Genomic DNA, 61928 nt, shown 5'->3' on the forward strand with positions numbered 1-61928 from the left:
AAACATCTTTTAACTGAGAGATGGCTGTTGTACAGTGGACTAAGCACAGGGCTTGGCAGCAAGAGCTATAGACCTCCCCACCTACAGCCTTCAGGTTTTATCAGGCTTTAGGGGAGGCAGAGTGAATGAAATAGCTTGAGTAAAGACCCTACCAGAAATAAAACAGGACTTTCACAGTGGTCCCATGAGGTTAAATTAGTTTGTGTGAAGACTTTGGAATCACAAGTAATCTTCTGGTTCAAACCTCCAGCGTTATGTGAGTCATGGTGCTTTGATAAGGGCTGAATTACACTAGGAAACTTCAAAGCCATCAAAGAACTTGTGCTCAGTGACGTTTGTGTGCTGTTCTTTGAGTGAGTTTTCACTGCTTTTCCCAGTCACCGCGCAACAGTCAATTAAAAGTGCTGCTTTCTTTGTAGCCTTCACTGCAGTACAACATTTATTGTCCTATTTATCACCATTGAACTGCCTCAGGCTGAATTATTTATAGCACTGGAGAAGATGAATTAAGTGGTAAATTCAAAGTGGGTCAGAGGGATGCTGACTTGGCCTTGAGACCCAGACATGTCAGTGGGCTTTATCTTGGTCTCCTTGGCTAATGGAATGGAGCATCATCATCCACATTCGCACCAAAACCTTGAACTACACCCAGCCAGTGCTCCCTCCCCTTGGGCCAGAGGGGTAGGAGGCAGGTACTGGTACCCTGCATTTTGCTCCATGGGTGATTTGCCCCTACATTTTGCTTTGTGCAAGCACTGGTATTTCAGTTAAGAAGATCATTGCAGCACCCTTGCCAAGAAACACCACTACAGAGCCGCATTTCTAGCACATGACATGGCATGCCAGCCAATCACACTACCAGTGGCATGCTGCAGGGTGAGCCAAAGCACCCCAAAAACTCAGAAAGCGGCCCACTAGCTTGAATTTTTTAGTTTTTAGTGTAGGAACAAAACAGCTATTTATGCACAGGGACTTTTGAAGGAAATCCTGCGTGCATTTCCGTCCCTAAATCCCAACTGAATCTTGTAATCCTCCACTGAGAACAGCCTGTGCTCCACACCACCTCTAACATTAATGCGACAATGAATCAGTTGTTTCCCAAAGAGGAGAATCACTTCTCACATTACTGCTTTTTTATGCCACATCTGACTGCATAGCAAAGGCTTCAGCAAGATGCTTATGCCAGGGTTCCCTCAATACTATTTATGGCAGAAGAGGGGGAGCATTCCTACAGGCCAAGGGAATGGGGTGCCTGCCAGGCATGGCCCTGGAACCGCCAATATGAGGATATTAATCTTATAAATATTGCACATTTACATTACCAATATCTATGCTCAAAAATAATGCCCCAGCATTTTTAAAATACACTTTTAAAAGAAGTACATACATGAAGTGAAACATTGCTCCCTCCACAACATCCTTGTTCTTGGAAACACCAGACATGCTGATTCTGGTTGTCTTGGGGTTTTCTCATTGGGTGTCACAAAAGCTCAGACACCAGCTATGAGCTCCCATGTGTGGATGGAGGTCATGGACTAACAGACATCAGGTTCTCTGAAAGGGTCATCTGAAACTGAGACAGAAAACACATTTCTGGCTGTGAAACTAAAAGGAATAACAGGAGAATCTTTTTTGCATGTTACTGGTATTTTCTCTCTATGGTACAAGGGCAGAAAAATGTCATTCTCTCTTGTGAGAAAATGTGCATCAATGGTATCACCTAATACAGTACAAAAGATGAATTCAGAATGAATTTGCTTTAATAAAAAGGTGGGAAAACACCTCTACTTTTGGAAATCTGCAATAACATTTTGTCACTATATGATGCAATCACTTTCTCTCCTGTACCTGTTGCCTGGTACAATACTGACATCTTGCCCTTGAAAGTCAAAATCTCTTGGCTAAAAGACCAAAAGAAAGGTCTAGATTTAGAGGGTTTAGATTTTCATTAGATTAGATTCTCAGAATGAAGAGTTTTACAAATAATGAACTTGCTGAGAAACGTAGTTTAAGTAATCCCACTGCTATTTTCAAATTCAGGTTGAATTTACTTAATAGCTTCAGTAAATGAGAGCCTGGACCAGACTCCTCAGTCCCAGCAGAGTGGGAGTAGGAGGAAGCAGACAGCTTTAATTAGCAAGAAAGTCAGCAAAACATTTGTTCAGAAGAGGATCGTCCCGAGGACATGGCCCCCCATGTCTCCCTGACCAGGAATACTCCAAGAGACACATTGCCTCTCTCCAGCATCCTCTGGCTTTGGTTTTTTTATTTTTTGTTGTTGTTTGGTTTGGTTTTTTAATTTCACTTTGCAGAGGTGAGTAATGCAAGGCAGCCTGGCTCTTCCTCTGCCAGTAGGGAAGCATGTTGGGCCAAGTGGAGTCAAGGAAAGGCAGGAGATGGGGCCAGCCAGCCCTACATGCCCCACGGGGACCATTCCAAACAGCTCTCTCTTGGGAGCCTGGGAGTGGGAGTCACCTTGTCCCATGCTGAGGAGGAACTGCTGAGTTCCTCATTTGTTTTAACAGAAACTAAATGCTTTTATCCTAGGTGAAATGCAAGGTTTCACACATTCAAAAAATGTAAATGTTCTCCTTTGGTCAAACATAAGAAAGGAATCTCTTCTGAAATCATTACAAATCGGTGTACTTTGGGATGTTTCGGGCCACTTCCAGAACTGAAAACATATCCTTCTGGCCCAGGTTCATCTGTAAGTCAGTCCATTGGGAAATCTAGTTATTTCACCCCAACTGTTTGCCAAGGAAGCAGAGTTTAAAAGGCATTCAGCTCTGAACAGATGCCTGCTAGTCACAAGAGCAGTGGATCAGCATAGACAAATATTGGTGGCAATTTTCTTTCAGCCTTCTCAAAGCCAAGGATACACTACCATTATTCAAGCAGATCAACTTGTGTTTAGAAAGAAAAGTGGTGTGACTGGAGAAGGGGAAGCAGGTTTAGCAACTCTATACCTGACTTGCTGGGACAAATAGAAAGTGAATTTGCTGTTTTCTTCAACTACATATTGTACTTTTCCACTTTCTTGTCTCTTTTCCCTCAACAAGAGCCCAGATCAGTGTTTTCATAATAATGTTAGTCAACTCAAAAGAAAATTAGATCCACACTGGGTTTCCCCTCACCCAAAACAACTGCTTCTACGACCACTTAGGGGTTTGATGTGTCAAATACTCCTCAACAAAAGCTTTATTTTACTGAGCTGGTATTGCTTTCATACAAGAGCCCATGCTTATACACAGTCTATACAGTTTCCTTTATGTATACAATAAAGATGGAAAAATTATACCATGCCAAAAAAGCTGTCTTGCCAAACAAGAACCATCCCCTGAAGGGTATATTTAGAAATCATAGGACAATTTAGGAAGAGAGTCACACAACATAAGACAGAAGAGTAATGAAAAGTAGGGAGAGTGGGAGTTTCTTTCAGGTATTGAGCAGTCCCAGACTGCACCAGTGAATACCCAGACCGACACAGCTCTTTTTCACCTCACCAAGTAACAGCAAAATCCAATACTTACACAGCATTTTTCATTCATCCATCTCAAATTGCATCACAAGGAGAGTTAAAGCTTTGGATTTACCATTTTTCTCTGCAAATTGATACACAGAGCTGAAGTCCAAGGTTGAACAAAGGCAAGCACTAGGGACTAATGTAGGCCATGGAGTTGCATCCATTCTGGTGGTGCTAAATTTGAACCATCTATTCAATCCTTGATGCAGCCCATCAAGCCTTTTGCAGGCAGGGCAGCCCATGGGGTCTCCCTGCTCTGTCATTTCATTAAGGGTAGTCCTTCCAAAGCAGGTGTCTCACACCAAGAAGTAATTTCTAGCAGCGCATCAATTTCAGCCCATGGAGTCCCAGTGCTGCTGAGGCTGGTGAGCACCTCTGGAGATCATCCATTCCAACTCTCACTCACAGCAGGCTCAGGCACAGCAGGCTGCTCAGGGCTGCATTCCATTGGGTTTTGAATATCTCCAAGGATGGAGATGCCACAACTTCTCTGGGAAAGTTAACTGGCACAAAGGCAAAACTTTGTGCCAGTGTTTGAGCCCACTTGCAGCAAAAGAAATTCTTTCTATATTCAAAAGAAATTTCCTGTATTTTGGTAGTGTTGCTTTTCTCTAGTCTTGACCATGGGCACCACTGAGAAAATCAAACAACTAAGATCTGCTAGGACTGTATGACTGTTACTCAAAAAAATGATTGCAGCACATGACTTGGATTAGCAGTTGCAGGAACAAGGGGAAGCACGAGGGACACCCAGTTGTGACAAAGAGGATCAGAGCACTGGCAGCAGGGACAGCATCTCTCTCTATTCAGAGCAGGGCTAATCAAACCACCCCATATCCTGTGCTTTCAATGCAAGGACTGCAGCATCAACATGTAAAATCAGTTGCAAAAGTCCTCACTGACCAAGAAATCCAAGAGATTAGAAATGCATACAATTTATACCCCTTGCCCTCTCTGGAGCAGCTGTGCTGTAGCACGAGTGATTTTGTTTACAGCCAAGACTAAATCACCCAAGCTGAACCACCACATCTGAGAAAAGTCTGCATTTTTCCTTCCCTCTCTCAACTCTTTTAGCTCAGTAGGTGAGAGGGATTTAAAACAAACAATAAAACCCCCAAAGCCCAAGGGTACTGAATTTAAACTAGACGCCCACAATTACACTTTCAGTAGCTAAGTTATAAAAGAAGAAAGATAAAAAATAAAATTTCAGAAGTGTGAAGGTTGTCACTGGAATATTTTTATCTAAAGTGAGTCACAAAGACTGAGCAGTAGGATTCTTTTTTTCCTAATAACACTGCAAAAAAACCGTTAAGAAACTACCACCCCAAACCAAGACAATGAGAATGCTAAAAGCTACACAAAGCTTCATAATGACACTGGCTCCTGCAGCATGTCAGAAATAACAGGCTCTTCTTAAACAGACACATAGAGCTATTTTATTAGAATGAACAAAACCCACCTCTCCCAACCAAGAACAGAAAAGTTGCAGGAACTAGAGAAGCCTGCAAGCATTGACAATACCAGAAAAGGTCATTATGGCAGCTTTCCTATACAAAGGCTGAATACAAAGTACCAAGAAAGCACATTCAAGATTAGCAGAAAGAGGTATGCGAAGTCTGAACATGGTCTGGAAGAACAGGAAAAGAAAATTAGGGGAGGGTCTGCTCATAGACCAAGACTGGAGTTCAGGGCTTAACACGACTGCAGTGTATGGCTATAGGAGCTGGCAGAAACGGCTTGTTATGAGAGAAATAGCAATTCTTTATGTATGCAACAAGTCCTGTATTAAAACTCCTGATTTACGCCATGTAGAGATCTTCCTCTAAAGCAACCTACTTCTTCCTACCAACATGAAACAGACTTCTAGAAGATTTTTTTCTGACAAAGTTTTTGGGTTTGGATGAAAGTTTAATATTCTTAAGTCATAATGACACAGTATAACGATGTCAGGGTACAGGTTTTTTTCTTTTTAAACATAAGGTCAGAATGTACAGTCAAAAAAAGTTCTGCCATCACCTCAATACAGACAGAGGGTTGTTTAAAGTGCATTTTAGTAGCAATTTTAAGACATCCATTTCTTTTCCTGCAGCTGTTACCCATGCTTTCACTGGTACCACTCCACTCTGAAATCAGGTTCTGCCCAAGTGCCAGAGGCAAGTCAGTGAGATGGATCGTGAGATCATCATGGGAAGAATGAATCATCTGCCTTGGAAATATAAATGTTTACCATCCCTGCTTCTATTCTGCACATGTATTCTTGAGACACACAACTTTTACAAGGGTGTTGATATTTATATAATTCCACAAATTTAGACTGTGCATTACAAACACAATATGCAGTTGTAGCTATAAATAGCGGAGCAGCAGGACAGAATTTTCAACTATTTCTTGTTTTCTATTCTCCACAAATGAGAGGTGTGGCACAAGTTAAGGAAGTAAAGAAAAGAAAGTATAGCTATTATGCAATAAAAAAAACCATGTGAGACTCCATGTTGCAGATGGTGGAACGGAAGGCTAAACATCTACTAAGAACAATAAAACTAGCCCCTGAGATTTAACTGCAACGTTTAACTATGACTAAAAGACAAAACGTAGATTCTGAAGTGGAGGTTTGGAGAACAGATTATTTTCATGGCATGTTTTTGGTGTCAATGTGACAAACTAACGCCTGTCCTTGACAAGAAGCACTTTGGCAAACAAACGCACAATGTAATCAAAAGACTAAATGTGTTTCTAAACCTTGGCTGATGCTTTTATCTTTTAGTGCTCACAACACTATGGATTTACACACAAACCCAAGAAAAAACCAATCACTGGGTGCTGCAGGAGTATCAAAACAATGTATCAAGGAAGATACTCTTCCAGAAGGCCAACTAATAAATTCCTAATTCACATTACAATGGGACAAATCAGTAACTCTTGGTAAGTTTTCCAAACTTTGATAATAGTATTAAGGATATGCCTCAAGAGTTAGATTTGTCAGGCAGTAGCTTTTAACAGCAGTTAAGGCATAAGGCTTAATACTGGGTACCTGAGGTCAACCAGCAACCTAGCACTGATGCAAGCCGTTGTAGTACCTTTATTATTTTTTTAAAAAGGCTTCTTGCATCAGTCTGCATCCTTATTTCCACTTCTCATATTAACAACTTAACTCAGAGAGAAAGAGATGCCTGGTGCAATCAGTACTTTACAAGTCAGGTCAGTTATATCTTCCACTTAATTTCTTTATTTAACACTGGATATATTAGATTTATATTGGATATATCTTGTAACAGCTGAAGTAAAAAAATATGTGCACTGAACTGTCATTTCAAAACTACACTGAAATACTTCTGGACACTCAAGATACTCCAGACACACCAGACCATGACTTCATATGAACATCTATCCTACCACAACACTAACTGGACTGACACACATTTCATAATCGGAGCTCTGAAGCTCAAAAGTGGGAGTCTGCACCTACTCTAGGAAAGGTCGTACTCTGTGCCACTGCTGCCTTTGTGCCATTGGGAAATGGAATTACTGAACATGGATGCAGTTTTCCAAGGAAATGGCCACTTTGAGCAAAACAGATCAGGAAAGCAGTTTTCACAGCTGTCAGTATGTACTTTAATAATTTTTGTTATACTGGTGTCTTTCAAAAACGAATCAGTCAGGTAGAAAATGTGAGTCTTGGCTTTACTGTCCACAACAGACATCCTTTATGGTGCTTCTTCACACTGAATTGATGGGGTTTCCCACGTGTCCTCGTCTGCCAGATGAACCACCTGTGAAGTCTGATCCACAGGTTCTTTCTCACCTTGGGCAATAACTAATGCATCTTCTTTTCCTCCTGCTAACTGAAGGTCAGAGCTACAAGAACAATTAGATTCATCAAGTTTGTTCTCTGAAGACTCTGTTGTAGTTGTAGAGGATTGTTCAGTTTCTGTTTCAGCTTGTGGTGCTGTTTTAAAATGAAGTCCAAACATGTTATTTCTGATGAGGTATCGAACACACTGCAAAATCACATTCCTTTCATGTCGGATGTCCTGGGCCAGTAACTGGAAATAAAAACAGAGAAGATGATGCATATCTCCCTCTACTGCTTTGTAGCTGATACAAGTATAGCAAGATGTATGACTCTACTCAGCAATTTCCAACACTGCTGTATTTAAGTAAGTTGGATCTCTCATACAAATCCCGGACACACAGGACTGGAGACTGCTGTTCCAGACACAGCACAGGAAAGCCATGTATTCCCGCATTCCCACCATCTGACCAGGGCTTTGGCAGTCAGCAAGTACGTTTGACAGCACTACCACCAAGCTTGCTGGCCTGGGTACTCTAAGGGCTTGCTGTCCCCTCCCTCACATCAGCACACACTGATTACACCTCTTATTGCCACAGTTCAACTCAGCAGCCAGAAAATGAACCTGACAATTAGCAGTAAGCAGTGGAGAGTTCTGGGATTTTTTACTGTTTGTGTGGGGTTTTGGTGGAATGTGTATCAAAAACTGAGCAGGGTCAGCAAAGGGCCCAGCATAGCAGAGGTGGGCCCAGGCACCCAAAGAGAAGGCAGGAGGCAGCTCCCCTCTGGGCAGCAGCAGGCTGTTAGACCAGTGCAGGTTGGTTTGCTCTAGTGATAGAGGCTCATAATGGCGACAAATCATTATGGATGAAAAAGGATGAAAAACAGTCACATGCCCAAAGTGCACATGGTTTAAGCACTGTTCGTTTAGCACCATTAATGCAATAGGGTAGCTAGATCATGTTGACATATATGGTGGTATCTTTGGATTAAGCTGCCAGTCTGAGTTTGCTCAGGTGGCAGAGATCCTGAATATACCTAAATACTAGGGATTTCCTCCCCAGTTATCTGACTCTAGACTTGTGATGACAGTGTTCTCCTATCAGTATTCCACTACATCAAGTTAGCAAGTCTATTAGCATCTTTTACACTTTCTAAGTTATGCTGTATCTGTAATTTAATATCCCATGCATTTTTAATTCAAACCTCCTATGAGTAAAAGATAAATACAAGGAAAGGGCATGTTTCATCAGGTACCAGATATACTGTGGATTTAAACAGCAGTAACAGATTCGGACTATAAAATACCAACCTAAGTCTAATAGCTTAATCAAAGTGCTGGAGGGCTCCCTCATCTCCTATAACCTCACAGAAGTTGATTTTGGTAGTAGGGAAAAAAAGAGCTATCAGCCAAGAGATAATGAACTTTTGTCATAGCAAGCATCAGCAGAATAATACTCTGAAGAAACAAAAAATTTGAAGCAAGTGGCTAAATCTGTAACTACCTGATCATTTGCAGGAGAGCTGTATTACACATTGCAGATTTGGCTAAATTTGTCTTGTAATGTCACACAGCAGCTTTTTCTGTTGTTATAAGTTTCAACGGTGGTTTAACCAGCCACTTTTAAGTCTGTATATTTTTACTTAGACTAGTTGCTACAAAGTGTTAGAAGCAGCTGACAAAAATAAACCTTCAGGAACCTTCCACTTGAACTAAGAGATGTCCTTAGGGCAAGAAGGGACAGCGTAGTGATGTTCTCTTTGTCCGACTGTGAGAAACTGCTGAATTCCCAAATGGCCACATGAAGGTGCAGATGGGATGCATCATCACCCTATCAAAGATGGTATCTTTGTATTCTGTTTTTTAATGCAGGAATGAGTATCAATGGAGTGATACTACACAAGCTTTTTTATTTTGGCAGCATAGAGAATGACTAAAGATGCATTACTGTTTGCATGGCTACAATAAACGTATTTTAGTACTGTTCCAGCTCACTGCTGAATGACTGCCAATAGATACTTGCAGATATTCTCCTACTATCTCACCCTTTTTTTTTTAAAGCATCATTTCACTGATACATCCTTTCCTTACCATTGTAATTCACTTTTTGGATGCATTTTGTAAAATTTCAGCCTTGCTCCCTCTCAAGGTTATATTCCCTTCTTACATACTGACCATTTCTGATGACACTGGAAGCTCACCTGCAAACCTCAGGCACTCCTCCGTGATTCAGAGCCACAATACATATCCTTTAACAACAGCTTTGAGCAACATTAAAAGGCAAAGAAAACTCACTAAAATGCAATTTTAAAAATGGACTATACTGGCAGGCTTCAGCTCAAGTTTCCTATGTTCTGCCAGCTTCTCTCAGCATGTGGGACTTCATCTGACTTTCTTCCAGAGTCGTCACTGCTTTGATCACCAGCTACTTTGAAGAGCAAGAGATAAAGACAACTGTATGCTTAGAGAGCTACACAAAGGACAAACACTTCCTTTTCAGTCACTAGGAACTTTAATTCTTGGCAGCAGTGGTGCTCTGTGCTAAAAAGACTACCAAGGGATTTCTCCCACATCTGCAGCTTGGGATTTACCTTATCAGGTATCTCTTGCCTAAACATCCTGTGCTATTTCAGAGCCCTGATGTCAATGGCACTCTGCTTTCTCCTGTGTTTTGCCCACAGCAAGTTTTCCCTTGATGCAGGAGCTTCATGCTGATTATTTACAGAATCACAAAGGTAGTCTACCTATCTGATACTGCTTTTGAGTAATAAAAGCTCCAAAGTTTAGTTGGAGCTTTCTAAAGAAAGCCACCGAGCTTTGCAGACAAATAAGTTGCTCTGTACTGCTATTGAGAACAGAATCTTAACACCTTGGACTCATCCCTACAAGCCTCTTTTTACCCTTCTGAAATACCAACCTGCTGCTCTTCAGGGTAACAGTGCTGTCCTTTCCTCAGACTGATCTTAATGCCTACAGAGAAGAAACACCTGTGCACACAGGTTACAGCTCAACACTACTCTATAGTTTAAGTCACCAACATACTTATCAATATGGTCTTTTTGAATGTGAAAAAAAAATTGTGAGCTCCTCTATCAGAGGAAGGCAGCTGAACAGCAAAGCTGGGAGGAAAGAGAAGAAGATCAAAACAAGGCTGATGGGATTAAACACAAACAAAACCTACCCAATACTACCACAAGGAAGGGAAGAGAGAACAAAGGTTTTGTTCTTTGTGCAGCTCATTTCAGGCACACGATTAAGTTGTCATCTCTTGCTCACCAAAGTCAGTCATTACCTGAATGCACACCATTCATACACAAATTTCAATTTGTCTATTTAAGCACCTACACCTTTTCCAAGTGAAACAGTCACTTTACTATTTTTAAGGCAGGCCCTCTGCTAACAGACTGCTCTAACCTCCTGCAGGGAAGAGAAGAACCACTCACAAACAGTTCTACTCTTGTACAGGAGGCATTATTTTAGCACTAAGACTATTACCATTTCCAGCAGAGTTGGACGGCGCTTCGGACGGGGAGGTAGTGTTTTCTTGCCCCTGTTACCAGGCCCTCTGGGGGAACGTGTATTTGAATTTGAGCTTCTTAACATGGTGCCTGCATGTTCTGGACGTTTTTGATTTGGGTTTCGACTCTGAGGAACAGAAGTAGTTTGAGGCGTGTTTCTGAGCGCAGCCTGGTTCTTCTCAGCTTTTGTTGCAGTCATGACAGGGATTTCTTAAAGAAAAAGAACACACACTCATCTCAAACTTGAAAGCTTCTTCAACATCCTTATATCCCTATGCATAGGCAGCTGGTTAGTACTATTCTTGATCACATAACCTGATGTGAAGACGTTCAAGGTTTACTTGGAGGAAGGGAGGGTTTTGTTTGGTTGGGGTTTTCTTTTTAAATACAAAGAATAATCTCTTAACATTCACAGAAAGGAAAGCAAGGTATTTACATTCTGCATCATAATAACAAAAACAGAAGGAGTAAGAGCTGAATGAGATTTTCAAGCCTCTGCCTTCTTCCCACTTAAGTACATCACCTCTGCTTCACATTATAGCTTGCTGCAAATTTGGCTGCTGAGAAAACCATGATACAGTCAGGGCAGAGGATGCCCAAGTTCAACTCATGGCCTGCTAGATGCTCTCTAGCTTTGGGTAGGCCATCTCAGGCAAGTAAGGCATAGTAACTAACTGCAAAAACAAGCAGCAGCAAATCTTCACCATACACTGAGAACCACAAAATCCAAGTACTAGAGAGTTCCAAGACTTACTGCAACACCCAGCAGCCTTCTGTGGAAAAAGCCCTCTTTAAGGACATTGAAATTAGCTCACAGGGTGAGCATAACAGCTTTTTGCTGGCACTATTCAAACATGATTTGAAACAAGGCTGAAAACAGGTTGTGGTTTGTTCCCCAACTAGAGGGAAAAAAGGTTTGGGAAATTCGATGACACAGAACCTAACCAAAAATATTTTATGCCTGGCCTCTCAACACAGGACACGCTCCTGAGAAAAGGCAAGCAAAAGAAGAATGCATCCTGCTTGCAGTCCACATCAGGGTAGTGTGACATAGGGTAGAAAGAGACAGGACAAGGGCAGAGGATGTGTTTCTACATACCTTCGGGCTCACTATCAGACGCGCTACCATAGTTGACAGACAATGCACTAAGGGCGGAGGTCACCTGCTTGGGAACAACTGTCATTCCCAGCTTCCCATCTTCCTCAGCTGTTTCATCCTTGTCAGATTCTGCAGGGAAAGAAAAGCCAAGAGGGATTTTTCCCCAAATTCCTGCAGGCCAACTGCCAGCCTTGCTGCTAAATCCCCACCCTCACCAACACACGAGCTTGGTGTTGGGGACCATTGCCCAACACAGTGTAATGAGAGAAAACCCCATATTTGTCTATCCCCTACAGACATTCAGTGGCAAAACAGCATCTCAACTGGCTTACAGTCCTGCCAGCAAAGTTACCAGAACAAAGTTTCCTGAACACAACCTGGAGCTTTCTGCTGCTTTCTTCATGTACCAAACATAATTATAGGTTTTAAATGTAGGTAAAGAGAGAGAGAATTTCATAATGTAGTTTGAACACTTGTTGGATTTAGTCCTATGGAGGTGGAGATGTGGAGAAGTAGAATTTAAAACCCAGTCAGGGCAATTCAAAAACCAAGCAACCACAACAGGGAGAATTTTGATCATTCATAGTGAGAATTGAAGAGCAAATACATTTTTGGATAGCAGAAAAGTTCATAAGGGACATTGAGAACTAAGCCTAAAAATTACATGATCTGTTTCCAGCAGTACTTCAGACCATGATACTTAAATCCCTGCAGAGCATTATGGATGCATGTGCAAGTGAAGTATTATTGTCTCAGACTACCTCAAAAGAGAACACTGGGAAGACAGGAGGCAAACAGACCAAAAATACTGGAATTGAGGATACTAGAAAAACAGAGGGCAAGCAGAAAAAGATCCCTAAAATAAACATCTAAAATTGTGATGGCTTTAGTTTGAAACACAGGATCTATATGAACTAAAATCCTGGAAAGACTCACAAGTGAACAGTGCCACAATTATCAGGAAAACTAGGAAATGCTTTTTAGTAATACACCTGCATACAAATTTTGTGTTATATGTATATATACACACACACAGACACCCCCTCTCCCACTACTAAAAGCATTTTAAAAGACTAATCTGTTGAGACTTAGAAAATGACTAGTTGCAATCTTAGTTTCACAAAGAAAAAGAGCTGTGCCCTTTCCCATCCCCTGTTCTATGTCTACACCTGCCCTGCAGGAAAGCTGCCTCACAATTCTTTACAAGACTTTACTGAAATGAACACTTAAGAGATCTTTATTTTGAAATCACAAATGCCTCTATTCTCTTTTAATGTAGCATTAATAACTGGCAGTTTGACTCATTGGAACTCAAGTCTGGTAAATCAACTTTTTGATAAATAGGTATTTATCTAAACTACTTACTTACCTCTTTTAATTTTTTTGAGAAAGCTAGATTCTCTTTTCATTAACTAATCATGCCAGTTTGCAATTACATTGACAGCTCACACCAAATGCAGTGTATTTTTCTAATGGAGAACATAAAGCACCTGCATATACTTAGGCAATTATGAAGTACCTTTTACTTCCAATTATTTTGATTCATAGCTGCTTTTTTTGTCTCATCCAAACAGTTGAGTGCATACTGTGGTTGCATGCCTTTTTATTTTCATTAAATTTTAAATATCTACCCTTAGTTTGCTTTTTCTAAAATTAGGAAAACACATTTACTGAACTACATTTTCTTTTTGAGAGTTACATGTTTGGAGGAAGCATTATGCACTACTGAGTATAAATGACTGTTTTCTGGTCAGTAGATCCCTCCAAATTTTACACCTTACAGGTTATCATCTTACCTTGTTTCTGCTTGTAAATTAAGAGGAAAATTCTGTTTTCTCATCTTCTATTCAATTTCTTAGCTTTGAAGGTACTAGCAGCTAGATAGAACTTAAGTAAATTCATTACATAAAAAATGCATTCTATTTGAGAAAGGGCTGTTGCTGTTAGAAAGGTTTAAATACTCCAAAAAATGTACCTATACATTAAAATTATGGATTTCCGGTTTTTTTTTAATTCTACTTAGTTACATTGTGTTTGTTATTAGCTGCTCTGGCTACATTTCTCAATAGTAAAAACACTGCAACTGGCTTTAATAATGTGGACTAAGCAAATACCACATTCCTTTGCTACCTATGGCAATGGAAGTTACTCGTTATACTTTGGTATAATTAGACCCTTTATCATTAGGTAAAACACAGATGCTGCAGGGAAATACAGACATAGTTAAGCATGCTTAATTTTCCCAACACGCAGAGATTACAGCAATAAACAAATTGCACAGGGATGCAGAGTTCTTGTTCCCACTAATTGAAGATTATGTTTTGAAGAAGAAAAATTCAGCATCAGACATCTTTCCAGGGGATGTATTCTATCCTTGTTGCTAAAAATAGCCAGAGTGTAAGTCAGCTTACATGCCATACTCTGAGAGTACTGCACTACTGCTGACTGTATTATAAATAGCTACATACAAAGAATTTATATCGTTGCCAGCATGTGGAAACAAAACATGCTCACCAAAAAGAAACCAAACCAAAAACTAAGTAGCAATACTTCAGAGAACACACACATATGGAGAATATAAACAGTAATAATAGAGCAAAGAACAGAATTATAAGAAAAATACTGACATTTTAAGTAATTCATTTAACTCACACAAGGAAACCCATTTGTTTTCACATTCTAAATATCGTTATTTTCAAAACCACAAAGGAATATTTAAGTCTCTGAAAAACAATTTGACTGTTGAAAATTTATTCTTCTCCTAGCTTTATAAATATTTTCTTATTTTACATGTTAGTTTAGCAATTAAGTTGGGGCATGTCCCTTACACTATTGTGCAGTATTTTACTACAAAAATGTGCAATACTGCACACAAACTTTATGTCAGACTTCCAAAACAGTGAATAGCAAGTAGAAGTCTCAGCATCTACACTTAAAACAACTATTTAAAGTAAAAGTTCTCCAAGTTCCTACATCTTACCAACATCACCGTTTGCCAGAATACTGAGAGGGTCCACGTCCTTCTCATATGGTTGACCTGACAAAGCCTCTTGTTTTTCATGTTCCTTTTCACACATGCTGTTTTCTGGTCCATTGGCTTCATTTGGAGTCCTATGTACATGACGATCCCCATCATTTTTCCTAAATTTCTTCCAGAATGGGCGCCATTGTCTTTTCCTGTGTCTTCCTTGATGACCAGGAGCCTCTCCATTTTCTGGAGGTTTCCACATCCCCTTCATTTTGCTGAAGAATAGAAACATAAAGCTCATACGAGTGATAAGATATGAGAATAAAATCAGTTGATGTAACCAAATGGCTCAGGCCCACATATAAGGTTCAGCAACACAGAATGATGCCAGGACTTACATCAGCTCAGCTAAACACATGGTGACAGACAAGAGGCAGTCACAGCTCATCTCACTGGCAGAGCAATGTGACAAAGCTGGAACCTGAATGAACAGTTTGAAGTTCATGACTTTTAGTTTTTAACAAGCTTAAGAGTATGTGGGCTAATCAAGTTCATTGATCATCTATAGTGTAAGGACATGGTCCTTTCATTTCAGATAATGAAGTCAACAAGTATACCCTTGGATTAAGCATTCAAGTAATTCAAAACAGTGGGAACATGAAATGAAAAAGAAGGCATCTACTATAAGCTTACTTCAACTGATGAAGTCTCCTTTTTCTTGTTACAGCTCAGAGAAGCATCTTGCTACACCAAATCCATTCAGCCACCTGACACCATCACCTGCAATAAGTGCCTACACGTGCCTTCAACTAACATGCTATTCATATTTTCCATTCCAAGGAAGCGAGTAAAAAAATGTCTATCAGGATAAAGAATTTTTAAAAAGAATGAGTCCTAAAATAAGTAGAGCACAGTATGCTGGTTCCACTAATCTTCCATGGTTTTATAATCTTCCAGGTTGTCCTATAAACATAGAAACATGTTTATAGGAAGATACCTGGAAAGCTTAACAAACTGGACAAATTCTATAGATGTGTTACCAAGACAGAAAAGCAAATGTAGAAATTGTAACTAATCATCAATACATTACAACATCAATAAACACACAAGATCTACTTTTCCGAATGAGCCCCATGGTTCATTCTGATCACCTACAGCATAGCAGAGGTCCCATCATCCCCAGACAACCATGCACCTCATGCTGTGGGATGCTCTGTTGTGACAAAGGACTTCTTTGGGTTTGTCTTCATTCTGACATCTGAAACGGCCATTTGGTACCTCCATACTTACTGACTTACAAGAAACAGTGTGTAACTACATCTTATTCACCTCTCCCACCTATGCAATTTTTCTAGGCCTCCATCACACAGCCCTTCCAAGCCACCCACTACTTTGCTTGTACAGAAATGTTCCCATTACCAGCATTCCTCACTTCCATGCTTTTCCAGCCTAATCAAGTCCTTCTTGAGCAGAGAACATGGCCTGTCATAGCACTCAAAATGATTTTATATCACAACAAAACATATTTACTTTCACTCTCCAGTCATTTCATGACAGCATCTAACACTGATAACTCAGCCTTGATAGCATCACCCACCACAGGGCTCCTGTGGCACAAGTGGCAAGCCACCCCCTTCCTGTGCATCAGTCTCTCATCCACAAAAGGAGGCTAATATTAGCTCCTAAAATTCAACTCCACATAGAGAGGAAACTACATTTCTGAATTTGTACAACCATGCTCTAAACTCAGCATGTTGCTGGATATCCTAAAAGATATTGAGCAAGCAGACACTCAGAGGTGTTGTCCTTGACCAAGGGTTAAAAACATTTCCAGTTGTTTCAAGTTCTCTGGGGCCTAAACGCCCAGAAAGAAACCTCAAGGTCACAAACATCAGCCTGGCATTTGTCTTCTGCCATTCCCTTGTGAAAGATACACTGCTCTCCACTTCCCATTCAGAGGGGACAGAGGGCCATGCTCTATTACTCCCCTGTTGCAAGACACCAGACAGACTTCCAACATGGTCCTTCTGCATCTCTAATCTTACACACAGGGATGCTGAGAATTAGCAGGTGTAAAGCACTTCAGACAACCACAAATGGAAAGCAACAAAGAAGTGTTAAGAATCTAATCCTTTCTAAATCTTACTTAGCTATTTGCTTTAATAGTACAGCTTGAAGAGAACAAGCTGTATTCTATTTTTGCCTTGTGCATCAGTAAATGTGCCAGATAAGCACCAATTCCAGAACCTTTACTGTTGACAAACAAAACAGAAATGACAGTTTTTGGACAGATCATCAAGTCTGTACTGCAAGCAGCTCAGGAAAGGGAGCGGGAAAAAAAGAAGAGATTGCTAGAATCAACCAGAGCGAAAGGTCACTAAGTGAAAGCAAACAATCTATAATTTTGAGGGCTTTTTTCCCCCCAACAATTTTCCAGATACAAAGCTACTAGCAAATGTAATAGCATGGAATTGTTGATGGACAATTAAGACTACATAATGTATCTGGACTCACAGCCACAGCAGTAAGCAAAGAAACCTGTAGATACAAGTTTGCTACTGTGACAAGAAAAACTCATCTTTGTTCATAAGAATCTCCAAACACAGTATTACATGTGTTTGCAGCTTTAGTCTCAATGCCCAGGTTTGGTTTCTCAGGTCCAAAGCACTTTAAATACTTTGAGGGAAGTTTTACTTTAGTCTTTTATAAATCTTTCCTTTCAAAGTTATGAAAGGCAATCAGTTGGAGGGGGCAGGTAAGTGCTGTATCTTCTGAAGTATGTGCTGCACCAAGGCAAGTTGGTGACATTGGCTTCTTATTCTGCACTAGTTAAACCGTTTTGTTTTCTTTGGCATTATCCCCTAAAAAAAGAAGGAAAAAGCTAGACAAGCCTCAGCTTCACTTCCATGCAGCAGAAAATGCCATTTAGCAAGAGCCCCTTAGGACTGAATCTGCTGCTGCTTTCCAGAGCAGTCATTCTAGTTAAAACAAATGATATTTCAGGAGCATGGCTCACTATAACACTTTTTAAAAAAAATTCTTCCCAAAGGTCCTAAAGTAGAGCTAATGAAGTTAGCTGGTTCCACCTAATGATGACCATACTGGAAAGAAATTTATAAGGGAGAGAATGGATAAAAATCCAAGATGAGTAAGTACTAGCTGAGAACAATGGTAGCAGATAGAAAAAGATAATGGAGGGTAGAAGAAGCAGCACTACATAAGCAATAATGAAAACTATATAAAAATGAAGTTAAATCTTTCTCCCCTCTTCACCTGATCATTGATTTATCATCTAAAAGGAGAGATTAAGAAGCCACATCTGCTCATAAAAATCTCTCTTAGCCATTTTCAGGCATTAAAGGATTAGAGCATGTGCATTCATTATGTTGCATGACTTTTGTCCCCATTACTACTCTTTCAGAGACCAAGGTTATGCTGATCTAATGAATGGCCACTATAATGTGGCTTTCTCAAACAAGCCAGAGTTCAGAATTAAGCAAGAATACCATATCTTTAATACAGTTATTGTTTCATTTAACTGAAGTGGACTTTGAAGCACCATGAAGTAAACAAAAGAATATTACGTCTGCAATTTGTCAAATGACCTGTCCTCTGTTAAAGGGCAGATGGTGTACACAGTGGAAGCAGTACGTGCTGGGAGACCACAGTAAGAGAACACTCTTGTGAAGGAGGAAAGCAACACGCTTGGTTCAAAACACTTACCCGAACTGTTGGGTAGTCAGCACTTCTCCCCTTTCCTCCTTCTGCACCTGCATTGCCTTCTTCCTTTCAACATTGGCTAACGTAGGAAAATTTCTAGAAGAAACAAAAAATTTCATTGGCCTTTAAAGGGTTCACTGTACTTTCTCAATTCCCCCTTTACTTAACCAGCTTCCTCTATAAACATGACAGATTTTTAAAACCTTTCATGAAAATTTAACAGACTGTTCCTCTCTTTTAAAAAGGCACTGGTGAGGAAAAGAAACCTAAGCACATTCATGACTACATATCCAGATTAAAAAAAAAAATCTACCAAATTATCATGCTTAGATTTACCAATCCATTAAACAAGCTACAGACAGTTTGGTTACAGTCCTTGACCCTCTGCTTGTCCCAACACATTACAGCATCATTCGGTCCTCCAGTTTTATTTTTATAGAGCTTCAGTTGGGTTATTTGAATGACATTGAAAGGTACAACATGCTTTTAGCAAACTAACAGTTAAGTTCTTGTAATATTAAAAAAAGGTTATAGGAACAGCTTCTGGGTGCACAATATTCCTTAAATGTTAAAGTTTGAGAAAAGCACACAAGTTTCTCCTCAAGGAATATTCAGAATTGTGCTTCCACACTGACCTCTAGTTCACCAAAATTACTGCCCCTTTTTAATTCCAGCTTCGAGAAAAATTGCTAAGTCATGCACATCAAAGGAAATCTACTGTTATAACAATCTCCCAAACCATTCCTTTCTTCCACTCCCCACCTCTCTTAACATCCTTCCCTACAGACAAATGCCACACTGGTTCTAACATGCAAAGCCCATAGAGGAGGCTTTTCACCATCAAAGCCCAAAAATGGATACACCAGTTGCTCTGCAAACATTTGTTAGCTAAATCCCAGCGCTTTGAGATAAAGGTGGTAAATGAGAAACACATGCACATACCTCCTCAGCTTCTGGATGGAAACACAAAGTAAAATATTTGATGTCTATTAAAACGGAGTAAAGAGAAACTTCGAACAGCTTCTCACTGTATATAGTTATCAAAAAAGGCACATATCTTTATTTAAATATATAATCTTATAATGTGCATTTTCTCCATTTACAGCATGAATGTTATGTGTCACATTGATTCAAGACAGCTTCAACCACATACCAGGAGAAAAATAGAAGTATTTTACATGAGACAAACCCAAACACACTACAGAACTTCTCTGCTTTAAGAGGATTTGAATACAAGCTGTCAAGATCTATTTTCACTGGATTGCTCCCAGAAATCCACCATACAGCTCAGCTGAGTACAGGGATGTGCTGCTTTATCTCTGCTCTTCCCTGTTAGTCACACTTGTTCGTCCCTGTTGCAACACTCCCAGCACACTGCAAACATGCAATAAACTCTTTAATCTCAAGAGCTTTGCATTGACAAAGACCCCTGTGCTTGGGACCTCTCCACAGTTTTAGGATAAGGTGCTTTCCTTCACACACATAAAGGTTCACAGGAGGAGAGTGAGGTATAAGTAGTTATGCTCAAAAAATCCCCAAGCTTGTCATAGAAAATGTGTTTTTTTTAAATATAAGGGAAGACCCTAAATCCTAGAACAAAGGAGTCTTCAAAGTGCTCCAGTACTTATGCTGATTAAGGACATATTCAGACATGCTCCTGCAACATGATTTGAGACATGAATGCCTCCCACTTTCGTTCCTATGAGTTACCACTCCCTCCACCGAGCCACTGTAATGGACTGCACGAACACTTTCAGTGCAATTCATTGCCAAGACTGACAGATTTCTCTGAAACCACTCTTCGAGTTGACACAGGCAGTAACTAACAGCTGGCAAGAGCTCAAGTCGCAAGTCCAGGTATGCCTGCAGGAGCACACCTGAAGGCACCTGTGGTGGCCCTGTTTATTTTCTCCAATTCTTCTCATTTTACTCACTGGTGCAGAAAATGTAGCTATACTGAGAGCACACATGCAGTATTTCGTTTCATTCAAATGAGCACCTGCAACTGTATTCTTCCATCCAAGGACTTGGTGGGCAGTAAGCTCTAGATTTTCAAGGCTACAGGTCACCAGCCTTGGTATATGGTAGACTGAGTTCAGTCCTCCCCAGTTGCTCTGCTGTGTCACAAGGCTGGGTTAAGCCCACCAGTGGATCATACTGGGACCTAGTGGGCCAAGTTAACTCCAGCTGACCTTGCAAGGATCAAGGAGACCAAAGAAGCGTAGACCAAAGTTATTCACCCACTCCAATGTATCAGCCCCAGCGCAACTCCAAAACTCCTAAGGTACAGGATCCCCAGCACAAAGAGGTCTGTGCACCACCTAGCATTGGCCAGATCTACTCATGGAGGCAGGGAAATTCAACTGGACCCTATGTGGAGGCAGATGCCTACAATGGAAACATTACGGTCTTGAGGTACTGCTTTATGGCAGACTTTGTAAACTTCACTATCTAAAGGACAGCCACAAAGTACTCCAAGAGAGCTCAAAAATCAGAAAAAGAGGAATTTAACCTTTTTATATAGAGAATTCTTATTCAGGAAGGCTAAATTTAGGAAGACTGCTCCTTAACATGGGTGTGACAATGCAGAAGGTAAAACCTATACTGACTGAACAAAAGGCCATGGGTTTAAATCTAATGAGCTGACTTGGGTTTGAACCCTTCAAAGATGGCATTCCCTCCTACTTCTCTAACAAAATGAGGTGCTTAAAATGCTACCTACAAACATGACTGAAGCAGAAAAAGTAGCCCAATGCTTATGTCCTGCAAACAGCTTGTCTGAGCTTGAATCCCCACAAAGGCTTTACAAACCTAAGCAACTTATTGTAAAAGGGAGTTAAAGCAGAATGTGATGGTCTGGCACAGCAGATTTCATGAAGCCGATACTGCCTGAGAAGACAGCCCCATTCAGAACGGCTCTAGTTTCCAACCACAGACACTTCTATCATTCAAACTGGAAGTTTTACAGTGTAAATTGTCAGAATAAGACCAGAAAACCAGTTTTCAGGCTAAGATGAGTATATTACATATACATCAACAAAGAGAATCGTGAGGTAAAGGTTACTCTAAGCTTCCTGAGACAGGGAATGGTGATGCTGAACATAATCACTAACATGTATGTTGTGAATAGATTTTTTATTTCAATCAGTGAATGCACTAGCCAGACCCATACGTTATTTTTATAGACCAGCATACTTTATCTTGCTCGCATAAACATCAGAGTAAACTCGCTCTTAGCAAGTAGTGAAAAACCAGAGCTTGTCCCATGTCTAACAGAAAAGAGACCAGTTTCTATAGCAGTTCACATAATGACTTTCTGAGTTAAGAGTTATACAAGTTTATCTTAATAGGAACAGCACTGTGACCAATAATCTGAGTTGGTCTTAATTGCATATGCACAAACAACAGCAAAGGGGACATGGATAGCCCAACAGGAACAAAGAGATCCAGCAGAGGTGATAAAATCTTGGTTTAACTCTCTCACATCTGATTTTACCATGTTAGCTGAGGCAGTTTTATTGCTAATCCACCCCTTCAGATCAGAGTAAACTTCACTGTATCTATGTTTACCTTGACCTACCAACACATTCCTTCTACTTTGCTTCGCCTTTTCTAATTTACCAGGTACTAAGAAATTATTTTTCACATTACACACTTAGCTACTCTGAATGCAACACCAGGAAGTATTCCAAGCTACTCTAGAATTATCATTGTTCAACTAGAGAACCACAAATTAATTAAAAGTGGTGTGGTTAACAGTACTGGACTTCATTCATTAAACACATGCTCAGCCTATGAGATATATTGCAAGGAAATACAGCAGACAATCCCTATCTGAATAAACCAACCCCAACAGATTAAAAAAAGCAGGCAGAGGAGGAGGAGAATTTACAAGCAACACACAAGACCAGAAAAATCTTCAAATGTTGTATCAGAACCTAAGCAACAGCACATTCAATGATTTGCTTTAACACCAGAGCAGCCTTGACACATTCTTACTAATAACCTTTGCTCAAAAAGAGTTGGTGAGAAACAATGGGCTAGCAGGACCCAGATCTCACTTGGGAAGGAGAGAAGACAGCAGTATCTCATTCTGACACATCGAGGAAAGGCACTGAAGATAATTTCCTTTAAGCTCTTGTTTAAGAAAAAATATGCTGAAAACAGCACATTTCCCAACACTTAGAAAGGACAAGACAAATCAAAACAAGAAAAGTTGATGTCAGACTTCACAACTATCTGTCTGCAAAACACAGGGAAACCCTAAGATACCATGGAACCTCATCTCTCTTGCTGATTGCTTAATTAGATTGCTTGGCTCAGCAGGTTCAACAGGGAAACAGCATTCCAACTCAGGATACTTCATCTAGAGTACTTACCATCTCTCCCCCTTCCTCTCCCTCTACATGAGTAAGGCTGCACTTTAAACACAGGCTCTTCCTAAAAGATTTTAAGCAGGATATACAACTGAGCAACACAGCACCTAACTAAGAATCAAAATCTCAACTCTGTAAGTAATTATTTAGAACAGCTGAAAGAACAAGCAAGACAGGATGCAGCACAGAAACATACATGTTAAATCACCGCAAAATAATTAGAAACAAACTACTAATGACCTAAGAAGATTCATTCTTAGTTCTGACTGGAGTTTCTAGAAAGAAAGAGGGTCTTTCCTGTCACCATAAGCCAAGACTGCTTAATAGCTCAGACTCCCTCTGGTGTCCTTTTTTTGTGTAAAGTGCAATGTTTACTGTGAGTCAACAATAGACCTTCCACTAAACCGATGCTTTGCTGGCCACCCAATTAAAGCTTCACAAAAGTTCCAGATGGCTTTCTCTCTCTGTCCCCCACATACTTTTTTTTTTTTAATTAAAAGAAGAAGGATGCTCATATACTTCCTTGCTGTACAAAGAGTAACAAAAGCCACCCAGGTAGTCATTCTATACCAATCCATCACGGCTTAATAAGATGCCCACAGAAGGCCTGAAGTACCAAAATACGGTACAGCACTACTCCATCTAGTGGCCTTGGCTTAGACAGTCCTAATCCCATTTTGCTTGTTTTGGTTGGTGGTTGTGACCACAACACTTGATTTCCTTTGATTTTACTGCGCTGCAGCAAGAAAAGGCTTTCAGCAATGTTATACCACAACCAAATTATATTAATCTGTAAAAAACCAACAGTATCTAATGTAAGATTCTCTAGAAATTCCACAAAACCATCTCAGGCAGAGCATCACTCTTATATTTCACTGTAAAGGTTGCCGTGACTCACAGCACCCACTCCCCAGGCAAATAGTACCTTAATCATGATTGTACATTCAATTCCTACTTCCCTAATGTTCTAGTAAACAGAAGAGTACACACTGACATGTACACCTTAAACATCACTTCAACACTTAAACCTCAACCACTAGACAGGAGCTCTCTTGAACACCTCTCAAAACAGAAAAGTGTATCAAAACTTGAAAATTAGTAGCAAAGACTCAGTCAAAGACTATACATGAGAACAAGTCTTTTTCCTTGGAGCTGCTGTTAGAAAATTAGATGCAGGTCACTGAAAAACACAACAGTAGACTGAAAACAAATAAAAACTAAGCCCTTAAGTATCTTTCAGATAAAAGGAAATCCTAGAAAGAAAACTAACCTAAGAACAAACTTGCCTAATCTAACATCTGTGCTTCTATTTGCACAGATCAAACCCAATTTTTGTCTGTTTCAATACAGCATTTTAAACATGAGAGAAAATAATTTCTTGTTTATATATCAACAAAAGCATATATTAAAAAAAGAACTTATGGATTATCTTAATTTCCTAAAAAAATGTAATTTGGTAGAAATTATAGAAAAAGTGATGGGAGGCAAAAAAAATATTCTACCATACATTCCACTCCTTTCTTTTTTTTAACAAAAAAATTGTATAAAAACTTATTAATGGAAGTCAAGTACACAGCAAGAATGTATTAACATTGCTTTCTGTTAATATAAGCTTTTCCACAAGCTGGATTCATCACTAAGACTGCATCAGACAATTAGGTTTACTTTCATTAAAAAAAACAGGCTATCAGTGCACTGCCCTAGCTCATCACCACTGATCCCAAAATTAAATTTGTATCACTACCCACTCTGCATATAGGACTCTTGCTCAGAGAAACAAAACCCATGCACTGATCACTCACAAGACTATATTCTAAGTCATGAACAGAAGTGAGGAAAGCCTGCAGCATCTTTCACCTGCTGGAAAAGGGCAGATTTTAATTTGTTCAACTCTGAGGAAAAAGAAAATCTGGGAGACAAGGTCTATGGAAGTATGAATTTTTAAATACTTCAATCCTGGTCAAAAGAAAAAAGTTACAGGTTTTCGTATCACAGAATGAGAAATAATGAGAAATATTGCACACAGGAGAACTCTACCTTGCACCCTACAAACAACCAGACTACCTCAGACAACATCATTCATTGTTGCTGTTCTCTTTCAGTAGAAAAGCATCAAGCAATGCAGAAAGTCCTTAAAAATTAGGAAAACTCCCTGTTGCAGCCTAGTGGGACAACTTAGGCTGTGCAAATCTGTACACAGTGAGATGTATTGCAATTATAGTCAATACAATAGCTCCAGATGTTTTAGCTATTAGAAAAACACACATTTCTGACCTAAAATGTAATGAGTAATCAGGCCAAGAGGAATGAGACATTCACCTAACCTCGGGTACAAATTCAAACATCTGGGAAAGCTACTTCCTTCTCAGATGATACTTTGCCTTCTATCATAATATTCCAAATTATTATAGTCTCTGCAGCTCACACTCTGATACAGATCACTACTGCAGGAGTTTTGCAGAGTCAATGGAACAGCAGCAAGGACATGTTGCTACTGCCCTTCATCTGTCATCTAATGATCACACAGTAAAACAAATTCACAGGCCACAAGTCTTACCTTTTTCTTTCTTCTCTCCATCTAGCAATCTCTTCTGGACTATCTAATTTTATTCTTTTAGCACCAGGTGCATGTGCCTAAGGAAAAAGTATTTAATAAGTGTTTAAAAGGGGAAGGAAAAAACCAAGAAAAAAGGGAAAAAAAGCATGTCACCTATAGTGGTATCACACTACTTTCACCTCCAAGACTGGTGAGACTGCATGCAGTGACAACAAAATTCATCTATTAAAAAACTCCATAATATTCAATGTATTTTCATCCACTTGTCTTAAAACAGACTCTGCTCAGAGATGATAGATTTTCTTTCCAGATGAATGAAAACAAACTAGCAAAGAATAAGAAAAGGGACTACAGTAAAGATGGCATGGACTCATGTTTTGGGCCCAGAGGGATACTTACATTTTTCCAGTGTATCTGAACTATCTTCTCATGCGCACTGAAACTGCAACCTTCTTCTGTGCACTGCAAGGTAAGAGGGTGAACTCAACACACATCAAATTACACAAATTATAAATGACCATGTCAGCACACTGCAAACAAACTCAGTGACCGATGCCTGTACTGTTTATTATATAGAATGGTTAAGCTATTCAGTTCCCAGACAAAGTTGACTGCAAAAACAGTAAGAAGGGATAACGCACTTTTAAATTTCATCTGACTTTAGAAAAACCAGTGTAGCCAATGTTGCTCATAACTGGACATAATGTGAAGCTACCCAAGAGAAAAATTAGCAAGACTCTCCAATTTCAAGTTTTGATACTTCTTTGCAATAAAGGAGTGGATTTTTAAAATGTTTTACACACAAAACTGTAGCTGCTATACTGATGTCAATTAATTACCACTTACCAATACTTCAGAAGAAAAACATTTAAAAATACTTCAATAATAAAACCAAAAATACAACTAAAACCTTCCTTACACACAGCATTCAGAAAAAAGTCCTCCACTAATACTTTGCATAGGTCTGGAATCTCTCTGCTAAGTCTTCCATTCAAAGAGTGACTATAGATAACAACTTATCAGGCAGAAAGTTAAAAATCAAAGTCCGAATAAAAGAGCCAAACTCTTCAACCTGTTTATGCTGTGAAATATGTTCATCATACTTCTCCTGGTTTTTATAGCCACGGTCACAGGTATCACAATAATGAGAGAAAATTGGTTCTTTTTTCTTTTTGGTCTGAAAAAAAAGAAGAAATAATCTCAAGATACTCCTATTTTTAATTAGTTGTGAAACACTATCATGAATATTTTTGTTAATAAAGCCATCAGTTACACATTTCAGAAGTTTCAAAGATAAGCTAGCATAACATGAAAGTGAAGTTCAAATAACTTATCTTCTAAACAAAGTGCCCTGCATTCATCTCTTTCCACTACCACCTCTGAATCAATTATTCTGCAAAGGTACCAGACTGGCACAGACTTAATGAGGGCTGTGAAGCAAAGTAGGTTACAGCTCTGAGTCTCTTCCCTATCAGACAGACTATGACTGTCCTCACATGACATGCACAAGTTCAGAAGGCAGCACAGATCCTTCCTTCTCCCAGTACACACATCAGAGTCCTCTGGTTGTCTGGTCTTGATGATATCACAGATCACTCATGTAATTTAGGTCCTCGGGCATCACCATAGTAAGGCTTTTGCAACATAAACCTGTGCTACAATTTGGTTGAAATGTATCTTTAAACATGCTCAAGATTTACAGACTGTGATAGGTTTGCTCTCTTGTAAGGGCTGGCAGGTTGGACTAAAGTATCGGATCTCCATAGTACCATGAGGCAAGACACACAAACACTGTCACCATCACCGAACGACAGAATGGTTTGTGTTGGAAGGGACCTTCAAAGATCATCTGGTTCCAACCCCCCTGACACAGGGCGGGGCAATCTTTCACTAGACAAGGCTGCTCAAAGCCTCATCCAGCATGGCCTTGAACACTTCCAGGGATGGGGCATCCACAGCTTCTCCGGGTAGCCTGTGCCAGCCTCCCATCCCTTTCATGCTAAAACCCGTATTCCTTATGTCGAATCTAAATCTACTCTGTTTCAGTTTAAAACCATTACTCCTTGTTCTCCGACTGCAGGCCCTACTACAATGTCTTTCCCCATGGTTTTGTAAGTCCCCTGAAGGTACTGAAAGGCTTCTCTGTCTGTCTGGAGCCTTCTCTTCTCCAGGCTGAACAACCCCAATTCCTTCACAGGAGAGATGCTCCAGCCTCCTGATCATTTTTGTGGCCCTCCCCTCCAACAGGTCCATCTCCCACTTGTGCTGGGGACCCCAGTCCATACCTTTGGTTTGTTATTTTCTTCTGGGCGTTTACCAAACGCAGGCACTTGCTTGCCTTGCCATTTCTGGGAGAAATTACCCTGCTGTCGCGCTCCGTAGGCCGGCGGGTGCCAGGCAGCAGGGGATGTGTAGGAATTGGGGGGCAGGTAGCGCTCGGGCTGTAAGTAGCTCTCGGCAGGCGGGTACCCATCAGCCTGGGGGTAGCTCTGAGCAGAAGAGTAGCCCTCGGTGGGCTGGGAGTATTGCTCTGGCTTTGGGTAGCTCTCAGCAGGCTCGTAATTCCCAGGCTGCGAGTAGCTCTTGTCAGGCTGGGAGAAGCTGTCGGCGGGAGGGCAGCTCTCGACAGGCTGCGAGCAGCTGCTGGCAGGAGGGTAGGTCTTGGGCTCCGGGTAGCTGTCGGCGGGAGGGATGCTCTGGGCGGGCTGCGAGTAGCTCTTGGCGGGCGGGTAGTTCTCGGCGGGCTGCGAGTAGGTGTCGGCGGGCTGCGAGTAGTTCTTGGGCTGCGAGTAGGTGTCGGCGGGCTGCGAGTAGTTCTTGGGCTGCGAGTAGGTGTCGGCGGCCGTGTAGGAGACGGGCAGCGGGGGGAAGCTGTTGGGAGGAGGGTACCGCCTGGACGGCGGGAAGGGCCCGGGGGCAGCCCAGAACCTCGGCTCCCAGGAGGGCGGCGGGCAGAAGAAGGGCGACGGCATCCCTGGAGGAGGGAACCCCGGAGGGGGCGGCGGGTACCAGGCGAAGGGGTTCATGTCGGTCCCGCAGCGGTCGCTCGGCCGAGGAACCTGCTCGGCGGTACTCCCCCACCGCCACCACGTGGGGCCACTCCGGCGGCCGCCGCTAAACACGTCACGTCCGGGGCTGACGGAGGTGAGTCCTGCTGGCTGCGCGGGAGTGCATCATCCGTAAGCGCCGGAGGGGCGGGGACGGGGAAGCGGAGCGGGACGGGTCGGGGGAGGAGGGTTGGGCTGTGCCATGGCCCGCCAGCTTATCGGCCCCACGCTGCCGCCCGGCTTCCCGCACCGCGCCGAAGCCGACCCGGGCGAGGACTTCAGCCAGGGTGAGGGCAAAGGGTGTACTGAGGGTGGGGTAGCGGTACTGCCAGCCCATGTTCCCCAGTGCGGGATGCGTCGGGGGTGGGATAGCGGGGCTCCCAGCCCGTGTTTCCCAGCATGGGATGCGCCAGGGATGGGATAACGGGGGCTCCCACCCCGCGTTTCCCAGCTTGGAATACGGGGGCTCCCACCCCGCGTTTCCCAGCTTGGAATACGGGGGCTCCCAGCCCGCGTTTCCCAGCGCGGGATGCTCCGCGGTGGAAGTGACGGGAACCCACAGCCAGTGTTCCACCACGCGGGCTGCACCCCTGCGGCACCTGGATGGAGCTGTAATTGACGGGGGTTATTGCGGTGACTTTTTCAGGAAAAAAAAAAAGCCTTGTGTTATGGGATACTACAGATATGAAACGCTCTAAAACTTGTTTTAGGAAAATACTGTGTAGAGTCCTTTATTTTTTCTTTCTGAAGTCTCACGTAGGATTTGAAGCCTGTGTTTTTTAGTAGCTCCAAGTGCGAAGTTAGTGGGCAGGAGGGTGAGGCAGAGGTTGGGCTTTTGTCAAACCAAACCACTTCATCAAACTGGTTTTCCTGGCAGCGTGCCTCGGGATGCAGAGCAGACCTGCAGCCAGTGAGGCTGTGGTGCCTGCTCTGCCAGGGTCTCTAGTGCCGGGAGCAGTCACGTCAGAAGTGGGATCCCTCTGAGACCAGCCGACTGCCAGGCGGGCTCTTCCGAAGTGGAGCTCGGTTTCCCCCCCTTAAACATTTGAATGCTTCCTGTCAGTAATATCTCTGGAAGCAGCACTTGGGAGCTAGTTAGCAGCCTCTGGCTTTAATCCAGCGTCAGGTCACTGGTATACATATTCAATTTCTGGCACTGTGTCAGCGATCATTGTCATTCCAAAGGAAGGAGGAAAGGAGCTTCCATGGAAAAGGTTTGCTGTGCTCCTCTGCACTCCTAATTTTTTAATCCAGAAGAGGGAGCAATAGGAAGAAGAAGCAAAGATGCTGCATTAGCTGACACCATGGCAGCATCAAGCTTCATATCTGTAGTTTGGCTTTGTGCAGCAGCCCTGATTACACTTGTTTGACCTGATGCAGCCTTTCCAGTTCATATCTGTGTTGTTGGCTAATTCACTTCCTATCAACATACTGATGCATGTTGCAAGTATCTGTATCACATATGAATCCACAAAACAAGTTAAACTTATCATTAGATTTATGATGGTTTTCTGACACTGAGTGTTTTGGCAGTATTTGGCAGTATTTAGTCTAGGTTACCCAGCCTAGTTTTTGTCCCAGTGTACGCCAGTTCCGTAGTATTACAGTAGCACTGGCAGATCGGCTTGGAGATCTCTCTGTGAAGTGGGTGAAGGAATTTATTTGCTTTAAAAACAAAAACAAATGCAAAAGCCCAAGCCACCAAACCCCAACTACTGGGAGGTTGTTTATTTATTTTTCCAACTTTTACAAACTTGTGCTGATTTACAAGAGCTTCTCTAAACAACTCAGTGTATCTGCTCACCACAAGGCATACTGCTGTAGTGCAGAGGAGGACGGGAGAGCAAGTACTTTAGCATAAGACACTCTGCTGTACAGAACTATAGCTCCAGCTGGAGCCCTGCACCTGGAGTGACAAAAATCATATGGTGAGGTTGCTACAAGCATCTTTTGCGCTGTAACACTTGCTGAGTCTTGAGTCAAATGGGCGTAGAAGTTATTCTGTAACAATTTCTCTGTGGGTTGTCTCGTTCTAAGAGATGCTTCACCTTTTATAGCTGAACATCTTTTTCTATACTATTTCTTTCCTTGTGGACTCACTGATATTTGAGTTGCTTGTTACTTTTCGTTAAGGATACTTTTTTTTTATTCTAATTTCATAGTTTCTGGCTCCCAACAGCTACAAAGTATGACTTTGAGCAGTCTCTGGCAGCGTAGTGGATATAAGGCTCTCAGCCAGGTGCAAGAAGTAGGACACAGTTATTATGTCTATTACTAGTACAGTATGTAAATATTGCCAGTGCAGTATTTAAATAGCAACTCTATAGTCTATTACAATCGATTATTGTATAATTAGATTGTAGTCCCTCCTGTGAGTCATGAACTTCTGTGAGACCCCTGTGCCTTCTAAGCTTTGCAAGAGAAGTCTAAGTGCAGCTGGGTCCACATAGTCTCAGATATGGCCAAACTTGATGTCTAAAGGCTTATAAGCAAGTTTGACTAGAAACATACGATTTTACAGTCTTTGGCCATGCAGAAGTCATAATTACAAAACACTTGTATAGTTACTTTAGGATTTTATCTCCATACTTCACTGAATCTTAGTGCTTACTACACTCACTCATCCAAAAAATTCCTTGTCTTTGGGCTGCATGTACCCTGCAGGCATCCCTGCTGAGGGTGATCCACCTGGAAGCTGTCTGCAACCTAGGGAGACCAGTTGGTCCAGTCTCCAGCAGCATTTTATACCCTTATGCAGGCTGATGTGTACACAGTCAGTAGCAAATATTGCAGCTCCCCCTTGAGCCCTGCGCTTCCCCCTCCACTTCTGCATCCAGACACTTTCTCCTGCAATATTCACTTGGTGTTCTTAGGGATAAACCCTATTGCCCATCAGAGACAGACAAAAAGGGAGAGGGCGAGTGTATGTGTGGGGAAACATACTCCGAGACCCAACAATCACTGCTGTCAGAAAAGTGATGCTACTAATATTCTGTGACCCTCAGTCAGGAAGAGGATGGGAGCAAATGGGGTTGGACAGATCCAAAAGCTCACCCCTGGTAAATACTTTGCTTTCTTCAGCTTGTTGCTGTCCAACCCATGAGACACACTCATCTTCTGATTCTTCACCTCACGGTGGTGCTTTGAAGGTGGCCTAATTGTGCTCCTGCTGGAAGAATCATAATTCCTTTGGTCTGTTTGTCCCTGCTGCTGCATTGTCCTTGTACCAGCAGGAGAGAAATGCTAGGGAATAGCTATAAATAACCAGAAATGCAGAAAGGAGTTTTGTCTATTTCAGCATTGAAGCCCCATTTGTTACAATACTGATGTGTTGATGTGATATGACTGAGTTGATCTACCATTATGGGTGAAGGTGAAAGGCCCTGTCTGTCCTTGAGGGCTTCCCTGTGCATGCCTGATGGTGTGGTAGCTTGCTTAAAATCCTTAAATAGAGAAGAAATTAACCTAGCAAAACAGAACAAAAAGTAGTTTTTAATTTGGTTTCTAAATTAAATTGATTTAATTTTCAGGCAGAGTGATCAGAGCCAGCTCATTGGAGAAGGCAAGTCAGAGCAACATTAGTAGGATGGCCACTTATAGCAGCCCTGAAACATTCACTTAAGTGTGACTTGCTTCTGTTTCTCTCCTCTATCCCCAAAATTTTCTTCTCATACTTTTTTTATTCTATTGTTCTGCTCCAAATTGTTCCCAGCTCTGGTTACTTTGTCACTTTTCTATTGTTCTACCATTGCTACATCCTTTTATCTTGCTCACCTCACTGGTTTCAGTTTCCTGACACTGAGGTCTCCTCTGTTCCTCCTTTCATCTGTAGTTTTCCACTTTTCTCTGGCTTTTGGTGTATTTAATTCACAAATTTCTGATTAGATCTTGACCTCCCTCCTCACCCTTTTCTTTGCTTCCAAATCTATGCTTACCAATTCCCATTCCTACCTTTCTACTCTTCCCTGTGGCTCCCCAAACCACCTTGATCCATAGCTATATCCTTGTCTGTGCTGATTGTTAGTCTCAGTCAGTACAATGACCATATTAATTTTTAATCACAAGTTTCTTTCTTCTCCATTTCTTTTCACTGCATCCAATGACTTCCTCCTCAGGCTTTAAACGCCCTTCATTAATCAGTCCCTGTCTCTATTTTGTTCCTGGTTGTCCTTTTAGGTTGCAATTCCATGAACAAATAGTTCTTTCAGGGGAGTGCTGGGGTTTGCAGTGTTATTGTTACACCTCTCAAGTTCCCTGATGCAGTTTATTGCATAGCCCATGCAAACTGTTTTGCCAACATAACAGAGAGGAATTGGGGTGAAAGTATGTTGTGTTAGCCCTGATGTTGGACAATGTGTTGGTGGGACCAGTCTCCCTCCATAAATAGTTTGGTTTTACTGGTTTTTTCCAGCTCGCAAAGCTGTTCCCAATTTCTCTCTTTCTCTGTAGTATCAGACTCATCAAACTGCATCTGAGTTTGTTCCTTTCACTCCAAGTTCTTTGTCTTACCTGTCTGCATTCAGAGCAACTGAAGTCTGCTTGCATGGTGTCAGAGCACCAGGCAGCTGGAGAAAGATCCTATGCAGGTTTTGTCTGGCTTTTAAGTGCTTTTTATCTAGTGGTGCTTTTCTTCTCATACCAAAAAAGAATACTTCGTGATATCAGTTTTTATTCCTATTTAGCATTCATCTGTTGTTTCCCTCTCATTTTGAGCTTATTTTACCTTTATAGGCTGGAGTGTTGTGTTGTTTGGATTTTTTGGGGGGTGGGGGGCAGTTTGATGGGGATTTTTTTTCTTCTTAGTACTGAAATGGATTTCTGTGTCCCAGTTAAAAGTCTTTTGCATTAAAACAGAAAACAAAGAAGTGGCAGATCTTTCTGGATGCTTTATAACGGGTAGACTGTGCTTGTTCTGTGTCTTGTGCTAAAGATGAGCAAAAGCTTTATTAAGCTCACTTGAAGGATTCGATTTCTGCCTGGCCTTTGTCAGCTAACAATGGAACTGTAATCTGTATCAGGTTTTGTATTTTGCACTACAAAAAAAGTGTAGTTCTTTAACTGGAGATGCAATTTTCTGGTACCATTCATCTTTTCATCTAACCTTTGATTATTCATAAAGTGGACAATGCCTTTTCCTCACCAGAACACCTTTCTGTCCTGTCAGTCTTGTACCTAGTGCTGGAAATATTAAAAGGAGGAATGGTGTCTGTGCCTCAGGATGCTAAATCATCAGTAGGCTGTTCATACTGTGTTTCTGTAAATGGGTGCTGGTCCTGCATATGTTGCCCTGGATCTGGGAAGGCCTCTTATCTTGGGACCATTGCTGGTCTTTGCTTACTCCAGCTGGCTTGTTATTGATTGAGCCTGTGAGGGTATCCCTGTTAAGTGTCTTATTTGGGGGACATTTCCTATTAGGATCAATGGTTAAGCTACTTCTGGACCAATGTACATGATACTATATCCAAATTAATCTGTAAAGATCAGTGTCTGCTGGCAGGGACAGCGGCAGAAACAGCTCAGGCCTGTTAGCAGTGTTAGTGTCTGAATTTTTCCTTTGCTGAGATATTCCCCCTTGTCACTGCTCCAGAGGGTGAAGGGTTGACCAGAGCATGAGAGCTCCGTCGACTGCCCTGGCCTTCTGATAGCAGTGATTCTTTGAAGAATTCATTGTTTCAATGCCAAAATCATCCCTTTTTCAGCAGAGTACCTAAGTCAGTGCCTGCTGTTCACGCTTAGGTGAACTGGGAGTAACCTTAATGGTTAAACCGTTCCTAAAGCAGGCTGGCAATTCATTTAACACTTTGTGATTGCAATGCTCACATTTAATACTCTGTGGTCTTCCACGCTGTAGATGCACAAATGATGTATTTCTTTACTAGTAAGCTTCAAATGCTTTATTAAGGTGATAGTTTCTTTTAAATATACTGATTTATACCATACACATTGTAAATCATTGTTACATGAAACAGGGCTTCCTAGTCCTGTTCCAGAAGACACTCATGTAGCAATTGATTACTCATGTACTAAGAGCAAGTTGTTTATTGAAATATGGTGCTGAACAAAGTAACTTCTAGAAGTTTTTTTTATATCTTCTCTAAATGCTAGACAGAGCAGTGATAGAATAAACTTAATTCCAGGTAAATATGTGTTTTGGGAATGCCATGATAGATCCTACTAATTTGAAATGTTTCATAAGTATCCTTATTAAACCTGGTCTAGTAGAAGGTTCCCTGCCCATGGCAGGGGAATTGGAACTAGATGATCCTTAGAGTCCCTCCCAATCCAAACCATTCTTTGATTTTATGATCCTAAATAATAACTCTGGATGTTCAGTTGCAGGACCAGCACTGCCTCCAGGCTACAAAAGCAGCTGTAGCTCAGAAACTCCTGACAGTGATGATGACTCAGAATCTTTTCCTCTACCCAGAGACACAAACAGAGATTCTGATGAGGAGACAGAAGGGGATCCAGCATCCAAGTGAGTATGTTCTCAGGTTATGTGTAGGTTTACATTGTATTGCAAATTAAATGTGTCTTTCTAATTTATGAGAAAAGGACAATCTAGTATTAAAAAAAAGGTCAAGCCTGTATCTGTATAAAAGTTTTGATGACATGTTCTGCTTCTTCTTTGTGGTCAAGAATGTTCAGCTGACCTGTTTGATACCCTGTGGTGGGATTAAGTTATTTGGGGCAATCAGATCTCTGTATGTTTTATTTTAGTTCTGCAATTTCACAAGTTTATGCTAATGACAGACCCCACTTATCATGTATGTGTTTGGTACTTGAGTTTTGCCCTGGTTTTGGTATACTAGCTGTCATTGAGAGGCTGTAAGAACCATTTATGAGCATGAATTCATGCATTCAATTAAGTCAACTCCAGTGGAAAAAAACCCTGAAATGTTTAGCAAGTAACAGGAGTCTGCACGCTCTTGTTTGGTGGGTGGATTACTTACAATTGCTTTGTTAAGAATTTGTGTGTTTGTTCTAGGCATTGTGTAAGAGACTTGAAGGTCGTTATGCCATCTTAATGAGTGTTAGAATACTTACTACTCACTTTTTTCTTATTTTCTTATTCAGTAGTTTTCAGTTAATTAGAATTGAACGGGGAAAAGCACTACTCAAAATGGAGACAGTGTATAAATATAAAAATGGAGAAAGAAGTGTGCTGAGTTTGAAGTTACTTTGTGACTAGAAAATGGTGTTCCAACATGGTCCTACTCTTTTTTTCTGTAGGAAAAGCATTCTTAATGTTTGGGGGGTTGGGTTTTTTATTTTTTTTTAAATGGTAGAGCATTTTGGGAGTGAAGCTTATTCTTCCAATTTTTTAATTGCTTCAAATTATTTTGGATCCTTTTACACTGTTTCCTTGGTAACAGCAGGTTATTTAGTACATAAGAACATCAGAAATAATTTTATGTATTTTTTTTCTTTTTAAAGTGTAGATAATTGCTATGCATGTCGAGGTAATTATTAAGTGAAATTTGTATTTGCAGAAAGCCAAAAAGAATTCATGAAGATGATGATGACGATGATGGCTTTTTTGGGCCAGCTCTTCCTCCTGGATTTAAAAAACAGGATGATTCTCCAGAGAGGTATTAAAATGGAATTAGATTCTTTTCCTTAAAACACAATTATTTTAGATAAAATATTTTGTGTCACTATTAAAGAACTCTTCAATTCAGATTCAGATGATTAGAACTAATTCTTCCTCTGTGTTCTGAGAACAGGAGCTGCATTCCCTTGAAACAGAGCGCACAGCCTTCCTAAAGCTGGAAGGCTGGAGAAAGAACAAATGAGAATTGTCTCAGATGTATTTTGAATGTCACATTTCTTTCATTTCTTTTGATAGGTGTCAGATCAGTGCAGAAAGAAGCAAATTACAGGTATGAGGGCCCATAGCTCTGTAGTTCCTTCTTGTCTGCGAGGGTGTAGGGCAGTTAGCTTTTGTGTGATGCAACACAAAGCAGATTATTAGAATTGTCATTTGTTAAGGCATCAAGGATTGTTGATTATGTCTCTCCAGGTACAAAATTATGCTGTACAGCATAGGTTTCTAGAAAAGAAGCTGTCAGGTCAAAGCAAATAAGCATTATTTATGGTTTCTATCAGGAAGCTTGCACACAATTATAAAATACTTCCCAAAAAACCTATCTATGGATTTTTCTATGCAGAACTCAACCATGTCACACAGCCTTTTATTACATCAATCTGTGCACTTCCTTCTATAACTTGAAATTGTAATCCATAGTGAAATTGGTGCTTCCAAAGGGATGCTTACTGCTGGAAAGTACAAGAGTCTCTTGATCACTGTTACCTTCCTCAGAGCGGTAGGGAGCTGGTAGATAAAATAAAGCAATACCTGCTTGTCAGGGATGAGCTTTCAGTTTTAGGAAAGTGACTCAGTTTATTGTTGAGTTGTGTATGTAGCATACCATCTCAAAGGAAATTTCAAAGTTAAATGTTTTTTTAGTTTTGTTAAGTTTTTATGATGCTTGGCAGCAGTTAGGAAAACAAGAATTTATGTAACTAAGGTTAACTAATTATCTTCTTCATATGTGTTTGGTTATACTTTTCTGTAATCAACAAACCCTTTTGTAGGCGTGGGTATCAGGCTCAGTGGGCTTGTTTGGTGCTCTGATGGTCCAAGAATAATTATTATTTTCCTTGTGTTCCATATGCACAATGTGTCATTTTAATTATAAAATTTAAGAGGTCACTAAAAATGTTATTTCTAATAAAGCAAATAAGTGCCTGTGATTTTTAATATCAGCAGAGGTAGCCTTCTCTCTTTTTTGAGTTTTGACATGAGTACTCATGTGGTAAAATGGAAAAGAGGAAGAAAAGACGCCACTTGTACAGGTTAGAGAATTGAGCCCTAATACAGGGGGATGCCCATTATATAATCTCTGTCTTTTGTATGTTGGCCCAACTTGTATTTCTACTTATTTGATTTCCAGAATGCCGGATAACTTGCAGTTACATTGAGAGAAGAGTCTGCTCTGTGTCTATGACCAGAGAAATTAAAGCAGCAGAAGGCACTTACTATGTTTTTTTCTACCTAACCATACAACTGCTCCGAGTACACACTGAGAAATCAGACTGAGCAGAGCTGTTTTGCACCCACCCTGATTCCCTGAATAGGTGGGAAAGGTGTGATGTGTGGGAAGAGCCTTGTCTGCCTTCCACCCCCATACACCTGGGAGTCTGGTTGTGCTGACACACTGAGGCGTGTGAGCCATGCAGGGCAGAGACACAGCGCTGCTGGCTGTGTCCCTGCTGCATTGCCCTTGGCCTTGAGCAGATTGACAGCTGACAACCGAGCCATGAATAATTGAAACAAATGCAGGCTGTTTGTTTCCCTGTGTGGACATACTGTTTTATTGGTTTTGTGTGACATACTGTTCTCTTAGAAAAGCTTTTGTTCTCTTACATCTTTTCCAGACTTGTCGGAGCAACGTTTTTAGTGATAGGGGCAGCTCACAGGGCAATTTGCACCTTGTTGAAAGTGGTTTGAATCATTCCAGCATAAAACATGTATGTGAAAAGATTTCCTTCAACTTTGGCAATTACATTACTGTTTATCAGTGTTAGATGAAGTGCAGCACTCATAAATATTTCTGAAGTGTTCACACGTCAAGGTACAGAGCGAAGGTTATTTTAAAAAACTTTTATGTTATACATGAGAAAAATGCTGAAATGCCCATCTAGCAGCATGCATTAGCAAGGACTCCCAAGTCCAACAACCAGAGGATGTTCTTTGCCGCATATGAAATGCAATATTCCTTAAATTCAAGCTTAGTCCATCATAAATTTGGGGGGTGTTTTGAACATATATCTATAGAGAGGTACTGAAGTTGCCAACAGCAGTAAAATGTGTTTAACAGTGTTTTATTAGGTTCACTTCGGGTGGTCCCGTGGTGTAAAGGAGAGCACTCTGGACTCTGAATCCCAAGGACCTGAGTTCGAGTCTCAGTAGGACCATCCCCTGGCAGTTCAATGCCTCCCTGCCATCCCATCCCGTCACATCTCGGATGCTCAGCAGGGTCAGCCCCGGTTAGTACCGGGTGCTGTGACAGTCCCGAGGATTTCACTGTCACTGTCCAAGCTCGCTCGGCCATGGCAGATGGACCTCGGGACTTAAACGGTGGGGCCAGTTCTGGGCACGCTGTGCCTCACCTAAAAAATCCCCTGTGCAGGCTGGAAGGGCACACCCACGTGGGGAGAGCCCTGCCCAAATCTGCATTCGCGAAGTCTTGCCATACATACATTAGATTCACTTCACCTCTTCAAATACCCTTTGGACATCCAGGAAGCTGTCAAGAATCATGTCAGCTGTGTGATGAGGAAAATACCCAAGGCACAAGCTTATTCATGTGGGGAAAAAACAGTGTAAGAAATGGAAACTGTAGGAAGGATGAATACAGGAACCGTTTTTCTAGTGCTTGGAAGAGTATTTGAGCTGTAACAGAATCAAGGCAGAGCATATGAGATTGGTTCTTTTTCATAGGTTGCACAGATACAGTCTACAACATAGATACTCAAATATATTTTAGTAGAGAGCTTTTTTAATAGTTTGGTTTAACTGTCTCTTCATGCAAAAATAGAGGTACTCATATCTTGGCTGTATCGGTATTGGTTTAAATTCAATCTCTTTAATTTTTATTGGGAATTTAAAACATGGTTTTAACAAGAAAGAAGTTAGAAAGGAAGGGAGGAAGATAAAATTGCAGCAGCTAGGTGGGGGTGGAACTTCATATTTAATCCAGACTTCTTGCCCGGGTTTGAACCCTCACCAGTGCCCTTGTCCTGGCCTGAGCTCATATTTATTGCTCATACTTGTGTATCTGTAGCTGGCTCTTCAGCAAGACTTTCTGGTTTTTATTTCCCCCCTTTAAATCCTGACAGTAATATCAGTACAGCAGGGCTGTACTGATTAGATTATGTGGGATCTAGTAGAAAACTGTAATTAGCAAATTCAACGTAATCACCTTGAAACTCAGAACTGAAGATCATAGTAAACAAAGTCTTTGCTGATACTTTGTGAGGATACTGTCACCTGGATATTTCTTCAGGTGACAGTATCTTCACCTGAAGTGTTTGGGTTTTTAATTACTTTTTATTAGCTTTAAAGAATATCATGGCAGATTATTAAAAGAAACTCACTTGCAAAAGAGTTTCAATACTGCAAGGACAGTTTGTAATATTGCTTGAATTGTTTTCACCATTGAAAAAAGATTCTCACATTCCTGTGCTTGTGGAGACAACTGAATTAGATTGTTTGCAGTCTGCTGCATAAAAACAAACCAGTGAAGTTACCTGGAATCAAAACTACAGGCTGCAACTTTCCTGGTTCGGGTGGGGTTTTTTGTTTGTTTGTGGTTTTTGTTTTTGTTTTTGTTTTTTTTGCATCCCACCTGTCTGCACAGGTCCTCCTTAAAAGTGGAGACACTTTTACCCAGTTATTTCTATGGTGTGTGTGTAGGGAGCACACTTGGCATGGGGAGGCGGGAGAGTCACACTTTGCATCAATATTTGGTTTTTATTTTTATATTAATCTGCTACATTTTCCCCCTCAGCTGAAAATCGAGATAAATCAAGATGTATTTTTTTTTCCCTTCAAGGCCCATTATAGGTCCTGCACTACCACCTGGCTTTAGGAAACCATCAGAGGACACCAAGAGTAGCAGATGTTTCATAGGACCGTCTGTTTCATCAGAATGCTGTCCCCAGGTTTGTGAAAACAGAAGCCTTTTGGTTTAGTACATAGTATCTGAAATGGATAAACAAATTGCAGCTTGAAAAAGACTACCAGACATGCTTCTCAGGATGACAGTTTAATTTTGGACCAGGAAGTGTCTGGCATATTTTTGCCTGAGTCAAATACTGAAGCATAAATAAGCCTAAAAAAAAACAAAGAGACTGGCCTGGTTTGTTTGGCTCTTGCTGTTAGATGGATGGTGCACTCACTGAACATGAATGATCCAGGCATCGTAAGCTGTAGCCACAGTGATTCTTCCTAACATTTTTCCATTATTTATTTTGTTGTGCCATCCTTAACAAGTGAACATCTTGTCAAAGTTCAGATTTTTAAAGGCACTAAAGAAGTAATGAAACCTGTTAGAATGAAAATATTTGCCTGTAGTTCCAGCTTTAACTCCTTTGCTGATTTGGGAGCTTAAGCCAGGCAGGATACCCTAGGACACCAAAAATGGTGCTGGATACTACTGCTTTGACAACTGAATCTCTCCCATGCTATGATAAACTGAATATTAATTCCTTGTGAGAATTAATGGTTGTTCTGTTTATTTTTTAAATACTTATATTTTTGCATTTAACTCCCAGACACTGTGGGAGATGCTAGGAAGAAAGGATGCCAAGGCTGCTCTGAAACTTGACTTTTTTGGTTAGTGGTTGCAAAGCATATAATTCTCCAACCGCCTACAGCGAGTGTTGTTGTGATCCATCATGAAGAATGATTATCTGACATTTCTGAGATATTCATCATCTTATAACTCCAAATAACAATTAAGCAATTTATCACAGTGACAAATCTCTTGAGGCAGGAATGTCAAAACTGGTCTGCTTATATATTTTGCAAACAAAAAAGTCCCTTTTCTCATAAATATATCTTCTAGCATCGGCTTTTTTACAGCTATTACAGAACTCACCTTTTTTCTTTTCCTAAATAATTATCTTTTTTTACCTCTTTGTAATAATACTCTTTTTAAAATTTTTGAATATGAGTAATTTTTTGTTTATTTTGATTTAATTTACTTAATTATTTTGTATTTTAGTACATCTTTAGAGGCAGCTTATTTCATGCTGACTCTTCACTTTCCATTGGTGAATATAATGAATCACCACATTATGTATTCTCGTGTGATGCTTTGTGCTTCCTGACTACACAGTCTTGTCGTGTGTACTCATGTTGCCTTATCACCCACATTGAGACTGTAGCTAAACCTTTGCCCTTTTGTAGATATGGGCACCTGAGCTTTGCTTCCAGGGCCCTGTGGCATCACCATTTTCTAGTCTGGTCTAGTTTTGCCTCCATCCACATCTATACTGTTTGAACTTGTAGGGAGGGCCCTCTAAGCTTTCTGTACAACCCCTGGCAACTGCAAAGATTCTTACTAACATCTAGTCCTTTACAAACTTAGTTTTTTGAGCCCTTCTCCAAAGAATTGCTTAGAATGCAATGCCAGAATTAAAGAATCATTTTGATTGGAAAAGACTTCCAAGATTGTTGAGTCCAACCTTTGACTCATCACCACCTTGTCAGCTGAGTGCCACATCCAGTTGTTTCTTAAATACTTTCAGGAATGGTAACTCCACTACCTCCTTAGGCAGCCCATTCCAATTTCTGACAACCCTTCCAGTGAAGAAATTCTTTTGGAAGGGATCTGGAAGGGATCAGAGAAGTCAATGACAGAACCAAGAGGTTAGATTGGCAGATGCTGTACACCAGGGGGTGTTGTACCATGCATGCCACTGTTACACTACCTTGCATGTTAATCTTTCTATCATCCTTACAGAATCTAAGCTTGAGGCAGTTCTTGCTGTGGGAAATTGTGATCCTTATTATATTGCTAGTGATGATGAGACTAAGCATGCAACATGTTGAAGGGCCAGAATAGGTCTAAAATCTGGAGTTTTAATCTAGATTTTTGTTGTCTGGGAGATGCATTGCATGAGGTTTATATGTTCTAGACAAAATAATTATAATCTTGTAAAGCTGAAGTGTTTCTTGATCCTCTTAGCACTATGGTTGAGAGAAGTGTTTTGTTTTTGGAAGGTGACAGATAGTAGCGAGGAAGAAGACAATCTTATAGGCCCAATGCCTGCAAAAGGACCAGTGGAGTCTGGTGTGACTGAAGAATTTGAACGCAGAGCTCAGAGAATGAAAGAAAAACTTACTTCAGCAGACAGTGTAAGTTGGATTTCTTAATTTCTAATATTTTGTTGCTGGATTGAATTTGTCTATTTCTTTATGAACCTAGTTGCAGTTCTGCTTGGGATGCTAAGTATTTGCAGTTGTTAACACAAAGAAAAATCCATGATTTCTGCCAGAAGTTAAGAGATTCAGACTAATTTTTGATTATGCTATTTTACTTTTCCCCTGCCTCTATTTCTTTTGCAAAGGATGAACCCAAGCAGGTTACCAGGGAATCATGGATGACAGAGCTTCCACCTGAGTTGAAAAGTTTTGGATTTGGCCCCAGAACATTCAAGAGACGAGCTGATGACAAATCAGGCGATAGATCTGTTTGGACAGATACTCCAGCTGACAGAGAGAGAAAGGCCAAGGTGAGCATTTATTCATTCATATACACCCGCAGGCAGTATGTATGTTGTTTATGTTCTGTGAAAACAAAGTAAACATACCCTGAGCTGCTAAATGAAATTTTTTGCCCCAGATTTTATTTTGTTATCAAAATGTATTAACTCAGGCTTAAACATAAAGGCAATGAAATAATAGTATTAAGTATCACTCTCACGTATCCTGCTCCCTTTTACGAGAGTCAGATACCCTGTGTCAACTCACTGGATTTCCAGTTAGCCTGTCCAGTTTCTTCTGTCAAACTGAGCAAAAAATACCTGGTGGCCTCTATTGTGGCCTCTACTTTTCAGATGTAATTAAAGTAGATACAGATTTCCCTGCTTTTTACTTCAGACATTCTGACAGACATTCTGATTACTATATTGTGTGATTTGCTTCTACTCATCAGGAAAGAGAAGAGACAAAAAAGTCAGCCAGTAAGGATAATGAAGAAATGGTGTTATCTGGGAGAGACAAGAGGCTTATTGAGCAGGTGACTTCATACAATGTAAGTGTAATGGCAAAATATTTCCTCTTCCTGTATTGCCTTTAGTTCTTCACTCTTTTCTTCTGATTCTTGTTTCTAGTGCTGCAGGTTCCCATGGTGATGCCACTACAGTTTTCCCTTTAGTGCCCAAACCTACTGCTGTTTTAAGTCACTAGAACATTTGCCATTGACTTCAACAAGAGCAGAACTGGGTCCTCTCCAAAGTGACATAATTTGGATTTGTATATATTGTCTCAATTTTAGATGGTGCTTTCCTTAAATTATCCTCGTGTCAGGACATAGTTGCAGGGAGTAGGCAACCTTAATTTAAATATTAGCTTGCTTCACTGATTTACTGGCATCCCAAGAATAAAATAATAGTAGAGATTTAATTTTTAGGACAAAATCTACATTAACCTAAAAGAGGTTTGATGGGCCAAGCAGATTAATGCGTAATTACACTATGTCATTAATTACATTAACTGCTCATTGCAGCAACTTCATTACATGTAGTTTTCCTCAATCTCTACAGGAGCAGATAATTTTCACAGACAGATGTTGATTCCTAGAAATCTGAACTCCATTGCCTCTCACTTTTCTGTCTGTCAGTCCTGTCCACTGGAGTGTATGGACTCTTGCCTGCCTTACAGCTGTTAGTTACAATTCTTCCCTGATGCATGGCCTGAACTCTTATGGAAGGCAGTCTGGTCTCTTGAGAGTATAATTAACTTGAGAATCACAGCCTTGGTTTATTTTACATGAATTATGTTTATCTGGCACTTCTAATAATTTATTTGTAGTTCATTAAATCATCTGTCCCTCTTGATGTAGAGACTTGCAAATCCAGAGCTATTAGCATTCTGTCTTAATTTTCTTCTTTATTGTCTGTTTCTATGGTCACTATGAATTTTTGTGCAAAACCTGCATTTTTCTCTCTACCATTGCCAGAACAAAACATATATAGGCCTTTACTGTCTCTAATGTTAATGAAATTCTCTCCAAAAAATATGAAGGCATCTTTTTTAAGAGCAGTGCTTCTTGGATGTTTTGTTGGGTTTTGGTTTTGTTTTTTTAAAATCAACTCTTTTCTGATTTTGAGGTGGTTGGTTGTGGGTTTTTTCTTTTAAAGTTTTTTCCTCTGTTCTTTCCTATTTCTCTCTCCACTGACATTTACTAAGGATACTTTCCTAGAACATGAGCTTCATTCTTAGAATAATTTCTTGTAGTTTATTCACTCAGTTCTGATGCTACATATATTCTCTGGTGCAATTCTATTAATACTGACACAGTTATACCATGAATAAATATTGTCCCTTTTCTCTTTTCCATGAGAATCATTTCTTATGTCATGTATGAACCATTGTTTGTATATGTGATTAAGCTATTGTTTGCACAGAAAGTGAAGGAAAATGAACCTTTTGGAATAAAAAATCATGAAAAAAGAGCTGCTCATCTTTTGCACTTGAGAATCGGTTTGTATACACAGATGCACTGTATCTGAGTAAAGGAGGGGCCACATGGTCTTGTGAGAACTAATCCTGCTTCTATGTGAAATCAGCAAAAGTTTTATGTCATATTTGGGCTGGATCCTGCTCTTTAAGAAATGGAACTTAAGTCCTTGGCTTGGCAAAACACATGCTGTAGCCCAAGCCTGTGACTTTGTCCTGTGGGCTTTCAACAGATGATTCAAAGTTAGGAGCACAAATTAAAAAAACCACCACAGTGCATGAAAGTAAGAGCGGAAGGCTCTAGCTTGTTCTTGCTGCTAGTGGTGACCAAAACCAGGCGCTTAGGGGATGTGTATAAGAAACTAGGCCTGTACTTTGAGGTATTTCTCTTGTTGTCTTCGTTTGTCTGTGCTACTAATGGCAGAGAACTTTTATATTTCTTTAGCACTTTTTTTATATGTATCTCTATTGGCTGTGGAGATTGAACAACATTATGGGTATCCAACATCAGTGAATTATTAGTATGTTACTCAGCCTAGACAAGACTGCTCATATTATCTGCTCCATGTGTGCTAAATTTATCATTCTATATCCAGTTACTAAGCTGTCTTGTTTTCCTGGGATTTTTAGCCTTTCTACCTTCAATCTTTACATTCCATTTTTCTGTATGTTGTTGATATACTGTATTTCCTCTTTCTTCTCACTTTTTGTAGGAGTCAAAGAGGTCAGAATCTCTCATGGACATACATCAGAAAAAGCTGAAGACCAAAGCCTCTGAAGAAAAGACCAAAGCCCAAGAAAGAAGGCCTTTTGATCGAGACCAGGATCTCAAAGTCAATCGATTTGATGAAGCACAGAAGAAAGCTCTCATAAGAAAATCCAGAGATCTGAATACTAAATTTGAGCACAGTAAAGGCAATATGTTTTTATAAGATAAAAGCTTTTTTTGAAGTGAAGTCAATTAAACTTTGCATACTTAATTTTTGTAAGTATTTTTCTGTAAATATTTTTATGCAAAATAAATATTCTGATGTTTAACTGTTTTTTCTTGTCTGTAAATATGCTGTTAGGGAGGATCATCTCTAGTAAAACTAACTTAGTAAGGGAAAGTCATGCTATAAAAGAAGGTAATGTAAATTTGCTACTGTAAAACTCTGATATGTATATTTTTTTTGTTGTTAGCATATACATAATTAATTAAAATAAGTCTTATTTTAAGGAGTTCTAGATTTGATCTTGCAATGCAGTTGGCAGTTTTGCCTTTTCTCCTTTCATGCTAAGGTAGTCTTGTTGAGCCTGACCTGAAAGCCATGGAAAAATCCCCGTTTAGGCTTGTGAGTGGAACATTGTTTCATTGGAGTTCCTGCTGGGGAGTATAAACTCAAATGTCAGCTTTCACATCTACCCAGTGTTTTTATTTCTGTGTATCTGTGTCTGTACATAAGTACAGGTTTATATGTATACACTATAACTTCTGTACTATACCAGCAAGAGCAAGTGGTAGCAGAAGTAGTAAGACTTCAAGGTTTTCAGATTTAGTTGTAAATGGTAGTATAGGAGAAGAGAAAATCTAATCTGAGCTTCAATTTGTAGGGCTTGTCAGCAGAAATCCATCTTTTTTTAAGCAAATACAGTGTGAAAATCAAAATTAATCTTTTGTCAGTTAATTTGCAGAGCAGAACAGAACAGCTCTTCTATATCAGAAAGGAAATAAATGTGATGTTTTCAAAAGCCTAAATTCATGCTTAGTTCTTTACCTCTTCTGTGTGTGAGTAGTAGAAAGGGTTATTAAACATTTGATCAGCTGCCCAGAGAGGTGGTGGAGCCCCCACCCTGGAGATATTCAGGAATCGAGTGGACATGGCACTTAGTGCCATGATCTAGCTGACGTGAGTCAAAGGCTGGACTTGATGATCTCAGAGTTCTTTTCCAACCTATTTGATTCAAAATTATGCTTGTACTTTCACCCTTTTTGATTCTAATTATGCTCGAGGTCCTTTTTGAGGACTTTGAGTTTGAAAGTATCTATATATGGAAGTAATTTTCTTTGTGAGATGCTGGTTACTTGTTTGGAAGTGTTAAATACCGTGGGGTAATTTGAAAAAAGGCTACCCTGGTAGATCGTGCCTGGGTTGGTTCATATTAATGGAGCAGTGGCCTAACAATCCCCAGAAACAAATGGCTAAAACCTTGGTCTTATGTTATTGCATGTGTATATAAACCCAAGACACAGCCTCCATGTGCTGAGAAGTTTTGGAGAGTTTCCAGTGTTGCAAATGAATACTTTTGTAGAATGTATTTAGATAGTGCTTTTTCTTTTCTTTTTTAATAGACAATTTCTTTTGCTGCCTGAGAAATCTGCTACCTTCAGGAGGAAGAGGAATTGATTTTGTATTGTGTTTGCTCTTTAATCAGTTTTCAGTTTCTGAGCCTTTTGTTTTGAGGTGAGAAGAGGATTTAAACAAGAGCTACTTATTTTTCCTTCTGTAATACAGACTTCTCAATGCCTCGTGCTTTTTTTAATTCAGCAAGCAAGGCCTCACTGGGTTTCTACTTTCTGAGCAAATGTAGATTTCTTAATTGGAAGAGCAATATTAGAAATGTTTGGGATTTTTTTAGACAACTAAAGCGATGACAGAGTGAGCATCATGTGACTAGCTTAATCTTCACAGTTGACAAAAGATTATTTCATGAGCACATCATGCAGTCCTTGCTCGTTCGCACAAGTCTAGAGCAGGGATGAGGGCTGCTTGTATGAAAATTTTATTGTTGTTATGTGTCTTGTTTTTATTTTTGTTCCTTGGGCCCTCCTCCTCCAAACTGAGGGCCAGTCATCAGATGTTGCAGGCGGCCAGACCTTGCCATCCAGCTGGCTTCCTGCTGTTTGCTCTGCCCTCCTCAGCTCCATCATGGTCTCCAGCCCTCTCCAAGGATATGTTTGAGAGGAGGCTCTGCAGTGCTGCTCAAGAGGAGAGCTCAGGTACCAGGAGTGCAGGCAGCCCCTTCACGGCCGTACATTACACCTCCGTATGAGGGACATGTGGTTCTAATTAGTGAAGCCTGGATGTGAGCTGGGAACTTGTGTTCATTCATCTGCTGAATCTTTTTTTTCCCCACTCTGAGGCAGCCTCTCAAAGACTTGATGAAATCCGTGTTATAAATTTGAGATGGGGGAAAGTGGAATGGTTGAGAGTTCAAGTTAAGCTTTTCATTACTTTGTGTAAATTGAGTGAACCTTTGAATTGCAGTAATACACCAAGTCATCTCCTCTTACCCATGCCAAGACATTCCCTCAGACACTCATTAGAACAAGCAGTAACTCAGAGAATTACAAGCTTTGTGAGCTTTTGTGTGAAAAGATGAGATGTCCTCTACAATTTGGACAAGTTGTAAAGCATTTCTGTGGAAATGTTAGAGGGTGATTTTTCAGAATTGTATTTGAGAAACTAGAATCTATTTCACAGAAAATCCTCACCATAATTACTATGTAACATTTCTGGTAACCAGTTCCCAACGCAGATTTAATGTATGTTATTGCCATTCTGCAGTGCCAGTGTGGATCCCATCATATTGACCATGGGCATATCAGGAAACCTTGTTTTGTAAAAAAAATGTCAGAGAGGTTTTCCTGGATGTGAAAAGTCTACCAGCCTAGATTTTAAAGTGCTTGCCTTTGGTTTGTGCTGGCATAGACATCCCTTATTAATACTGATGTTGAAAATTTCTGCTCAAGAGTAGGGTCCCCTGTCTTCTGAAATTTTAAAAAGGTGTGTAATTCATAGTGTAGTCAATAAAAAGAAGGCTTTTGTGGTAGACATATGATAAATTGGATGTTTAAAAGGAAATTTAATGAACTTTGTCTGTTAATAATACAAAAGGACGAAAAGAAAAAACCAACCTTTGTTGAGTCTGCTGTTACCAAGGAACAATTAAAAGCAATAAAGACATTTCAAGAAAATGTACTGATTTCTTTGTATGTATCTTCAGGAAAATATATTGAGCTACCATGATGTTTGAACTGGAAAATTTTGTTAGGGATTTTACTTACATATTACTGTATTGTATCTCTGCTCTTCTGATGTAAACACCTATTTGTGGAGAGTTATTTTTTACTTCTGCTGTTGCAGTTGGTGGCTTTTCCAGATGTACTGCATTTGCCAAATAATAAACAGTAATAGCAATACATTTTATTTAGGGCTTTGTTGGCATCATGTTGATAGCAGCAAAGTGGCACTGTTGAAATTGCTTTCTTCTAGAAAGAAACATTAAGATGAAGCATTGATATATTTCTGCCCACTAGGAAAGGGGGTTTTCCAGATAAAAGAACATTTTGAAATGCTCCAGAGGACTCCAGAAGTTCAGGGCTAATTCAGCTTGGGGACTTGTTTTGTTTCTGAAATGTAAACTTTCTGTTATTTCTCTCCAGTCAGTTATGAATTGTGTTTATTTAAGAGTAATAAAACATTAAAAATCAGAATCTGTGAAAACTTTCTGTGCATGCATCCTCAACTTCTGCCATCCTATCTCCATACAGTGCATATAGTTTCTAATTGTGTGATTATCTAATTCTCAAATAAAACACATGCACGTGATTTTCTGTCCTTATGAATTGTGTATAGTGGTTAATACACTGAGGAAAAACCCCCAACAAGTTATGCAGAGTCTTTCAGCCAAGAGTTTTAGATTTTTTTCATGTGCTTAGAAATGAAGATGATGTCTTTTTACCTGAGGAATGCAATGCAATAGGAGTGCAGTTACGGCCGCCAGTTGTGCACCTGTGAAATGCATTTTCCTGATACCTCCAGCTCTGGCAGATGAATGGGAAGTGGTGACCCCCAACAGTAACTCACCCAAATGTGGCATTTCTGTTCTTTCCAAACGTGACACGGAGGCTAAGGCATTACCTGTGCAGAGCTGATTTTTTCATAGCAGACACTTCTTGGTCCTCCCAAAATGACCATCACTGCAACAGGCAAAAGCCCCTTCTTCATCATCCCACCTTCATTTCTTGTGATTCCATTCATCTGTTTCTTATGCTGGTCTTTAAAACAGTAATAAATCCCAGTCGCTCTTTGAAATTATACCCATTTTGAATCAGCATGGCAAATCAAGGCTTATTTTTAAAAAACAGTCTTTCTTTCAGAGTGGGAGCTTAAGGTCTCTAGGAGACAGCAGCACAGACTGTCATTTCAGCAGGAGCAGCTGCAGCTGTGACTTCTTCCAAATAATTACTCCAAACATTCAAAAATCATTCTCATAAGCAGACTTTTAAGGGGGGGGGGGGGAAGTGGCTGGCCCAGGCTCTCAGCTGCTTAACATTGCAACCACTTGCTTTCCTTCATAGGGCTATAGCCCAGCTGCTGCAAAACACTTCATCACTGTCTAGAACTACCTGAAGGGAAGTTCTAGCCAGGTGGGTGTTGGTCTCTTCTCCCAGGCACTCAGCAATAGGACAAGGGGGCACGGGCTCAAGCTCTGCCAGGGGAAATTTAACTTGGATATCAGGAAAAAATTCTTTCCAGAGAGAGTAATCATTGGAATGGTCTGCCCAGAGAGGTGGTGGATTCACCTTCCCTGGAGGTTTTTAAACTGAGATTGGATGTGGCACTGAGTGCCATGATCTAGTAAATGGACTGGAGTTGGACCAAGTGTTGGACTTGATGATCTCTGAGGTCTTTTCCAACACAATCGATTCTATGATGCTATTCTATGATTCTATGTACATCAACAAATACTTTTTGCTACATCTTAAGTTATGTGAGCCCTGGAAGAGCCCCCACAGCTCTCCCCCATCAGTGGTCCTGGTGGCCTGGCTCCAAGAACAAGGCAATTGCAGAATTTTGTGGTTGCTCTTTTCTGTTTCCTAGGATTTGCCCTCAGATCTTGCAGGTTTGCACAGGCTTGCCACCCATCAGCTTAGGTCAGGAAGAAATTTGCCTGCGCTCAGACACAGTGGAGAGAGGACAAGTGTTGAGTTATTACATTGGCCACAGTTCAAGGAAGAGAAGACCCTCTGCCCACTGGAGCTTGATAGCAGGGTTTATGGTAGAGCAGCAGAACTGTGGCACAACCCTGATCCCAGCAGCTATCCTGGTTGAGTCCCTCAAGCCAGACTTTGGTCCAAACACAAGAAATTCTGGAGCAGAAGAGCCCCACGGGTACATGGCTGCCTTCCTTATGTTGAGTAGCAGCCCTATCGTTCAGTAGAACACATCTCTGCATTAGCCAAGCCTCTTCCTCAATAAGCATCTTGAAGACACTTCTCCTATTTAGTGTCTGGCCAGACAGCTTAGGGGGGCTCCTGCAGCTGAGCATTACTGGGCTGGATCCATCCTGGCTGCTTGGCTCAGATAAGTTGGCTTTGGTCCACCGTGATTTCTTATTATTAACTTTTAAAGCATTTAAGTCTTCAAAGTGAGTGCTCTGAATCTGGCTTGGTGTATGTTACAGAGCCACACTGCTTTGGCTTGAAGTTTGGGGCTGAGGAGAGAACTAAAAGGCCTGTGAAGACATCTGGGCCTCCCTGGGCAGGATGCAGAGAGCCACACAAGTGTATGTGTCCAATCAGCCATGCTAAAAACCAACCACCTCCCCCTTCCCTGTAGTATATCAGTACTGGAGATGGGAGGACTTCCATGGGGGAATATCTGGGGCTCCCCTATAAAAATCAGCCCCAGCAGTGTCCCCTCATGTTGGCCCCATGTTGATGCCTTGCCAGCCAGCACCTTGAATTGCCACAGCATGAGCTGCCCCACAGAGTCAACCTCCTTCTCCTCCCAATAATATTAGGAGATGATGGCTCCTTTTTCTTGTCCACATTAATTACAGATAAATCAGACAACTATGCTATCCAAACCACACTTGCTGTGCATATGGTCAGGACACCAAATTTCAAGCCCATTAGGTACATCTCAGCATGCCTTTCATTTCCATCACTGGTGACATACTTTAATTAATATTTTCCAGAGGTCACCATCCCTGAAGAGGCCAGAAACCTAAAGGAGCTGGAGGGGCGCAAGCATGAAGGAGCAAACAGATCCTGTAGCCTGCAGCCCTAGGAGTGATGTCCTTCCAAGCATTTAGTTGCTATTAAGAAGCATACCCATGGAAACTGATGCAGTTTTCCTTCTTTCTACACACTTGACCAAAAAAATAAAGCTCCTGTAACAAGAAAATGTTTGTAAAGACTTAATGCATCTTCCCATGAGCCACAGTATGACAGTGTGGCTACAGTGCCAGGCCTTAGCTGAAACTGTCTGCTGCAGAACAGGGAAACTGTGATTGTAATCCTCCCAAGTCCAGCCTTTAAATGAAATGACAGCCTCTGGGACCACACTCAGGCTACTGCTGCTCCAGACCTGCAACTACTTGTAATTCTATATAGTGATGCCAAACATTTTCTGCTTAACATATATGCTATATTCCACGGGATACATGCAGCTCAAATACCCCCCAAAGTTAAAAATGGTTCCCTAAGGGGTTACTCCAGAAATATAAAAATTTTTTTTGCAATTTAATCTAAAATTTTACATGAGTCTCTAAGACCATCTTGTGAAGACTTTCTTGTAAACACCATCTTTGAGGTAATGTTTTGTAAAGATTTGCAATGTGCTGTCATCTTGAACTCATCTCCAGTGGCAGAGCTTCAAAGATAGGTATAGGTTTTTTGGGTGATATTTTGCAGAAACTAAAACTAAAACTGTTTCTAATCAAGGAGGATGGTATATGAAGGATACTCTGCACTACTTTGACAGTGTTCATTACAAATACAGCAGAAGAAATTCAAAAACTGAGGATGGCCACACGTCTGTTTGACAGGTAATGGCACAGCCCTTGGCAGCCCAGTGGACTGTTTGCTCCTGAGCCTTGTGGAATTCCCATGCATTAACGTCCCCTCCTGGTTCACTCTTTTGATTAACGTTACCTCCTAGTGATGGCTGATCATTACCAGGGAATAAGCACAGCCTTCCTGTGTCTCTATTCAAACCTGTAGATCTGATTGTAACTCTTTCACATAAGTGCAATCCATATATTTTGTGACAAACCTTTGTCCCCACAGAGCAAGAAAAGTCTAAGAGCTTTGAAAGGAAAAATTCCTGTCTTTAGAGCTGGCAATGAATTTAAGGGTTCAGATCTGTCCTGCTGTGCCAACAATTGCTTCTTCTTAACAGGCTGCTCTCCCTTCCTGCTAGAGAAGTCTGCTGCCCTATTCTCTTCTTCCCTGACATCTGGTCAGGGTGGAAGACCTCTAATGGTATGTGGACATGTACATTCACACACAGAGGCAGCTATCCTTGGACACAAAATCCTGTAGCTGCTCCCTGATCCCCTGCTCTGGTACCTGGACAAGCAAGTCTCCAGCTCACAGCCCTGCTCCAGCTGCAGTACTTGCCCCTGTGCCACTGCTCACCAACCTGTCCAGGATCACGCTTGGTGTGCTCACACGCACCCACTCAGACAGAAAGCACTCACTGCATTCTCACTAAACTGGGGTTTAGTGAGAATACAGAACAGATTAGAGTGATCAAGAGCAGTCAGGGTTCAGGCAAGCATACTGACCCACCCTTTCTATACTCTTTTTTCCCACGCTTGCACCTTTCCAATCCACCTCATTTCCTTCCGTTTCCCGCTTTTAATCCCTTCCCCAGCATCCTGAACTAAGTCTTACATGTTCCCACAGCCCTTGAAAAGCATCCCAAAATAGGTTGTGGACAATCCCAAAACTGCTTTTCCCATCACATCCCACAATGAATAGGCATCATCTTGTTGTAAGTACCTTTAGGTGTTTCTCCATGACCCGCAAAGAAGGTCATATGCCTGTTCTGCAAGGCCTCATGCACCATGTCGTGTTTCTTATTAGATCTCTGCTGCTGCTGCTCTCCTACACAAAATCCTGCAGTAAAGGAGGTTTTCTGAGGACAGGGTCTTCCACAGACACAAGAAAGAGGAATAGGATGTCCAGGACTCCAATAGAGGCTGGTGTTGGAAAAGGAACCAGACTCGTTGTAAGAAGCAAATTTCATAGGACAGAAGGTGGTGTTTTTCCTCCTGGCTATTCATGCCATATGTCTGCCATTTACTGTGATTTTGAGTTATATTTCTTGGCATTTTCCTCTTCTGTCTGACTTTCCACTCTTCCCATTGCACAATACCTGATGGAGTTGTGGATGGCACATTGGCCTTGCAGACAAGGAGGACACAATGAGGTCAAATGCATGAGTCATACGCTAAGCCACGAGAGCAGGAGCCTGTTGCAGCAGTGGGCAGGCTCGTTCTGTCTCAGTTGCCACCATGGACAACCACTGCATGGCATTTGGAAAGCATGATGGGGACTGGGGACTCTCCACCTTGAACAGAAGATGGAGAGCACTGACACTGAGGCCACGGAGGACTAATGATCCTTTCCACTGCTTAGAGTTTGCTTTTTTTCTGTTCAACTGCTTCGTACCTCTCCTTTCAGGGCAATGAATGCTACTTCCCAGTGTGGCACTGCTCTGCATCTGATGCTCCACACCACCAGGAGATGGTAAATCACAGTGATAGGTTTCCATCCAGGGAGAAAAGGCACAATGGAAAAGTATCAGATTTAGGAAAAGAAGGCTAGCCTGCTGCTGGTGCATACAAAGCCCAGAGCCTAGAGGAAGCTGTCTAGAAGTCATCAAGGTCTTTCTGCGGTTTCCAAGGTAACTTCCATCTTCTGTCACCCAGGTGAGGCTCAGCTTCTATCATCATGCGAGCAGAATACAAATAGTGGCTCTGAGGTGAAAAACAAAATGCACACAAAATAGTATGTGTTACCTCAGCTGCTCTGCTAGTGGCTTCTCAGTTTCCACCCTTCCACACCTGGCCATTGAGGCAAAGTGTCAGGAACAAGGAACTCATCCACTGCAGCTGAACCTCCAAATGCACTTGCTGCCAGAGGGAAGTCAGGTAATTCAAAATTGCCATAGGTGGCTTTCCAACTGGAGTCATGACTCAAGAGCCCAGGGACCTCATTAATGCACAGCTTCTACATGCCCACACTACATGGATCTGACCTTCCCTGTGTACTCACTTGAGAGGATCAATGAGTCCTCCAGCTGGCATAGGCAGCAGCTGGGCTTGGCTGCTGCCTAAAGGCCATCTTAGGGTCTTCCAGGGACATGAAAGTGTGAAGGCTTCTCAGACTTCATCTCTGTGGCAACCCAGGGAGAGCTGGGCTGCTGTCACACAACCAAGTAGCTCGTCATGCACAGAGTCACACAGGTCAGGTGCTATTCACTTCTGGACCCTGTGTGAGGAAAGCCACTGGGTTTTAATTGCCTCTTTAGCATGAGAGGAAAATGAGAGAAGTGAGAGGATGCACTTACAGTCATGCCCTCAGTGCAATACTTTAATTCTTTGATGTACTCATTTTTGTCCACAAAAAGAGAGTTTACAAGAGCAGAGGAGCCAAGGCTGTTGCTGAAGACCTTGGACTAAAATTTGCAAGTCTCACCAGTATCAGGAGTATTTTTATACTTTTTATCAAATCTACCCCCCTACAAGTCTTGGACCATCTCAGGTCACAAATGCAGAGAAGGGACAGATTGGAGCCTGAGGAGCTTCTCCCTGACACATGCCCTTGTGATTCTGTACCCTCAGGCAAGGGGGCTGCCTGAGATCTGCTTCCCCAGGCAGGGCCTGTGGCAATGCCAAGATGAGTGGATCTCTTCTACAAGACCAGACCACCATTTGTGTGCCTGGGCTGGCCTGCAGGAACCCTGTGGCTCACTCTTGAATGATGTAAAGAGATACACTTTGCCTTGTCCATTCCTAGGATGAAATTATGTATCACCATCAGCTGAAGCAACCAGTGAAATTTCTGTCCCATTCTCATTTGTCAAATTCTGCTGTCAAGGTCCTAGAAAACTGAGTGTGGAAGGACCTGCCTGGTCATCCACCAATGGTGGTGATTTTCACTAACACTGGGAGATGGGCATAGTTTAACAGATTGATACCTCTTGGGACAAAGACAGGTGGATTTGGAACCTCTCATCTGGGTTTAAGGACACAGGACAAGCAGGAATCCCCCACCAGCATCTAAATATCAATAGCATATGAGATGAGACATGATGCAAGCAGTTGAGACATCATCCTATTTTGACTGCTACACCCCCCTCAATGACCAACTGAGTACTCTTGGTTACAAAGTCACATTAAAAACTCTGCATTGGGAGGAATTCATGGTTTAGTAGCCAATATGAGACAGTGAAGATCTGTCAAATGCTTGGGAGTTCGAAATGCACTAGGCACAACTTTGCAAAGGCAAAAGAAAGCTTCTTTCTGAGACTGTCAAAAGATATAATCTTCAACTCTTTGTATGAGTCATCTGGGATGAAGTGCTTCCAACAGACAACATTTCTTACAGTGTAGTCATTTCACCTCTGATCTCCAAGCCCTGATTCTCAAAGAAAACCCTACAAAAGATCCCCTAGGTAAATCTGGGAACTGTATCTCATCCCTTCCCTGAACACTAACATTTTCAAATACATTACCGTCCTCCTCTCTGCACCTTTTCAAAGAATCAGTCTCTCAGTGCTCTACATCATGCTGCTATTATTCTACAAATTACCTGCATCTCTTTTACCCTTAGGAGATAACTACCAATATTGTCTTTATATTCCACAGGTGCTGTCAAATGCCTAGCTCAGACACAGGTCTAATTAAACCCAGAACAATTGTTCCCCATGTGCAGTTAGGTTTGAAATTCAACTCATCTTTCCTGAGAAGCATACTTGCCCTAAACCTCATCTGCTTTTTCCACCTATATTAGGTGGCTTTGTGAAAGTTATTGCACCTACCTAAAAATCTTTATCTTTAAATCTTTGGCACTAATGATACTGCCACACAGAAAAGCTTCGTAGACTGCAAGTAGGAGGGGCAGCATGCAACTGAGTTTATAAAAAAAGAGAGGAGTAACACTATGATATGCTTCACATAAGACCTTAAATTCTGTTTCATAGGACAGAGTTGGGTTTCAGCATTAGTTCAAAATCAGTATTCATTTTTGACTAGCAAAACTGATGCATAGCTACAAACCCCTGTGCAGCTCAGCCTCCCCTTCACTCCTTCAGCTCCTGCCTAGAAGAAACATCTCTTCACTTCTTCATAAGTCTCCTCTCCATAAGGGAAGCAGCATCCAAACTGCCCTTTCACTGATCCTCAGTTTCCCAACTGTAGAGGTAATAGTGTTCCTCAGTCCTGATAAGACAGGTTTAGGTTTAGCTACTCCAGGTGCTCTCCCTTCACACTGCTTATCCATCACTCCTCATGTTTGATCCTGACCATGGCCAGTCTCTCTTCAGACAGCCATCTGCACTGCTCTCCCCCAGAGGGCTGTACAGCATCTCACGGTCAACTTACTGCAGGAGAAGGACAGTGTGTCCTACCAATACCTACCAGGGCAGCTGCATAATAACTCTACTGTACATTTTCACATCAGGAGAGGACTTGAGTCTCTTCTCCTTAAAGTCAGGTATCCTGACTGGGACCTTCAAAGATGGCTTACTCCATGTTGCAAAGCCCTTGTGGTTCTGCAGCAGCAGCTGCCACAGAAGATCCCATGGAGAAGGAACATTGCTCATACAAGGCAGCAGGCAGGGCAGAGGCTGAAGGACTCCCCACAGTGTGGGCCAAACCAATGCTGTTGCTATGCCCCCATGGGAAGAGCTGACTGTGTGGGGCTGAGCTATGCAGAAGAGCAAGGAGCTCTGGGACCAATGGGTGCCCAGCCTGCAGGGTGACCTACTGTATTGCCATGACATGTATTTATCCCATTTAAAGAACCAACAGAGAAGTAAACTTTGACTATGGCCAAGTTTTTGATAAAGCATGGGGACCAACTGAGGCTTTTCTCATCTCTGGAGTATTTTAAGCATCTCCCCCTTCAGGCTGCTCTGTTAGCTCTTAAAGGATTGGGTTTATACTGGTCTCCATGTCTCACTAGATCTCTAGCAGGATCTCTTTCCTTACTTGGACCTCTAATTTCCATATATTTATGGCAGTATAATATCTTTAGGATTTAGTTGAAATTGGTGGATAGTTTCAAAAGCTAGGGAGGGAACAACTGTCAAGCAGATACACACCTACACAAACAGCATGACCCCAAGGGATGCCTTCCAATAGAAAAACAAGCTAAATACTAGGCAGTCATGACATTTAAGGCTCTATTATAATGCTGAAACATAAAAGTACAGAAATAATAGTGTGTGAGCAACCTAAATTTTGGCCCCTTTTAATGTTTGACTCCTTGACTTTGCAACATTAATGATTCTTTCAGTGAAGTGTTTTTACGTGCAATGCAATACTTTGTGCAATCACACATTAACTTTGATGCACTGTGTTTAGGTGAGGTGAGATCCCTTTTAATTTTCTGATGATTTCCACCTTATTTGAATTTTTCCACACACACTCTTGCCCACGAAGAGTAGATTGACAAACACCTGCACAGAGGATCTGCAACACAAAAGCCATCCACATCTTTGTTCCTATGCCACAGGTGATGGGAGGCTGACGAGTTTGATCCTCAAGCCTTGCAAGACAGGCTTATTGAACTTGACAGCACCACTTGTGTGCAGAGATGACTCACTTCAGCAGAAGCTGTGGGATCTGCTCCTGGTTGTGGAGCCGCTTTCTTCGCAAATTTGCTATCCTATAGAAAATACTGGCTATTCAAACAACACTCGTGTTTCTATTTTGGGTCACTGTTTACAAGTACAGACTAACAACAGTGGAAGAATGGAAATCTGCTCCCAGCCAATGGTTTTCTGGTACTCTCAAAAGCAATTGACAGAAGCTACATTACTGGAGAGGGTCAGAAAGAAAAATTGCTTTAAATACATTAAAAAGATGTTATTAGCTGCCAAAGATTTCACATTTCCTAAGAGGAAGGTGAATATCTGGCACATTCTCTATCAGGTTAGAGGAGTAATTATTAGTGCAGAGACTTAGACACTGACTCTTATCTTTGACAGCTCATCAAGGATTTCTGAGAACAGGCAAGTATCACAATGTTTTCAAAATATCAGTAAATTTTCTAGTCAAGAGCTGCACAGTTATAGGTGCTTAACTGAAGCACCCCTTAACGGCTGTCAGGAATAATTTGTACTGTCACTCAGTAGAGGCAACAGATGGTTTAATATCCAGGCCTTTTGTTCTGCAGACCTGTCAGCCAAGTACCCACCAGGCCTAAAGGAAATTGCTACCCATTCTTCTTACATTTGCTTCTCTTGATGTAAAATCAGCTGCCACTCCAACATCTAGTTCAAAGTCTCTCATCAAAACCATAATAGTAGTTCAATCAACAATGTTTTACAAGAGAAAATCACTTGACCCACAAAGTACTCAAAATGGGAGTTCATGCCAAACTTACAGCTCCAGGTGCGAGCACGCTTTATATGACCTGCCTTGATTTTCAAAATCTGAGTTTTATTGAGCAGTCATCTTGATGATTTTGTGTTGTCCACTTTTCTAATACAGCAGTGGGCTCCTTTCTGTAAAATATTCTGTATGCCTAGAAAGCCCATGATAAGCTGGCAAGTACAAGTGACTGTCCATGTCTGGGTTTTCTTCAGAAGAAGCACGTTATATGTCACTGAGACCAGAACAAAGGGACAAGGAAAGCAAGTCACAGAAATTTAATCTCAGGTCTGCTGCTCATCTCTCCACATGGTGGGGAAATTCTTAAATATTTCCCTTTCAATTTCAAACCTTTACCTTCTGAAAAGCTGTTAATGTAATATCAATACTGAAGATTAATGATGAGAGAAAAGCTTGTCTGAGCCAAAGGAAGGACTCAAAGTCAGTCAAATGAAATTCAAGTGGAAAAGAAATTAGACTTCATTATTCCTAGCATGGTCAGAAAGATGCCTTCTTTCTCACCCCAGAAGTTCTCCATGTGAACAAAGGAAGTTCGGGTCATTTAACCACTGTGCTATTTAGATAGTTGTTGTTGCCTAGTGTAACATGCCAGATAGTGAGGATAAAGCTTATGGCTGACTTCAAGTCATTGCTGTCTTCACTCCTGATCAAAAGGGTTAGGATCTTCAGTGGTAGCCAGGGCCATCAGAGGTGCTGGTGATGCACAGCAGGGATGGTGAGATGAGTGAGAAGCTCATCCGGGGCCAGAGTTGTTCTTTGGTGTTTCTTTATGAGATGGCTGAGTCAGAGTCAGCAATGATAGCAAATCTGTAACAGCAAATCAGTGAATTAGAGGCAGAGGTCTTGAAGACAGGAAACATGTCATGGCTCATATCAAGGTGTTCCTAAAAGGATTATGTTCCTTCTGTTCTCTAAGAAATAACTAGCTAATCTGACTCGCAGACATGAACCAGATCTGTGGGGCAAGGCAAGGCAGGAAGACGGGGAATATTCTTTCTCAAAGAACAGTGTAGAAAAGCAAGACACTGCTAATTTGCCAAGGGTCTGTGAGCCCCAGACTAAGGAAGGGCAGGTTAGGCAAATGGTCTGACAATAAGAAACTGAAAGGATAATAATATACGTGTTTGGTGTAGCACTAGTGCTGCAAGACAGAAAAAGGTTTTAAGAAGGTGTATGGATAAGAATAAGAATATAATAGTAAGGCCTTGAAAAAGTTATAACAGCCAGGAAGGTTATTTAAGTGAGGATAACTATGCCTGTTTGAAAGAAGAGCAACTGAGTAACACAGTAAAATGAGGCCAAGAGCTTGAATTCACAGAACAACGAGAGCCACTGTAAACCAAACGGCCATAAGGGTAGGGAGAAGTAATGGGATGAGGTTTACAAAGTTTGTGAAAATATTGTGGGCTCTGAAAAGAAATCTCAGTGCAGTCAGAAATGGCCTATTTTTATTTAAGTTTTTATCTTCTGGTAACTTTAAGGAAGAGTTTAGCATTCACCTCTGTTAGCTAAGGTTTCAGTGACTCATCCTGTCAGTGAATAGTTAACCTGATCGCGTCAGGACTTCAGAAATGACAAGTGTATGTGAAACAGTGTGTCAGCTTTTGGAGGGAGGTGGACATATCCTGCAAGCTGCAAGTGCTGATTTGAGGGTTGCTGCTGCCAAATGCTCAGTCTCCAGAAGAAATTGTTCTCAGTGATAAGCCTGAGGTTTTCAGCAAGAAGCAGACTATGAGGAAATGGCCTCTGATAATAAAGAATCCCAGAAACATGGTATTTCTTTCTCCCAGACCAATGTGTCATTTGCCAGAGAATAAAATGAAGCAACATGTGGCAATCAGGGTTGATGGCAGTCTCTGCCCCGTCATGATCATTTGACACCAACATTCTCATTGGATCATCTTGTCCTCACTGGTTTTATTTTCTGTTTTCCATGGCTCCTTTTCTGCTTATTTTCCTCCCACTCACTGAAATGCCATATCTATTCTTTTTTTCATGTTTAACTCATAATAGAGGGCAAAATTTCAGACCTTATTTAACCTCATTCATCAACAGAAATCCAGTAAAATATGATCCGGCTGCAAGTCTGTAACACTTTCCACTCAATCTAGTTTATTCATTTCAGTTTAGTGGGAAAGCTTCTCTGAGGCAAAGAGAGTGTATTTTGCTCTGTAGCATTGTTAGCTTAAGAAGTGAGGAGACAAACCACTCTTGTGTAATCATATTTATCAGATCATTAGAACTGTTTTAGAGAAGTGCCAACAATCAGCACATAGGGAAAAAAGAGAGCTGACAGCAAAGGCCATCAGGTGGAAAGGCTTCTGAGAGAACCTGCAGGCAGTACACAGAAGTAATGAAGCAGACCTGTCTGATGTCTCCAGTTAATTATCTCGTTGAGAGCTTGTTGTGAGGCGCTGCTGTGGCTGAGCTGCAACCAGGTGCAAGGGTGGGATACGAGGTTGGATGTATACACAGTCTCAAAACTATACACACCGTGGGCAGCCACAGGAGGTTGTCAGCCAGTCAGTCTTATACATGTTCCAATGGTGTGACCCCTATACAACAGGCTGTCTGGCTTCCCATCAGAAGTGTCTTGTTTTTCTTTAGTAGCCATGTAGGTTTGTTCTTCTGGTCACTAGTTGTTTTTGCTCAGCTTAGTCACAGGACTTTCTCC

The 61928-nt window shown here is 41.1% G+C and overlaps 2 protein-coding genes across 4 annotated transcripts; one reads left to right on the top strand and one right to left on the bottom strand.

Annotated features, from left to right (window-relative positions):
• Positions 1 to 3183: 3183 nt before the first annotated feature.
• NUFIP1 (nuclear FMR1 interacting protein 1) lies at positions 3184 to 28654 on the bottom strand. Its single transcript, XM_071550837.1, has 9 exons — positions 27838 to 28654; positions 26625 to 26729; positions 25952 to 26014; positions 25553 to 25629; positions 18623 to 18715; positions 14912 to 15174; positions 11932 to 12060; positions 10810 to 11042; positions 3184 to 7566 (listed from the first exon to the last, which is right to left on the bottom strand). The coding sequence occupies exons 1-9, from the start codon at positions 28576 to 28578 to the stop codon at positions 7228 to 7230; spliced, it is 2043 nt and encodes a 680-aa protein (XP_071406938.1). The 5' UTR covers positions 28579 to 28654; the 3' UTR covers positions 3184 to 7227.
• A 106-nt stretch (positions 28655 to 28760) lies between these two features.
• GPALPP1 (GPALPP motifs containing 1) lies at positions 28761 to 49437 on the top strand. Of its 3 annotated transcripts, none has more exons than XR_011697338.1 (9): positions 28761 to 28886; positions 34933 to 35077; positions 36093 to 36191; positions 40221 to 40329; positions 42395 to 42529; positions 42742 to 42906; positions 43329 to 43427; positions 45568 to 45839; positions 47187 to 49437. XR_011697338.1 is itself a non-coding variant. In XM_071550866.1 (9 exons), exons 2-9 carry the CDS (start codon positions 34996 to 34998, stop codon positions 45784 to 45786), a joined length of 942 nt encoding a protein of 313 aa, XP_071406967.1. In that variant the 5' UTR covers positions 28802 to 28886; positions 34933 to 34995; the 3' UTR covers positions 45787 to 49437. The 3 variants fall into 3 exon arrangements, 2 of the variants coding, with proteins under 2 accessions (XP_071406952.1, XP_071406967.1); XM_071550866.1 differs by adding an exon at positions 36449 to 36482 and having other exon boundaries at positions 28802 to 28886; positions 45568 to 49437; XM_071550851.1 differs by having other exon boundaries at positions 45568 to 49437.
• The last annotated feature ends 12491 nt before the right edge of the window (positions 49438 to 61928 follow it).

The sequence above is a fragment of the Pithys albifrons genome, chromosome 1 (assembly GCF_047495875.1).
Source record: "Pithys albifrons albifrons isolate INPA30051 chromosome 1, PitAlb_v1, whole genome shotgun sequence".
In the NCBI taxonomy this organism is placed as follows: domain Eukaryota; kingdom Metazoa; phylum Chordata; class Aves; order Passeriformes; family Thamnophilidae; genus Pithys; species Pithys albifrons.

What these genes read in the sequence shown, in the direction of transcription:
- GPALPP1 (XM_071550851.1), top strand. Translation starts at nt 28,802, where the DNA reads ATGGCCCGCCAGCTTATCGGCCCCACGCTGCCGCCCGGCTTCCCGCAC. An exon ending in GAAGGGGATCCAGCATCCAA is followed by an intron (nt 35,078 to 36,092) that starts GTGAGTATGTTC and finishes TTGTATTTGCAG; the next exon opens with AAAGCCAAAAAGAATTCATG. An exon ending in CAGGATGATTCTCCAGAGAG is followed by an intron (nt 36,192 to 40,220) that starts GTATTAAAATGG and finishes TTTCCCTTCAAG; the next exon opens with GCCCATTATAGGTCCTGCAC.
- NUFIP1 (XM_071550837.1), bottom strand. Translation starts at nt 28,578, where the DNA reads ATGAACCCCTTCGCCTGGTACCCGCCGCCCCCTCCGGGGTTCCCTCCT. An exon ending in AAGAAAATAACAAACCAAAG is followed by an intron (nt 26,730 to 27,837) that starts GTATGGACTGGG and finishes CTTTTTTTTCAG; the next exon opens with ACCAAAAAGAAAAAAGAACC. An exon ending in GTCCAACTCTGCTGGAAATG is followed by an intron (nt 7,567 to 10,809) that starts GTAATAGTCTTA and finishes TTTTATTTCCAG; the next exon opens with TTACTGGCCCAGGACATCCG.